At 52.7% G+C, this 69,941-nt stretch overlaps 1 protein-coding gene and 1 long non-coding RNA gene across 3 annotated transcripts; one reads left to right on the top strand and one right to left on the bottom strand.

Annotated features, from left to right (window-relative positions):
- The first annotated feature begins 18,425 nt into the window (after positions 1 to 18,425).
- On the top strand, positions 18,426 to 49,156 carry LOC133341735 (uncharacterized). Its single transcript, XR_009755058.1, has 3 exons — positions 18,426 to 18,532; positions 34,609 to 34,712; positions 48,148 to 49,156. It is a non-coding gene; the product is annotated as an uncharacterized LOC133341735 (long non-coding RNA).
- On the bottom strand, positions 22,747 to 61,127 carry LOC133341732 (glutamate-rich protein 3-like). Of its 2 annotated transcripts, none has more exons than XM_061550388.1 (14): positions 60,898 to 61,127; positions 41,509 to 41,602; positions 40,466 to 40,591; positions 39,128 to 39,244; positions 38,276 to 38,419; positions 36,878 to 36,988; positions 35,636 to 35,908; positions 34,595 to 34,823; positions 33,887 to 34,076; positions 32,651 to 32,922; positions 31,355 to 31,615; positions 30,374 to 30,796; positions 29,533 to 29,697; positions 22,747 to 28,655 (listed from the first exon to the last, which is right to left on the bottom strand). In XM_061550388.1, the coding sequence occupies exons 1-14, from the start codon at positions 60,921 to 60,923 to the stop codon at positions 25,750 to 25,752; spliced, it is 5,337 nt and encodes a 1,778-aa protein (XP_061406372.1). In that variant the 5' UTR covers positions 60,924 to 61,127; the 3' UTR covers positions 22,747 to 25,749. The 2 variants fall into 2 exon arrangements, with proteins under 2 accessions (XP_061406372.1, XP_061406373.1); XM_061550389.1 differs by having other exon boundaries at positions 39,173 to 39,244.
- Positions 61,128 to 69,941: the final 8,814 nt, after the last annotated feature.

The raw sequence follows: 69,941 nt of genomic DNA, 5'->3' as shown, positions 1-69,941 counted from the left end.
TCACCGCAGGCAGTGGTGGTAGCGGCCGTGATGGTGGCCGTTTTGGAGACATCGGTTCGGGCCCTGGTGGCGATGGTGGTGGCCGTGATGGTGGCTGTGTTATTGGTGGTATTGGTCATTGGTGAATTGGGTTAGAATCTCGGTGGTGGTGGTGGTTGTTGTGGTGGTGGAAGTGGCAGCGGTGGTGGTTTGTGAGGACTGGTGTTGATGCTGGTGGTGATGGGTGTTGGCGATGGTATTGGTGCAATGATGGTTGAATTACAATTCCTGGTGATAGAGGTCTGTCTGGTTGTATGTGTTCGTAGAGGTGGTGGTAGTGGTGGTGGTTGTGAAGAGGTGTTTGTATGTAGTGTAGGTAGTAGTAGTGCTGGTACTGGGTGGGTGGTGTATGTACGGTAGTTGAGGTGGTGGCCGCAGCTGTGGTGGTGGTAGTGGTTGTAAGCGATTATATGTATGTCTAAGTAGAAGTGGTGGTGATTGTATGTGGGGATGATGATGATGGTGGTTGTGGTAGTTGTAGTGATGATGATGACGATGGTGGTGGTGGTGATGATGCTGGTGTGCATGATGATGATGACGATGGTGATATCAGTTGTAATAACGATGACGGTGGTGTTAGTGATGCGGCTGCTGTAGCTGAGGCCCGGGTTCATTGTCTTGCCATTTGAAGCTAATGTGCATTTTGACATCCATCACAGAGCGAGACCCAATTCGCAATTTAATCCGGATTTGTGTGATCTCCCAGTATTTAAATTCACAGCTGCTTTAATCCCTTTGTTTGCACGCGCCGGCTTTTAATAACCCGCGCACTTTCAATCATTCTGTGCGACGCATGGACACATCGTGGGAGAAGCCGCACACACACAGACAGGGAGAGGCAGACGTTTCGTTGTGGGGTCGTAGCCCAGACATCACGCCGAGCGACGCGTAACGGAGGTAAGAACAAAAAAAAAGCAAAGATCGGCCGTGCCCAGGTCGGCACATGGAGACACGACGCTCATCTCCATCGGTGACCTTTAGAAACGGTGGTGGAAATTCTATATTCCTATGACGGGGTGCCCGAGTTAGCGGGGGGGGGGGGAGAGGCATGGGAAGTTCTTGCAGATGACGAATCCGCGTCGCTCTGACGAATTTCTCCTCTTGTTTGAATCTGCATCTCGGCCTGCTGGGCAGGAAGCCGAGTGGGTAGGGATTTGCGATCGAGCGACCGTGGTGTAAAAACCCCAATTAACACGCGCGGTACCACGTGGTGCGCGTGCGCGGTGGATGTCGCGGGGGAGCGGTGGCGCAGTGGTTAGCGCACGGCGCTAAGAACACGGCGACCCGAATTCGATTCTCGATCACGACGGCCAATAACACTGGCGAAAATCTGAACCGGTCTTGGGCCTCCCCTAGGTCGACTCGGCCTCAGCTGACTACTGTACCTGGTGCGGTGCATAAACATCAGCACTGGAGAGACAAAGGCGGCCGGGCGTGGTGCTGGCCACGCACCCCCTCGTGTGGCGTGCCGGCCTTCGTAGGTGCTACTCGCTAGCAGGACTTGCCCCAGCATACTTTGAAGGCTACACGGGGGATCTTTGCAGCTATCTTCGTTGGCACTTCAAGGATCGGTCTTCGTCTAGGTCGACTGAGCCCTAAATGAGTGCAGAAAATATTCCGCCTGGGAGCAAACAAGCACGAGGCCACTGCTATTTCCGCTGTCCTTGGCCTTCTCTTCCAATGCCGCCCGATCCTGGTTGGGTGGGGGGAGGCGGTTGACTCAGCCCATCGTCCTTTATGGGGGGGGGGCGATAAAATCCGTACCACTCTGTGGGGAAGTCAACAGGGGCTGCGCTCATGGATGGATGTGGCTCTGCAATTGGAACATGAAATTCCGCCCACTGGCAGGCGCGGGACGACAGTCACGTTCTTACCCGCCCCGACTGGACTTCTGTGAATTAAAAAGAGATGTATAGCCCATCGGATCCCTCCTCCATTACAAATATTCGTCTTCTTCTCCAGTGTGGTAAACGGGCTTCTGTGAGCGCCGCCTCAACGCTGAACCACGTCGGCGTTTTGCGACGAGAGCAAAAGTTGGGGGAAGCCACGCACACACACGCACGCACGTACACACGCACAGACACACACGCACACACACGCACACACACTCACACATACGCGCGCACAGACGCACACACGCACTCACACACATGCACACACAGACACAGATACACGTACACACTCACACACACTCACTCACACACACTCACACACACTCACCCTCACTCACCCACACTCACCCTCACTCACACACACTCACCCACACTCACCCTCACTCACAACAACAACCGCTATTCGCCACTAAGTGGCGGTGACGTCTCCACGACGCTTGTGCCAGGCCATGTGCACCTTGAGGCCACGTGAAGTGTCGAACGCCCACTGGCAGGAGGTCACGGGGCAGGCCCAGGTGCCACGGGTCGACTGACTGAGATGACCGAGATGACTGGCTGATGCAACACCTGTGCCCCCTACTGTGCCAACTTGGTGTGCTTTAGCCACCCGGCGCTCCGCTCGTTGTTCTGAGCGTCGCTCCTCCGCCCTCCGTTGTTGCTGGAGGGCGACTGCCTCCAACTGCCCAGTAGCGTCCTTCACGAGCCTCCTCCACAGAGGCCGATCTTGACACCGATGGTACCAGTCATCGGCAAGTCCACTCAGCTCCACGTCCTCCTGTACCACATCACTCCATATTTTCTCTAGCCCGTGCCGCGCCCGTTTAGCCCCCTCGATCCGGCCGAACAAAAGCTGTTTCGGCATGCGGTGGCTGGGCATGCGGGCTACATGACCCAGCCAACGCAGCCTTGCCTGCCGGAGGAGCTCACCAATAGGACTTTGCCCAGATCTTTCAAGGATTTGTGAGCTCCTCACACAATCCAGCCTGGTTAAACCCAGGATGGATCGTAGGCAGGCCAGCCGAAATGTTTCCAACCGGCGAAGATGGAAACATTTAGGCTGGCCTGCCTACGATGCCACAGACGCACACACACACGCACACACCTCGTGAAGAAGCCGCGTGCAGTGAGGTCAGAGAGCGCATTTGGCTGAACGCGTCCGCTGTTGCGCGACTCTAGGGAACTGACCTCATGCAAAGTGCAATACCTCAGAGCCATGGCCGCGTCATCGGTCAGAATGGGCAGTTCAGGATTCGGCTTTTTGTCCCCCTCCCCTGAGATTCTCTGCGATTCGTGGGGGTGGGGGCAGTGGGGATGTCTTGGCTGTGAGGGGGGGGGGGTTGGGAGGCGGTGGGGGCAGTGAGGGTGTCTTGGCTGTGAGTGGGGGGGGGGGTTGGGAGGGGGTGGGGGCAGAGGGGATGTCTTGGCTGTGAGGGGGGGGGTTGGGAGGGGGTGGGGGCAGTGGGGGTGTCTTGGCTGTGAGGGGGGGGGGTGAGCGCGGGGTTATAGGTCAATCAGCAATGTTGGTCTTGCCAGAGGTTTACGATATCATTGTAAATGGTCACGGAATGTTCAAACGAAAAATGATACGGAATCGAGTATATAAATATGAATGCAATTTCATCGTGGGTGGAAATAAAATAGATTTCGAAAATGCTGAAGATGTGTGTTTTCGTGAAGCAGATAATGGATTACAACTCACTCTGACATTTCTCTCTGCGAGATTATTGACGATGCAAGCGTGGACTTTTTTCCCCAGTGACCGCTACGATATTTCACGCCGCTCATGCCCCATCACACTTTGATCCGCAAATTTTAATCTTTAAAGGGCACTAACGTCCTTCTAACACGAGCAGCACACAGAGATAAACGATTAACGCCTGCAAATTGTTAATTATCAGCGCTGTAATTATCAGTCTAAATTAGTCAGACTCTTCTCCTAAGCCTGCTGAGTCTCACCTGTGTATCGCACATTAGAATGACTATAACCTTTAAATTAAGCGAAACTTCCGAAACTTCCAGAGCTGCGTGAAATGTAACAACTTGTTGCAGAGGTTCACAGCTTTGAGCCCAGGTGCCGCCCTGGTTAATCCTGATCTCTCTTGGCTTCTCACCTGGTTAGGCAAAATAAACTTGAATACAGTACTACGAGTGGATTTAACTTTCAGTCATCATCAATAAATTGAGCAGATGTGGTAAGCCAATAGGCAGCGGTGAGACAAAAAGACCGCTGTAGACTGCCTTCATACTGCTTAGGACTCATCAGTTCGGCATAGTCACCAATGCTCACTGCTGCCACGTCTGCCTGTGGAGCAGTGCGATGCGAATGAGCAGAGCTGGTAGTGTTACGACCTGCAGTGTGGTGAGTGCGAGTGCGGCTGGCTGAGTGAGAGAGTGTACGAGTGAGTGATTGGGTGACTAAGCGAGTGGGTGAGTGGGTGGATAAGTGAGTGTGTAAGTGCGTGAGTGTGTGCGACGTGAAGCATGGTGAGTGAATGAGTCAGTATTTGAATGAGTGGGTGAGTGGGGTATGAGTGGGGTGTGAGTGGGTAAGCCTGCCTTCGATCCATCCCGGATTTAACAAGACTGGATTGTGTGAGGAACTCACAGATGCTTGAAAGATCCAGACACAGTCCGATCAGTGAGCTCCTCCGTTAAGCGAGGCTGTGTTGGCTGGGTCACGTAGCCTGCGTGCCCAACCACCACATGACAAAGCAGCTTCTGTTTGGCTGGATAATCGGACGCGGTACGGGCCAGAGAAGACATGGGCTGATGCAGTTCAGCTCAGCGGTACCAGCGGTGTTAAGATCGGCCTCTGTGGAAGAGGTTCGTGAGGAACGCTGCTGGTCAGTTTGGAGGCAGTCGCCCTCCAGCAACAACGGAGGCGCAGAGGAGCGACGCTCACAGTGAGGAGCACAGTTGGTGCACGTGCCAGTCATCTCAGTCAGTCAACCCATGGCACCTGGGTCTGTTCCGTGACCTCCTGCCACAGGGCCTAGCGTGGCACAAGCGTCGTGGTGACGTTACCGCTTCTGAGTGGTGAACGGGGGTTGTTGTTGTTATTGTTGTTGTTGAGTGAGTGTGGGAGTGTGACCTGCAGTTGGGGTGGTTGAACGCAATGTGGATGAGATGTCAAACAGAGTCCTCAACATGGATGGCGGGGGAGTCAATGAGTGAAGTTCACAGGGAAATGTACAAAGTTAAGGGAAACGGATATCGCGATGATCGTCATATCGTGGAAATTTAATATCGTGTCGTGGAAGATATTATGGAAACCCCAGGAACGTGTTCCACGGTTTTATTTCGATGAACACACATATACCGCACCTACTGGATTATAAGACGCTCCGGAAAGACCCATCCCAAACTTGTGCCCGGTGTGAATAAAGTTACACAAGTATGGTCACATGCACGAATATCCCTGGATTATAAGACGCGCCCTAGAACGTAATACAAATCGGGTGGCGCAAACACACCTACCGGATTAAAAGACACCCACCCCCCTAACTTTCGGTTTTAGAATACAGGGAGAAAAGGTGCGTCTTATATTCCGGTGAATTAATCAGACGCAGACCCATCCGTCCAGGTGGCTGAGCCAGTGGCAGAGCGAGCGGCTCGCAATGAGAAGGTCGCGAGTTTAAATCCATTAAAGAGGGTGATAAAATAAGTACCAGGTTGTGGGGAAGTCAACAGCGGCTGTCCGATGGATGGACTCGCCCCTGCCACAAGAATGGGGAATTTCCACCACTGGCTCATTATTTGTTTCCACTGCTGGCTGTAAACGAGGAATGAGCATCCACCTCATTGCTCAGTCGAAGGAGACGCGACTTCGCAAGACGCGCGCGCTCTCACGCCACGCAGACGCGTGCCCGTCTCCACCCTGGCCTACTTGATCCTCCCGTTGAGACGATCTTCAGAGCTCGCTTCTGACCCCTGCTCGGGCAGAATGAGGCGCAGCTTCTTGCCGCTGCTGCCGCTGGGACCCGGAGATTCGCCAGTTCCCCGATTCCCGCAACGCTCCCGCTTCGCCCGCGCGCGGCGTCGTCCCCGCGTTGTCAGCGGCCGCTGCCCGCGCCAGTGGAGCGCTGCCTCCATCGAATGTCGTCGTCAGATCCTGGGTGGGACTCGGACCCCACCGTTCCAACAACAACGGGCTGCCGTGCGCCCGAGAGCTGGTGTCTAACTCCATCCGGGCCTCCTTGGTGGCCTGTTCCTCCTCCTCCTGCTGCTGCTGCTGATGTCGTGCTGTCCGGCGCGAACGTAATGACTTCTATCGAGCGGGGGCGATGGTGCGGGTGAGGTCCCGCGTGCTTCTGCTCCGTGACCTGCGGCTCCTCCTCGAGGCCGCTGGCGAAGCAGGAGGATGGGCCTTCTGCCGCCATGGAGTACTTCCCTGTGCACTCGTCGCAGCTCGGTCGAGATGGCACCACGGGCGCCGACTCCGCCGAGCCGCCGCTCGCCTCGCCTCCTCGGGCGTCGTCGCGATTGACCCCGACGTCCGTGGCGGACCAGGGCACGACGGGAGCCTCGCCCTCTGTAGGCGGCGAGCCCTGTGAACGCCTCGCTCCCCGAGTGACCGTGCCGCTGAACTCGGCAACCGCTCCACCCGGTGGAGCCTCCCTCGCCACCACCGCCTACCGCCGCTGCACCTCGCCTCATCTCGCCGCGCTGCTGACGGTTCGCCCACTTCGTCGATCATTCTCGAGCGGTCGCTCCCCTCCGTCTCGGGGTCCCCGGGTAGAGGTCGCACGTGGGGTTTGGCCGGCGTCTCGCTGCCTTGCACCGGCCGCGCGATGAACCTCACGACATTCCCCGTCGCGGCGGCGCCGCAGGCCGCCTTGCCGCCCACGCCGCCCTTCCTCGACCCCGCGTCTGGACCCCCGTCCCCGAGCCCCCCGCGAGCCTTCGAGGGCCTGAATGGCGACTGGGCGGGTTGCCGGCCGTTGAGGGGCGGCCCGGTTGGGCTGGTTGAGCCGGTCAGCTGGTTCGCGTCGGACACGAGGAAGGTGATGTGCCGGCTGATGTGGGTGTGGCACAAAAACCCGTCGGTGCGCACGACGGTGGAGCGGTCATCGCTGGACGTGGCGCCGTTCCCCTCGAGCTTCACTGGCGTTAAGCACGGAGGAGGAGGAGGGGGACTGGGAGGAGGAGGCGGACGGTCCCAGCCCGCCCAGGCCCCTCCGCGGCCTCTCCCACGGCGGCGGCGGCGGCAGCAGCAGCGCGCCCCTGGCCACGATTTCGATCTTGTCCGCCGAGAAGGACTCGTTGATCCGTCGGCCACCCCTGGGGCTCAGCTGGGCTGAGAACATGTCCCTAGGGTAGTGTCGAGCCGGGCGGTTTCCGCTCTCGGGAGACACCCGGTTGGTGCGGCCACCGCCCCTCACCGCCCACGGGGGGTAGGAGCCGTGTCCAGCGGAGGTTGGCGAATCTCGCCGATCGGCGTCCCCGGACAAATTCGCGGGACCCATGCCCAGAGCTGCCGCGAAGAGGTTGTTGTTGGGAGCTCGGTAATCGCCCATGCTGAAGTTCGCCTGGGCTGCAAACGGTGAACGAACGTTCGATTAAATACAAAGGTGAAGCGCCAAGCGACAATGTGAACGTGCATCGGCGATGTGGGTCCGCGGCTGTCCGACTCACGTCTGAAAATGAGTCGTCAATGTTGTCGTTATCGCCAAGGGCGTCGTTATAGGGGCTGCGGTGACATCGCTGCCCACGTAGCGTGCAAAGTCCATAATACAGTTTTTTTGGGATCTAACCCCCCCCAAAAAACCTGTATTATGGATGATATTGGTCGCGAAAGCCTACGTGTTAAAAGTGCCAAAGTCGTTCTGCATACATACATACAAGCCCGAGGATTTATCGGTGGGGAAGTAACCTCGATGATCGGGTCAAATGCGTTATCGCGACACTCTAGTGATGTCACTCCCTGAGAGGTTAACGCAATGTCAGTGCGGGTAAAGAATCCTTGCAGAGTTGAAAAGAATAACGGTCCGCAGAAGGAGATATGGCAGAACTGCTTCTGAGGTTTTCTTCGACTGCCCCTTGTCCACACTTGGGAGTGCTGTTGCACTTTGCCATGTGCCCCGCGTTCTAAATGTTCACTCCATGTCTCTATATTAATAGAAACAGAATTAAGTAGGATGGTTAATCGGTGACTGGACTGAGACTCTGAATTCACTCTGCTTCGTGAGAACCCACTTTACTCACGGGCGGACCAAACCCGGATTCGAACTAAGGTCCCCAGAGGTCAGTGGCCTGACACCTCAATTCATGTATGTATGTATGTATTTATGTTTAATCCTTTTTGTTGCATAAGTCAAGGCATGATTTATGTAGTGGCTTGAACATTTAAAACTGTTAATCGCTGTCTGTGTGCACACGTATTAATATTTTGCACGGATTAGAGTGTTTTACGTAAATTAGGTTTTAATTAGATGTTTTATTTGACTGTATATTTAGCATCTAATTTTTCGCCGAAAGATCAACAAACACATTTTCAATGTAATGTGAATTTTATTACGTCGGAGGATTTATAGTTATTTTGTGTGCTTTAGTGCCGCGTCTCTCACTGTTTAGATGTTTGTGCAGATGCAGCTGCCCGCGACCGCTGTTAACTGTGACATGGCGCTCCCTCGCAATGCGTCCGCACGATAGCTCGGTGTTCTCACGACAGTAGCAAAATGTTAACTCCCTCGCCTGGTAGACAGGAGGTCGTGGATTTGATTGCATGTTCTCCCTGTGGTCGCGTGGATTTTTCTCCGGGTCCTCCAGTTTTTTTCCTTCACATTTTAAAGCATGAATATAATTCAATATAGTTTGTGGGCAGGTCGATTCTGAAATAGTTTAAATAGAAATAGTTGTGGTGGAGCTATGACCTTGCCCTAACCTGGCTTATCCTGGCTCAAACACTCAACAAACGAAACGAGTGAGCAGAGTTATTTCCTCAAATCCACGCGTGACCACGTGGATTTTTCTCCGGGTCCCCCGGTGTTTTTCCCTCCAGATTCATAATCAGCATGCGTTTGGAGTATTTGGCTGCTATGAATTCCCGCGTGATGATAAGTCACTTCGTTGGGCTATCGTTTGTGACCAAGTCGCTTGTGAAACAGAGCTATATAGCTCAGTGGGCCTGACCTAGTAAATTAAAATAAAAAAATAGTTTAGTTTAAGGGCCTGGTAACGCACAAAGTGAACGCGTCTACTCCTTTCCAATCAGCGTGGCACACCGCTTGGTTGTCCATTGGTGGCCCCCTAAATTGGCTGTGAAAATTCAACATTGCTACATATGGTGACGCGACTACTTCCGTAGAACAAATACTATCCTCAAGAGGAGCGAACGCGGCCCTCGGTACAATTGGGCTCTTGCAATTGAGACGCTGGAAAACTGACGCCAGCGTGAACAACGGCTGAACGTGATGCGATACTTGAACGACTTGGGTTCCTCTAAACGAAGGTGCGGTCTTGCTGAATTGACCCGTCGCTGGCACGATCGTATTACCCCGTTGTTCACTCTCTACCCACCACTCACTGTCGCTTCTCTCTCATCTCTCGCTGTCTTCTGCGTCTCTTTCAATGCCTGAGATCAAAAACGGCTTCCGCTGGAGCAGGCACTACCTTGTGATGTCATGTATGTACGCATTCACATGCATTGCCGCTCTAGAAATATTGAGATTTGTACCGAATTCGAACAAAAAAAACCTTCATTGTTATTCTAATTGCCGACCCCATTGCTCTCGAGATATCCATTCGTCTCAACGTTTGTTGAAAGCACAAATCGAAAGCGATACAATGGAAGTGGCCGCACGGGTTTAGGAGGAGGGGAGGGCCGCTTTCTACCTTTTGACGAGGCCACTCCCATGCTGTGGCCGTCACGCCAGCGTCCGTTCGCCACCGGGGGCCCGCTCGCGTGGGGCGCCGCTCCTCCCCGCGGCCCGGATGCGGACCCCTTCTCGGGCCTGCTCGCCGTCGAGCCCAGGCTCGCGCAATCGCTCACGTGGATGTCCTCCTCCTCCTGCTGCCGCTGCTCCTTCTCCCCTTTGGACGTCCTGGCGGGCGCACCTCGGTGTTGAGAGGCGGCTGCCGCCGGCGGCTTCGCCTGCGGCTGAAGTTGAGGCCACGGCAGGGGGTGCAGCTTGTGGTGGCAGATGGTGGCGACGATGATGACGACGGCGAAGAGGGCTTCTCGACGGATCGAAGGGTACGGAAGAGAACAAACACGGGGGAACGCGCGGACGTTTCACGCTCATGTGCCGCTGCGATTTGTGCGGCTGACGTCTGCCCCAACGCAAAGGCTCCGCATCGAGATTGAAAACTCATTTCTTCAAGAACTGCGTTTGTGCGTCTAGTTGGCGGTCCTTCCCCCGCCACTCATGATTAGCACGATTGGCTACGTATGGGGCGATAGAGGTTCAACATAAATACATACATACACACGTGTGTTACCTATATTTGAAAAAAATAATCTTACAAAATGATTACCAAAGCCGAACTCCAAACATTAAACGAAAGGGAAGAGATATTATTCTGAAACGCCTTAAGATTATGGTGGTGAATTATTCGCCAGATCTTTGTACGTATGTCAAAGGTCATAATTGTATCATCAATATGATATGTAGCTGCTTTCTTCCCGTCAGAATGAACACAACGATGAGTGAAATTACAACTCCACAATGAGTACTGCGACGGACTCGCACATACACACGCGCATCCCCTTGTAATGTAGCTCAAGATCGAGATGTCATCTCATTGTGACCCAAGCCATTGAAGCGACCCGTTGTGCAAACAGTCGTTTTGAAAGTCGAAGAGACTTCGAATCTCGTTGAAATTGACAAGCGTCAGATCCATCTTCTTGGTTCTTTCGGTAAAGTCACGTAGAAGGGAAGTAAAAAAAAACATAAAAAAACATAATAAAATAAAATAATTCTCACGACGTTTCGGCTACAACGCAAGCAGCCGTCTTCACCTGAAGACGGCTGCTTTTTTTTACTTCCCTTCTACGTGACTTTACCGAAAGAACCAAGAAGATGGATCCCTGCAGTCACGAAAGCTTTAAATCGAAATTTAAGCGTCAGATCATTTGGCAGGGTCAGCCTATGCGATGCACTCTCCTCGTTTGCAATACTTTTTAATAACAACAACAAAACTCATCCCCAAACGTACCTGAAACCACCCCTCCCCCTCCAAGGTATATTTCCACACATCACCCATGTGTGTGTGTGTGCGAGCGCGCGTTGCCGGGTTTCCATCCTCACCCAGAATGCACAGCAGGACGATCAGGAACACGTACTCGCCGCAGAGAGCCATCAACTTGACGGGCGAGCCCGGCCCCAGCGCGACCTCGGTGTCGCAGTTAGCGGCGGTCACGTTCAGGATCGTCCACGAGGTCCTGGACTTGGGTCCGGCGCACCGCAGGCCGCTCGCCTCGCCCGCCACCGTCCCGTTCGGCGGCCACAGAAACGCGCGCAGGAACGCCGACAGCTGCAGCAGGCCGCAGTCGTCGCAGTCCCACGGATTCCTGCCCAGGCGGACGCTCCTGAGCTCGGGAGAGAACGCGAACGCGTTGGGCATGACGCTGAGGCTGTTCCCGTCGAGGTCCACCCACCGCAGCCTCGCCAAGCCCCGGAACGCGTTGCGGTCCACGTGCGCCAGGAGGTTTCCCGTGAGCTTGAGGCCCGTCAGGTTGGAGAGCGCCGACGGCCAGAAGGCGTCGCTCGCGACGGACGCGATGACGTTGCCGCCCAGGTGGAGGTAGTCGAGGGCTGCGAGGTCGCCGAACCACTCGGCGCGCACGGCGCTCAGCGCGTTGCCGTCCAGGCGAAGGTCGCGCAACGAGCGGAGGCCCTCGAAGGTCCGCGCCGTGATGGAGGAGACCGAGAGGGAGTTGCCGTCCAGCAGAAGGCTCCGGAGGTCCGACAGGTTCCGAAAGGCGCCGTCGTCGATGCGCGCCACGGCGTTGCGACTGAAGGCAGCGAGGGTCAGGGAGCTCAGCTCGGAGAAGTCGGAGATGCGCAGCTCGCTGATTGCGCCATCGGTCAGCAGCAGCGTCTTTGTGGCGTGGTTCACAGCTGTGCTCGAGGTTCACGCGTGAAAAAAGTGAAAGAAAATGTTGCGTCGAATATTTATTATTATTTTATTATTTCCCTTCTACGTGACCGCTGTTGATGCGGTGTATTAACAGGAGATGTCCAACGTTTTTTTAAAGTTATTCTGGGCCATTTGGCATGATGTCAGACGTTTCGCTACACATTCTGCGAGCTTCATCAGGAACTTTCCCCGCACTATTGCTGAAGAAGCTGGTAGCATGTGGAATGTAACATCGGAGGAGAGCTGTGCAGCACAGCTGCGAAAAACCAACGCCGTCGAGGAAAAGTGCAGAGTGAACCTCCACCCGCCACCCCCGCGTGTATTCAGTAGAAAATGCAAATTCCTCTGCTTGAATATCTGAAAAGCATCGTCTGGAATGCGCTGGGCCTGGGATCAGAATTGAAACAGCCGTGCGCATACCAGTCACCTCCTCGACTCGCCTCCTCCCCAAGAAGGGTGCTACGCCTCCTGAAGCCGCAGTGGCGAGATGTTAACTACCTCGCCTGGTATACAGGAGGAGGTCGTGGGCTCGATCGTGACCCCGAAGCCTGTAAACTTTGAGTTTGGGTGTTCTCCTCGTGTACGCGTAGATTTTTCTCCGGTTTTCCCTCCACATTTATAATCATTCCTTTTCGAGTATTTGGCTGCTATAATTTGCTACACGATGAGCCACTTCATTGAACTATCATTTTTGGCCAGGTCGATTCTGAAAAAGATCTACATAGGTCAGCGAGCCTTACCTGGTAAAAATAATAATAGTTTAGCTTTAGATTATTTTCTGCACGCAGGGCCTGTTAACTCACAAAGTCAACGCGTCTCCTCTGCTCCAATCAGCGTGGCGCACCGCTTGGTTTTCCATTGGTGGACCCCCTAAATTGGCTGTGAAAATTCCACATTGCTACATATGGTGACGCGACTGCTTGCGTACGACTCATGTAGAACAAACAATATGCTCAAGAGGCGTGAACGCGGCCCTCGGTACAATTGGGCTCTTACAATTTAGACGCTGGAAAACTCACGCCAGCCTGACGCATGGGGAAAGACATATCATGCGACGGCTGTCACCGCCAAGATTATGATAAATCAATTATTATATTGTTGGGTTAGATCATCACGTTGGTGTAATGCCAATGTTTAACTGCCTACCTCCACCAGCCGACAGAGCCAACCAACTCGAGTGGTCAAGTCATGGGCAAGTATGCAAATAGATTTTTGGTTTATCGGGAAAACCGGAGCAGGGGGTGATGTTGAAAAGGCGAAGCCGAAGCGTTTGACCACTTTGCACGACAGCCATTCGCAGGAGATCGCGTCCAGCGCCATCATGCGTGAAGACGAGTCTCCCTCTAGGCTGATGATGTTGGGTGTAATCCACCGCGAAGCAACGTCGCTCGCAATGCGCCGGATCCCGGCAGATCTCGGGAGCTGAGGGTCAGCGGGGGTTGAGCCGGGATGGCGCTGCGGATGTGCGACCACCCCCGGCATGCCAGAGGGGAGCGGTGGCGCAGCGGTTAGCGCGCTCCACTACGAACCAGGCGACCCGAGTTCGTATTCCCACTCACGGCCAACACCAGGGACAATTTTCTGAATCTGGTCTGAGCCTCCCCTAGGTCAACTCAGCCTCAAATAAGTGTGGTACGTAAACATCACCACGAGGCGAGACAAAGGTGGCCGGACGTGGTTCCTAGCTTCCCACCCCCCCCCTCGTGTGCCGTTTCGGCCTTCAGAGGTGAAATGCGCCTTACAAATGTTAATTATTATTAAGTTATAAATCATTTTTATTATTGTTTAGTGACACATCATTATTATTAATTGATAGATCATTAGTTTGATTATTAAGTAGTATATCATTATTAGTAAGTGATACTGTACATTATAGTAAGTGATAGATCAATAGTGTGATTATTAAGTAGTATATCATTATTAGTAAGTGATACTGTACATTATTATTAAGTGATAGATCATTAGTATGATTATTAAGTAGTATGTCATTATTATTAAGTGATACTGTACATTATTATTAAGTGCTAACCTCCGATTAGCACGGTTGGCTCTGTACGGTGCGAAAGACGTTCAAACATACATACATACACACTCGCGAACAGCACTTGCCCCAACACTCTCTTAAAGCTATACGGAGGGTGAGGGATCTTTGTGTTTGGGGGGGGGGGCGAGGGGCTGCACCTATGACCCGGCTGAGTCCGTGGCACACGGTGACGTCCGGGAGGCAGATGGAGCACTGGGGCGAGCAGGTCTGCGCTCCAACGCCGCCGTGCACGACCAGAGCCACGAGGGATAGCAGGGGGGTGAGGAACCCCGCCGTCGACGCTGGTAGTGACAGCAGGCCCAGAGGAGCCACCCACAGAGACAAACCACGATCATCATCGTCGTCGTCGTCGTCAGAGTTGTTCGACACGTAGCGGTAGACATCGATTATTGGTTTGGGGCTCGCTGTGGTGGTCTACCCGGCTCATCCACCACTGGCTGGGTGGGATTGCTGCGTTCACAACGGCCACCTCGTGGCACGCGCGCGCCGTGCGATTCCTTTCCATGCCACTGCGCCACAGGGCCGGTCCCGGGGGGGAGGGGGGGCTGCTGCAAGCTGCAACATCGTCCGTGGCGTTTTGGTTTTTGGTTGTTTGCACTCAAGGCGCGCGGTAACCTTTTCGCCGAGTTGGACAAAACACGGAACGATCGGGTTGTGTGCCGTGCCCGTTAATAATGAAGAGAGCGGCCGGTGAATTAATGATGATCTTGAGAGCCACTGTGTCCTCCATGGTACGCGCGCCGTGAGTTGGGTCCAAGTTGTTTTGGGCAATCCCCTCTGCAAGATTCTCCGGTGAGGTGACGTCGTACCAAATATACAGGGTGCTTCAAAACAATGTTAACACGTCTGAGAATTTGCAACAATTCCGCAAGGAATGCGTCTCCGGGCTCTGGAGACCACCTGGAGAAGATTCCAGGCACGCGTTGACAACGATGGCGAACACGTGGAAACTCTTTAACTTTTTGAAGCTATTAACAGACATTTGTTATGATGTTATAGTGTATTATCCTTTATTTTTCCGTTAAAAACGATAGTTCCATGTAGGTGTTAACATTTTTAGAAGCACCTTTTATTTCCCGGGCTATTATATTTATTTTGACGCATCACGTAGGGTTATTTCATGCATGTTCTGACTACCATTAACGTTAATGCATGCACGCATGAATTGTCTTTTGAAATTAATTGTAAAACTGTTTTATTAAAATGACAGCTACCTTCTTTAGCATACGTAAACAAAACAAAAACGTAATTGATCTCATTCGTCTTGAGTAAAATTTCTTTAAATTTTTAAATGTCATCTGAAAAAGAAATTATGTGGATCGTACATGTGCAAGTGCTTAACAAAACAGTTAATTAAAGTCTGTTCTCTCCTGGGTGGCCCATAAAATCTGTCTGCAACCGGTACACCACATCGAGTGATACTAGTATTTTGACTACAATCATTATTTTACCAGGTACGGCGCACTGAGCTACGTAGCTTATTTTCAGAAGCGACCTGGCCACAAATGATAGCCCAACGAAGTGGTTCATCACGTGGCAAATTATAGCAGCCAAATACTCTAAATACAAGTTCTAAATGTGGAGGGAAAATCCCGGAGAAACTGTAGAAAAATCCACGCGACCACGGGGAGAGAAACACGCAAACTCCACATACACAGCAGGCGTCAGGGTCGGGATCGAGCCCACGACCTCCTGCACACCGGGCGAGGTAGTTAATATCTCGCCACCTCTGGCTATGTCTGCAGCTAAGAGTCATGTGCCTACTTGCTCCACTATACCAGGGACCCGGAACATATTCGGTGCAAATATGTAAAAAACTTGACTTACATGTGTGCCAAATTTCAGCTCATTAGTACATCTAGAACATAATCAGAGCTTCCATCATCGTCACCAATCACCACAATGCTTTTCAAAATAGATACACGTACAATGTTTGAAGTGAGTCTTTAACAGAGCTTACCTGTCATTCTCCTAACGACGTGTTCGTTCGGAAGCAGATACTCCACGTCCCAAATATATTAATATCGCTTACTTTTTCACGCTGGCAAAAAAAAATAACAACCGCAGTAATTATTCACACGGTAATTCTATCCAACCTCCGCAACGCCTATCCCTTGTTTTTGTTCGACTACGGACATCGGGATTTTCGCCAACGTGTAAACCCGAACTAAACTTGGACTCCAAACGCGTCCGGGGACTCTGCACTCTTAGCCGGTGCCCTCCGTGGTGTCAGAGTCGGGCAGAGCGAGATGCAGCCCTCCTTAATTGTCGCGCAAAAAAATATATATATTTTTAACAAACAAATAAAACAAATCGAGTGGCGAGCGATGAGTCTCTCGCGGCCGCCGTGTTTGTGCTCGAGCAACGGAGGCGGTGGCTGCTCCCCTCGTTGTCCCTGCGCGGCGCACAGCATGCCCAGCCGTCACGCCACGGCCATCCCCGCACCGTGAGCGCAGGGGATGATGGGGGTGTCACGTTGCCCACTGCCCGGACCCAGCCTCGTGAGTCGAAACGCGAGCTCCCGTGGCGCGCGCGACACCCATCGGGGATGCCCCCACCTCACCCCCCCCCCCAACCCGTTCCCACTCGAGGAAAGTTGCGTACCGCGGTCTGTGGCCTCTGTCCGGTGGGGAGCGCTGTGGCCGCACTGAGGCCAATCCACGGCGTGGCCAAGTACCGGTCTAATGACCCCCGAACGACAGACCCCCGCGGGCGCGTGGGGGTTACGAATGAGACCGACGTTGCGAGACTCAATTCCCGGTGCGCATCGACGAGGTGTCCATAGCCCCCGGCTCGCCGGATGAACGCGGCACAGCGAAGTGCGGACCGATATCCGCTGTCCCCTGCAGTACGGCATAGAGGGTTGTCCCCTCGCACGCGCGGGTTTTCGCCGGGTGCACCGGTTTGCCTCCCGCGTGTATAATGAACGCTCACTGATTGACTGAAAACATCTTCATATGTAAAGAACTGCAGAAGCAATTATTGGTAGCGTCGGCTCAGGCCTCCAGGCCTGTGCCTGTGGTTCCTCATCAGCGATTCTGAGACGCAAATTGCATGGAATACGCCGCTATTTACAAGTAATCGGGGTTTTGTTTTGTTAGATTAGATGGGAGGGTTTTCATCCAGCGCTGAACTGAAAGAGCCGTTCAAAAAATCGCGCATTGTCCGTGACAAATGCGAGGAGTTGGTTTGATTTGTGATTAAGTTCCATCCGTAGGGTGTCATGTGACAAGACAAACAAAAACTGAAAAAGTGCACAAAGAAGCATGGATTGCTCTCTGCATGCTGGGAATTACATCGAGATAACTAAACAGAAACATGGGGGTTGATGAGCATGCGCTGGCTGAAGACACGATCCCGCGCCGACGGTTAGCGCGGTTGACTACGCACCGTGCGAAAGTTGCGGAAAATTTTGAGTGAAGCTTGGGCAGGACGACGACACATCACGGCTCGAGCCTAGAGGGCCAGGAGGGCACGATGGCCGATGGTTACGAATAACAACCGGAAAATGAGCTCATCCGAGAGCACGTGCACAGCGGAGATGGAGCGATGAAATCAACTGATTTGCGGAGACTTTGATCTAGCAGTGAATTGACCATGGCTGTTGCTGCTCCTGATGATGATGATGATTGGGATGCGGGATGTGAAGTCAGATGTGCCAGAGCGTGACTGATTATATTTGTGTCATTTGTCAGCCTCGAAACCGCGACGGGGGCTCCGGTGTCTGGCTTGCTCATCAGCAGGCCCTCTCGGGTTCACAGGTGGCGTGGAGGCGCTGCGATGTCACGCGAGGAGGTGTCGCGCGCCGTCAGTCAGGGCCACGGGCCGCGTTACTGCCCCCTCGTTCGACCGGGGAGTGGGGGCGGGGTTGGAGATCGGGTGACATAACGCGCTCTGTACACAATGGAGCGGGAGGAAGGGTGGGAGGGGGGGGGATTCAAAAGAAACATTGGGCCAAACATCCAAATGCAGGGCCCTCACATGTGCAGGAGCCTTGGGACTCGGTAAAGCTTTCCTGGACAAGAAATTATCAATATTATTAGTGTATTAAAAAAAAAAACATCTGTGGACATGTGTCGAAATGTGGCTGGGGAGGCACGAACTTTGTTTCATTTCTTTATACGTGCAAATTTAAATTCATTTATTTGACGAAGTAAATGGAATTTGAAACAAAATCATCTGAAGAGCGTTGAGAGAGATTGCACTGCGAGACAAAGAGGAGCACGCTGCCGCCGGTGTTTGTGACGTAACGGCACGGGCTGCAAGTGACGTCACCGCGGGGTCTCTGGGACAGGTAAAGGTGGCACGGTGCGCCGAGTGTGTCACGAGCGGTGGGACACACGAAAGGGAAGTAACGCAGCCCGCGAGGACACGCGCGCCGCGGAGATGGAGCGATGAAATCAACTGGCGTGCGGGAGCTCGAATGTTCGCGGCGACGGCTCGGTGAAGCAAATGAGTGGAGGCTCGGCCGAGGGAGGTAATTGGGATGATGCGTGTTTGTGTTTTGGCTTTGTGAGGCGTTGCTACACTGCCGCCTGGTGGCTTCGTGCAGAAAGTTGTTCTTCTCGCCCAGTCACAACCGAGGGCCTCTGCGATTTCGCTGCGGCTCGAAAGAGGGGGTGGTGCTCATCTGGCGTCTGCAGGCCTGAGCTCGTTGTGGAATTTCCACATTCGTACGGCAGGGCCGAGGCTTTCCATAGGACAATCACACCGGACTTCCACAAAAAGTGGAAATCATTGTATCGACCCCGGAGGGATGATGGGCTGTGTCAACCCCCAAGCAGCATTTGAACAGGTCCCCTCGGAGTCGTGGTAACGTCGTTCATATTTCGACGGAGTGCTTCTAGCCAATAGCGTGTGGCAATCCAACATTTTATTTCACAAAGCTTGGCTCTGCTGATGAGACCCGAAATGTCGAAACCGGTCCAGAGTTTGACTGAGTAAACAAATGCTGCTGGATAAATCGGTCTTGCAGGCCAGAATGCTGATGCTGGAATTAAATACGTTTTTATTTATTTAAACTATAGCAGGCCGCACGTCCGATAGCTGTTGCCGCCCGTCCGTCCTTCCCTCCAGCCGGCCATCCATCCAGCCAGCAAACCTTTTCCTCATCGAGTACGGTGTAGACGTGGAAACACAGATCTGAATTGTGCTCATATATGCTCCCAATATCTTTATTTTGTTTTGATCCAAAATCACATACAGTATACACTTACAACAGAAAATGCATTTTCATACACATTGCTAAATATGTTTCAAATTATTATAATTGTCATCATTATCGTTCTCACAATGAACACACACCGTGTGCATTAATCATCCAAAAATCACGTGGGACAGAATGAGGATGGTAGCAAGCTGATGATGAGTTTGCGTGGAATGTTTAGTTTACGTTAATATAAATGCCCCTGTTAGGGTGGAATGTCATACACACATGGAGGGCCCTTTGAGAAAATCACCGTTGACAGTTGGAGGCCAACAACCTCTTCACAAAGATAAAGAGCCCCCGTATAGCCTTCAACAGACTGTTAGGGCAAGTACTGTTTGCGAGCAAACTATGAAAGTTGGCGCACCGCACACGAACGGAAGGTGCGGCCAACACCCCACGCCCGGCCCCCTTTGTCTCCCCAGTGCTGATGTTTAATGCACACCGCACCACCAGGTGACTCATTTTTTAAGGCTGAGTCGACTTAGGGGTAGGTAGGCCCGGGACCGGTTCAAATATATTCGCAGCCACTGTTGTTGGTTGTGAATGGGAATCAATCGAACTCTGGTGGCCGGGTTCGTAGTGCAGTGTGCTAACACACTGCGCCACCGTTCCCTAAAAATACAAAGATCCCCAATATAGCCTTAACAGACTTTTGGGCCAAGTGCTGTTAGCGAGCACCTATGAAGGCCGACACGGCACAAGAGGGAGTGAGTGACTTGCACAACAACCGGCCGCCTTTGTCTCCCCAGTGCTGATGTTTACTACACATCGCACCAAGTACTCATTGGAGGCTGAGTCGACCTAGCGGAGGCCCAGGACCGGTTCAGATATTCATCACCGATGTTGGGCATGAATGAGAATCGATCAAATTCGGGTCTCCGGGTTAGTAGGGCAATGCGCTAACCACTGCGCCACCGCTCCCCCCATACACACATACACACACAGACACACGCACAGAGCGCCCTGGAGGCCGGCTCTCAAATCACACCAATTATTGCACGGGGATTCATCTCGCATCCCTGTCTGCGCTCTCGCGCCCTGTTCAAGGGGAGCTAGATTGTGTTTCCCTTTGTCCACACACATGTTGACAAGGTCATGGGTCTCTATTGCTGTCGGTGCCGAAACAAAAACACAAACACAGTTGACCTAGATACGATGTCCAATCTAACCCCAGCAACCATCACCATCGTTGTTTCCACCATCGGGGATTGCTACAACGTAGGACCGCGTTAGGCATTAGCGTCGCTACGGGAAGGACTCCATCCAGCAGTGGATAGATCATAGCTGAGGATGATTGCTATTGTAGTCTTTTAATAAGGCGCTCAGATTAACAGTACAAATGTCAGAGCATTGTTGCTGTGTGCTAGGGTATTATCGGTGTTTAAGGGGGAGCGATGGCGCAGTGGTTAGCGCACAGCGCTACGAAACCGGCGACCCGAGTTCAATCTTCGGCCAAGGCGAGTTGATATCTGAACTGGGGGCGGTCGGATCCCCACCCCCGCCTCTCCCCCCTGCCTACATCAACCCGCACTGATCAGCATGGTGAGGTGTTGTCAAACATCCCCCATGCCCGATACGGCGTGGAGGGGGCGTTCATCCAGCAGTAGAGCGACTATGCACTGAAAATCAAGTTCAACTTCATGAGAATATTTTATTGTACAAGCAGCTCCCACGTCCTTTGGACGTGACCTTCCGTCCCGCCCTCCAGCCGGACAGCCAGCCAGCAAAACGGTTTTGTTCCCAACATTGTATGACGTCATATTTTGTTCTTGCAATTATATGTTCATATAGTGTGCTTAATTATATACGTGTAGCTAATAGACTCACTATTAATATGAATCATGAATAATTTGACAGCATCAGTAATTATATTAATCTGCGCAACTGCTAATCACATTCTCATTACAACGGAATTCATCAAACTTCCCAAATGCTGCAGGGAACCCCGTATTTAGACCTTTTCTGGATAAATACATTACCGTATGAGATTAATAACACATCAATAGTAGTAGTAGCAGTAATGATAACAATAATTTAAAATCAAATGCAATATTTCTCCAAGTCAATAACACTGGTCAACACACTTTTTCTGGCATAAGGTATTGAAACGGTTTGAAGGTACTTTTGGGGTGCTGATTCCAAATTTGGCATCAGTTTTTGTCTATCACATCAGGTTTTTGAGATATCAAATATTGCATTTTCATGAAAAACTGTAGAAGAAAAATATTAAATAAATGTGGATATCTACATAAAATATATTATAAACACACTATCCTAAAAATACAGCACCATATTTTAACACTAAAGCAATCACTGACTCGCAACAACTTGCAATCATAAGTAACAGAGTTAATTTCGGGTAAAATCAATCAAAATGGGGTATGCCGATAGCATAACAATGAGATGTGATAGAGCAAATCTGAGATCAGATTCGGAATCAGGACCCTGAAATTAGTCTAAAACAGCTGCAACAGTCCAGGCCAGAAAAAAAATGTTTTTTTGTTGTTGACCAGTGTAATCAATTCCTATTTGGTGCCTCTAGACGGCGGCGTAGCTATGGCGGTGCTCAGGCGGTGCAACTGCACCCTGGGGGCACGGCGCTCCGAGTAGGCCGGGCGGGATTAGGCAGGAAGCGGGGAGTGGGGGCAGCCCCACTCGAATTCCTAGCACCTGCACCCGTGCCCCGCGCCCGCCACGCTACGCCACCGTCTCTGAGGATGTCATGGATGCAGGGCCGTCCATAAGGGGGTAGGGGATAGGGGAGGGGGAGGCAAATGCCACCGTGTGTGGCCCTCCGACGCCTTCAAACTCAACGGGGAGTATCACCTCTCACACCGTGACGTCCAAACGAGGCGACCCCCCCCCCCCCCCAGCTCCAAAGCGCGGGGCCCCGGTGCGGTCGCTCGCCCCGGGGACCCTCGGCACGGCTCTGCAAGCGGTGGTTGCAGAGTCGTGAATACGCACGGACACATTCACACGTTCACGGTACAGTCAAAGCCGTTGAGCAAATACTCCCCGCGCCAAGAGACGCCCGCGACGCGCTCCACAGTGCCACCGTCAACCCCGCGTGGCTCGCGCTGCACACATCACGCCGCTTGTTTCGGGCCCGGGTGGGTGTTTTTGTCCCCCCCCCCCCGACACCCGAGTCATAGCAGCCCACCCACACGGTCCGCTTCTCTGCCGCGTTCGTCGGCATACAAACGAAGACGTGACGCGCCGCGTGCGCCTGATGATTGCTAAACGCGTTCCGCGTGCGCACGCACGCGCGCGCGAGAAATCTCGAGATTCAATTGATTATGGCAATTTTAAAACATTTCGATTTAAAGCTTTCGTGACTGCAGAGATTAATCTTCTTAGTTCTTTCGGTAAAGTCACGTAGAAGGGAAATAATAAAATAATAATTTTTTTAAATAAAATTATAAAACATAATTAAACAATTCTTATGTTTTATGTTTAATTTTTATTATTCTTTATTTCCCTTCTACGTGACTTTACAGAAAGAACCAAGAAGATGAATATAAAACATGGTCATCAGAGAATATATCTTAAAATATCATTCTTATCAGCCCCCCATGGTGTAGATAAGTGCAGTATATCGCGATTATTATCCACTCGTCTCTTTGGGCCTCTCTTTGGGCTTTTCCCGAAACGTCGCTTTTGTCATTTTTTTATTTTAAGGCCACAGTGTTATTGACGATTGTGTTCAGTTTGTTCCAGGTTAATATAAATTGGCGTTCTTTGTGTCACGTGAAACATAACACACACACAAGAAAGTATTTAGCACGTTGGTTTTCGCAGCCAATGTTTCGCAATTAAGTTTTATGTTGGGCCACGGACTCTACCGATTGCTATCCAATTGCTAAAGTTAGCCGTGACAATTGTTTTTGCAACTTGCCGGTGAGCTGACTCAATATTTGGCGCACTGAAACGCTCGTACGCGAGACAATGCGATTTATTTGGCTCTGTTGGGTAGTTGGAGGGCTTTACCACAAGCATTTAGGCCAGAATCAGTAAGTGGCCTAACGAAAACATCAATTGTGACTCGCACGCCACAGTGCTTGCTTCCTGTGGGACGCAGCAAAGCACGCACATTTAGATCCGGCTATTGCAGCGCACAAAGAACGCACCGTTTTAGCAATCATCAGGCTCGAGCAGCGTGTCGTAACTTCATTCGTATCCGCCCGGGAAATTGGCGAGCACGGAAAGGCGAACTTGGCCATTGAGGGCTGGGAGACCCTGGAAACCGCGGACATTCATTGTCGCATACGCAGCAGCAGCAGTCGCAGCAGCAGCAGTAGCAGAGGTAGCAGTTGCAGCAGCAACAGCAGCAGCAGTTGCAACAGCAGCAGCAGTAGCAGTAGCTCGCTTCGCTGTCCAAGTCGCGTCCATTCGGCGCGACTCGCTCACTTCAAGTAGAGTCCACAGTGACAACGATGACGACGACGACGACACAAGCCTGGAAGCAATCAATGTAGTTGCACGTCTGTTTGACTTCTTTCGCACCGCACGTAGCCAACCGTGCTAAGCAATGCAGTTGGTGGGGCTCTGACTCCCGGTTGAGAAGGGAATTTCACTCCACCACCACCTCCTCCTCGCCTTTCATGTCACGCGAGGCGTGCAGGTACAACTAACCGGGGGCGGGGGGGGGGGGCAGGGGGGAGACCCAAAGTGTTCAGCCCGTGTGGTCAGATCGCCCGGAATGTGCCCCATCTCGCCAGACCTCGGAAAGTGATGAGCGGGGTGGAGCCCACATCGTGCTTGCACGGGCGACTGCAGTGCCACACACACAGGTGTTATAGGTTGCGGACAGGGCGACGTTGCCAGCAGAGGGCAGTGCAGCAGCGTACATTGTTGTACTGTACTATTTTCGAGCCTCTATGCTCCCCACCTTCATTAACCGGTGGTGATTAGCGTGATGAAGTTGGGCTAAATAACCCCCGGGTCTCTATGTAAGTCTATGGGTATCTATATGCGTCTACAGGTAATGTCTATATATATGGGTCTTTATGTGGGAAAGCACATAGAAGCCACTGCCAGCATATTGCATTGTCTCAGTGGACCTCAATGTGAATCTATGGGCTTCTCCTGCGAGTCTGTGGGTTTCTCCGTGAGTCTATGGGTCTGTGAGTGAGTATATGGGTCTCTGTGTGAGAGAGTGCTCATGATGAAGCCACTACCAGCATATTAGAGTGGTGACTCGATGAATTCATCTCCACGCTGAGGATAAAAATCTCGAGATGGACTTTGTCGCTTTCTTAATTATTCAGCCACTGGCAGACGATATTTCCCGAGCGTGTCACGGCCTTTAATGCGGGGTGGAACCAGGCAGATAAAACTTGGAAGTTCGAAAGCTGATCTGAGAAACGGCTGTCTCAGCTGTGCTGACAATGGGAAGATGTTGCCCTGGATGCAGAGACATGGATAGATACACCGATAGATAGAGGCATGGAAATAGATGCAGCGATAGACGCGGAGACACAGAGACATAGAAACTCATAAAGAGAGGCAGAGAGACAGAAACAGAGAAGACACACACACAGATGGCGGATACATTCACGCCCAGCAAGAAGGACACATATACACGGAGATATACAGCAATATCGAGAGACAAATACAAAGAGACACAGCAAGACAGACACAAACACAACACAGATACAGGGAGACAGAAAGAGAGACCAGGCTGACGCCATCGACTCACTACACTTGAGTCACAGTCAGCGGAAGCCAAGATTCAAATCCAAGATCTCAGCAGCACCGGCTCAGTGATTTGAACCCTTGAGCCATTCGGCCGCATCTCTTTCTGACCTCTTGATTAACGACTCCTATTGTTACCCCACTCTCTCCGATTGTTTCAAACGCCTGTAACACACACACACACACAATGGGCTCAGTTGATCTCCGTCAACTTTGAGCTGCCGAGGTCAAACGTCCTCCCAAGATTCTAACAACACATTCAGCAGGTTCCCGCACCAGTGATCATTTCTCCGGGGTGGTAACGGGGGTTAGGGGGGAGTCTAGGGGGCCGTGTCCCCCTAAGCAACATCAGTGTCGTCGTCCCCCCAACTCTCATGTACACCCGCTTAGATGCAGCTCCATTCAGTGGCTGTAAAGACCCTCAAGATTAATTGAAGAGATTATGCGGCTGATGCCATCACACCACTTTCTGCCTCCTTCAAGATCGTGCGGCCGTTGAGGAGTTGATGCCTCATGAACTCCAAAGTCTGCTCTTGACGGTCTCATCCCACTCGCGGAGTTTTACATTGAGGCTGTGGGAATGTGCGCCCCTCCACAATATCACGTGCTGCTCAAGACTCTCCGCTGTCCCAGACATCCACACGCACAACAGCGCTCGCGATTCGATCCGCCGCATTAATCGTGACCTTATTGCTGAAAGGTTGTCCGATCTACTCGTCTTTACCAGTCCTGCACGAGCAGATTGTCTCACAGCCGCTAGTACAGCAGGTCAATCCACCCTTCAGCTTTGGCTAAGTTGCTGGATTATCCTCTGACTCTGCCGGTTTATCATCGGACGCCACGAGGTCCAAATTCACGCCATTGCTGTCGCCTCTGCCCTCGCCCGCCTCGCCCGACAAGGTCTCGTCCTCTCCCGTCTCCGTGTCTCCAGTGGGGGCTTTGACGTCCCCAACTCGAGCAGCCTCTTCCCCGGGCCGCTGTTCACGCTCGCGACACGATCCCTGGTGAACCACTGCTTCCTCCGTCGAAGCTCCACACTGGAGCTCTCCGCCACGATTGTCCGCTCCGCCGTGGGTCTCGGCGCCGCCGTGAGGTCCCTCCTCTCTCTTGCCTCCCATTTCTGCCTCCTCCATCGGGGAAGATCCATTCTGCTGCTCCGACCAGCTCAGGACCCGCTTGCTCAGCTGCTTCCAGAGCCGGGGCTTTTTATTCCCGTCGGCTTCACCGTCGCCTTCGCCGTTTCTAGAAGCCGCGTTGCTCTTCTCGGTTCCTCCCTCGTGACCGTCGCCCACCTTGTTGCGAGGATGCCCTTTGCCGTCGAGATCCTCGGCTGTTGACCCGCTGCTGCGCTTCGTGCCTTCCTCTGGGTCCGCGTCGCAATCCTCGCTGTCGCCGGGCCCCGATTGAGACGCGCCGTGTGCGTCCGTGTTCTCGCCCGCTTGCAAAGTGTCACCAGGTTCAACAGCATCCCCCAGATCATTTTTCTGAGCCTCAGCCACTTGCTGCGATGCCTCAGCCTTAACCACGCTTCCATCCGATTCGTCGTCTGCTCTGGCGTGGTCTCCATCGTCCGGACGTGCATCACCAGGCTCGGTGTTCTCTTCAGCTGCCTCGTTCCTGACGATTGCTCTCACAACATCCCTGGATTTGTCCACCGGTGTTTTTTCTTGCGCTGATACGACCTTCTCCACAGCAGCTTCGATTTCCTTCGTGTCGACATCACCCTGGACCTTGGCCTGTTTGACCTTGGCCTGTTTGTCAGGGTCAGGTTTCTGATCTCCTCGTTCATCCATCGCCGCTTCTCCGTCTTGATGCTCGTTAAAACTCAGCACTCGCTGGCTCAACTTTTTCCACAACTTGGGTGGCTTCTTTTCATCTCTCTCCAACTCCTCGCTATTAGGCTTGGTCTCAGGATTCCGATCTTCCCTCTGTTCTTGTTCCGCAGTTCCTTCGTGGTCACCTTGTCCGTTACATGGAGACTCATCATGGGTATCTAGCCCTACCTCTGCTGGAGACTCCTGGACACTATTGAGTCCTTCTTGTTGTTGTTGAGAAAGAGTGTCCGTCGCACCTTCGCCTTTGTTCTCGTCTTCTTGTGCTGCCACCGAATCTTCAGTATGAGCCATGCTGGTCACTCCATTTTCAATATTTGCCACTGCCTCAATCAGATCTTTATCTTGAAACCCATTGTCTGCCTGTGGGGCTTCTTCTCCTGGACACTGAACACCATGAGCTTGATGCTTAACATCACCATCCATTGCTTTGTCTGAAATAGTATTTTCATGTTTCTCTGCTGAAGTTTCATCCTGGGCCTCCACTTCCGCTGATGGAGCTTCACACTGGACTTCTGTTTCCTCTGTTTCAACTCCACTCTGAAACTTTATTTCATCTGGTGGAGCTCCATCCTGGGCCTCTGCTTCTGCTACTGGAGCTCCATCTTGTGCCTCTGCTTCCTCTGATGAAGCTCTGTCCTGGGCCTCTACTTTTTGTGATGAAGCCCCATCCTCGTCCTCTGCTTCCCCTGATGGAGCTCCACTCTGAGCCTCTGCTTCTTCTGTTGGAGCTCCATCCTGGACCTTGAATTTATCAGTTGGAACCCCATCCTTGGCCTCTGCTTCCTCTACTGGTGCTTTGTCATGGGCCTCAGTTTCCTCTGTTAGAGGTCCACCCTGGGCCTCTGATGCCTCAGTTGAAGCTCCATCCTGTGTATCGGTTTCCTCTCCTAGAGCTCCATCCTGTGCTTCAGCTTCTTCTATTGGAGCTCCACCTTGGGCCTCTGCTTCTTCTACTGCAGCTCCATCCTGTGCCTTTGCTTCCTCTGCTTCAGCTCCATCCTGGGCCTTTGCTTCAACTCCATCCTGGACCTCTGCTTCTTTTACTGCAGCTCCATCCTGGGCATCTGCTTCCTCCACTGCAGCTCCATCTTGGGCCTCTGCTTCTTCTACTACAGCTCCATCCTGTGCCTCTGCTTCCTCAACTAGAGCTCCATCTTGGGCCTCTGCTTCTTCTACTACAGCTCCATCCTGTGCCTCTGCTTCTTCTTCTGCAGCTCCATCCTGTGCCTCTGCTTCTTCTACTACAGCTCCATCCTGTGCCTCTGCTTCCTCTTCTGCAGCTCCATCCTGGGCGTCTGCTTCCTCCACTGCAACTCCATCCTGGACCTCTACTTCTTCTACTACAGCTCCATCCTGGGCCTCTGCTACTTCTACTACAGCTCCATCCTGGGCCTCTGCTTCCTCTAATAAATAATTTTCGACCTCTGCTTTTTCCTCTGAACCTACATTTTGAACCTGTGATGGAGCTCTGTCCTCAGCCTCTGCCAGAGCTCCATCCTGGGCCTTAGTATCCTCCTTTAGATCTGCGTCTGTGACTCCCAATCCTCCTGCATCCATGACATCTGATGTCTCCGCTGGAGCTTCAGGCTCATCTCTCGGTGTTCGCTGAGACACTTCACCTTCGTTGGTCACATCGTTAGCACCTTGATTGTCGTCGTTTTTCATTCCTTTGGTCGCTAGCGAGTCGTCTTCAGTGGCAACAGTGGCTACCTCCCGACCGACAGCGGATGTTTCCGCTTCCCATTCAGAGGCAACGTCTTTGGCGTCCAAATCTTTCACTGCCGCTTCGTGGTCCCCGTCCCCACTTTCCTCGGCATTGTCATCGGCTTCAGCGTCGGTCTTGCCGTCTGGTCCAATCGCACCTGCGACAAACAAACAAAAATCAATGCGCACGGTGAAAATGTCCCCAAGCGTGTGGCACAAGGGTTGGGGGGGGGGGGGGGGGGATGCTGCAGCACCAGTCAGAGGGTGAGCATTCATCCGCCAGCAGGAGGCGATGTGGCAGTGCACGGATTTCCCGGTTCAGGAATATGCCAGGGTAAAGTGCGGGGGCTCCCACCTCTTCCAAAATTATCTGATCGAGCGTTGATGAGTAGATAAAACACCGTCTACAGAGGGTCCCTCTAGAGCTCCCTTGAATGGAGTTTCCCTCTGCCCACTAGTGGCATGAGCGAGCAATTGCAGGGCTGCACCTTTACTCTTTATAAACATCTAATCTGGTCAATTTAGACCCCTGTAACTCGGGCACACGATGGCCGGAATTGTTTCCAAACTACGTCGCGGGGTCTTTTAACGTTTGCCACGAAACAGACGGAACACAACATTGCACGATCAATACCTACCGCAGGGTTAAACTCAAATAAAACAAAACTAAACTTTTTTTTTTATTTTACCAGGTAAGGGCCACTGGGCTATAAAGTTTATTTTTCAGAAGTGACCTGGCCACAAATGATAGTCGAACGAAGTGGCTCGCTCATCACGTGGAAATTTATCGCAGCCAAATACTCTAAACGCATGTTGATTCTAAATGTGGAGAGAAAAACCGGAGGAGCACCCGGACACAAACCCACACGACCACGGAGAGAGACACGCAAACTCCAAATATACAGGCGTCATGGTCAGGATCAAACCCACGACCTCCTGTATTCCAGGCGAGGTAGTCAACATCTCGAACTGGGGCGGACGCCACCCACGAACCACGAAGCTCAAACCCCTCCCATCTCACCCCCCAAATGTTACCGTTATCACTGCCACTGCTGTCCTGCACGGCCGCCACCGGCGCCACTGCCGTATCCTCGTCCTCGGAGTTTGACGAGTCGCTGCTCAGCTCCGGCTCGGAGGCGGCCCGCCGCTCCGTGTGGCTCAACGCCGTCGAGATGCGGTGAGCCACACTCGCGGGGCCTCCTGCAGGCCAAGGGGGGGGGGGGTCGTGGAGGTTGCAGGGGTCGGCCGAAGAAGGAGGTTACGCAGAATTACTTCTGAGATCCGTGTGTCTATGTTTGTGTGTGTGTGGGGAGTGGTAGTGCAGCGGTGAGCGCTGCAATGCTCTATGAAACCAGCGATCCGAGTTCGATTCCTGTTCGTGGCCAATAACAGTGGCGAATATTTTAACCAGTCCTGGGCCTCTTCTAGGTCGTCACAGCCTTAAGTGACTTCGTAGTGTGGTGCGTAACCATCACCACTAGGGAGACAAAAGCAGCCGGTTGTTGTGCATGCCACCCATTACCTCTTGTGCCGTGTCAGCCTCCGTAGGTGCTCGCTAACAGCACTTGCTCCAATAGCCTATCAACTTGTCCTGCAAGCCCACCTACGTTGCTTAACATTGAATATGGTGGCTAGGTAAACGTTCAGCCCTGAAACAGCTCACTCACGTCACCGCTGGCTGAAGGTCCTCCACGAGACGAATATGGATTGTTTGACCGTACTTCGCCAGTGTAGGCTGACAAAGGGGGAAACTCAGCAGCTGTTCGGATGTCGCTCGCTAATGCTGATGACCCCTGAAATGGAAGCCGTTTGCCGCTTTCCATCTCGGGGCTCTCTGCTCCCACATTGTTCGCGGAATCCGAATGACGGTACTCACCGCTGCTTGCATCGTCTCCAACCACCATCGCCGCCGCTGCAGGGATGTTCCCATCACCATCGCCCGTCGCTTCATCCCATTCCTCTTCCCCATCCTGTCCTGCCGCTACGTCCACCTCCGTCGCGTCGCTGCCGTGCCCAGATTCTTCGTCGGAAGCGACGGTCCCTCGCCCTTCCCTGCCGGCGTTTTCTTCAGAATGAGTGGAGTGGGAGCTTCCCCCCCGGGTCGTGACGTCACCGTCATCGTCGCGGTCCTCCTCTTCCATGTAACTGCGCAGCGGTGATGGTGTCTCTCTGTCCCAGTCGTCGTCTGGTATCTCTCCTTGCGTCTCCTCCTCCTCATTGTTCCTCTTCTCATCTGCTTCCTCCTCATCCTCTCCGACATCTTCACTGCTGTGCGCCGGAGAGCTCCTCACGTTCGTCTCTGCGGTACAACAGCAGACAGCAGTGATGTAACTGAATTGAGCCCGAGCGGTGGTGACTATGCACGTAGCCTGTGATCTAGCACTTTAGAGGTGAGGCCTGGTGGGTGGGTGGCACGGGTGGGTGGGTAGATGGCTTGGTGGGTGGGTTGATATCTGGCTTGGTGGGTGGGTGGCACGGGTGGGTGGGTGGCACGGGTGGGTGGGTTGGTGGGTGGGTTGATGTCTTGGTGGATGGATGGTTTGGTGGGTCGGTGGCTTGTTGGATGGGTGGGTGGGTGGCTTTGTGGATAGCTAGGACTGCAATTCACCAACACTCAGACAAGGCAAGTGAACGGCTGAACGGAATGTCCTACAGTTGCTCCACGTGAGCCGAACGAGAGTAGAGGGAAGCCTCCGAGAAGCGGCCGAGACCCGGTGCACGTTACTGGGCCATCGGTCCGCAGGCCCACAGGGGCCCGACCTGCCCACACACGACCGCCCACGCACGATCGTTGGGCCCCTTGGCCCATCCGCTAGCGCCATCCCTGACCCCGTGCCATCATTGCCGAGCCGCTCACCGCGATTGGCACTGCCCACAGTCGCGGAGCCCCCCTCCACGACGGAGCCGCCGTCGGATTCATCGGTAACGTCTCCGGCACCATCGTCGAAACCTCGCGGCTCGTCGTGCGTCTCGACAACGCCGCCGCCGCCGGAGCCGGGGCATTTCTCCACCACCTCGCCCGTGTCCTCCTCCTTCACCTTCTGCTGCTGCTCCTCCATCTCCTCTTCGAGCTCCTCCTCCTCCTCCTCTTCAAAATCCTCCATGTATTCATTCGGTGCTGATCGGAAGAAAGGATTTGAGGTCGGGACAAAACACTGAATAAGATGGGCAGATAACAGGGCTCAGTTTCGCTGGTGTATATGTCAGGTGACTCGTGGCCCCGGCCCCCTAGCGTGCGGTATACTGAATGTGGTGTGCCGGAACAAAAATAATATTCCAGGTCGCCAACCTGGTTGTGATCAAGCTCGGGGTAGTGAGGTAGTCGGTATGTATTCAAAACAAAGATTCATCAACAAGTAACTGTGATCGCGATCAAAATACACCTTTGTCATCATGAGCCATGATCGTATCCACTGCTGGATGAAGGCCTCCCATCTCCAATGCCATCATCCCTCGCGGTTTTGCGGTGTTTGGGCTGATGGGTGTAAATAGTTTTCATTTCAATAACAATGGCGAGGATGGTAGCCCGGGACACTTAGCTCGGTTGGTATCGGATATTTGCAATCGAAATTGTGTTTAATTTTCATCTTCTTGGTTCTTTCACGTGACTTTACCGAAAGAACCAAGAAGATGAATCCCAGCAGTCACGAAAGCTTTAACTCGAAATTTAACCACCACTACGGGGTGGGATTCCACAAAACTTTACGTGACTTTACCGAAAGAACCAAGAAGATGAATCCCAGCAGTCACGAAAGCTTTATATCGAAATTGTGTTTGATTGTTGGGTTGAATCATAGCAGCATGGTGAGTGTGACGGCTTGGAAAGAGGCCTTCATCCAGCAGTGGATACATCATAGCTGATGATGATGATGAGAATGCGTGTCAACAATCACAGATGAATGTGGATCGGCCCAGAGTCGACTTTACCCCAACAGTGGACAGATCACGGCTAACGACGAAGACGGCGAGTGGCTACGATGTCACGATAACGAGTGTGACGGCTTAGGGGCGGGGGGGGGGGGCGTCATCCAATCCAGCAGCGGAGTTAGATCGTAGCTGCTGACGGTGACGGTGACGTTTACGATGAACGTGACGACATGGGGAGGCCTTCATCCAGCAGTGGGTGGATGGTCGCGATGGGCAGCAGAGGCACCTGTTTTTCCACTGCTTGCCGCGGCTTCATCTCTGTCACCGTCACCGTCATCATCGTCGTCATCGTCGACGTCAACGTCCTCCTCCTCGTCGTCGCTCTCTCCACTGTCGCTCTCCTCTGTCGACGAGTGCTGCTCCCGCTGCTGCTGCTGTAGCGGCTGCTCGACGCTCTCCGTCCGCGGGGGCTCCGTGTGCGCCGCTCGCTCGCGATCGCCCCCCTTGCGCTTGGCCGGCGGGAAGGGCTGGATGTCCAGCCCCTGGGCGATGATGCACCTGGCCACGAGGTGGCATCACAGGGACATTTTAGGCATTTAATACATTTATGGGGTCACCGCTTTTACGACGTCGTGAATCGAGATCCTATTTTCGTCATAGACAACGGTAGAAACGTCACTTGCAGGTGTTTTTTTCTTCCTTTTATCGGCGCTATTTGTCGGGATTGAATGGGTTCATAAAATCTACAGAAAACAATCGAGAATAACAAAACCTCCACGCCGAGTCACATCGGAAACCGGACCGGAGTCGTGTCGGAAGATACGTCGCAAATCGAGTATCTGCGTCTTAAATCGATCCGTGGTGGCATTATATAACTGTCGTAAATTTGGACCGTCGTAGAGCCGAGCCTGCTCATGTTTCGAAAGAGGTTTTGTACAAGAGAGACACCCGTCACAGATCAATTTACGCTGAAACCATCTTAAAATTTTACGTTAAAAAAAACAAACTCAGTGCAAGAGCCTCCTCAAAACGGGTCTTACGGCTGAGTGTCACTCTCCTTGTTAAATAAGTAGGAGTGGTGGAACTACATGGGATAGGTGTGCGCAGAGACGGACGGAGTTCGCACTCCGAGAGGTAGCTGAGACTCGCTCGCCCGGGAGAGCCAGACAGACGGAGCCGCCGCCAGGGGCACACGCAGGTGGAGGTTGCTGTCGATATCCTGGCTGTTGGCTCGGGCCAATACTTTGGTGCCGGCCTTCACCACGTGACTACGGTCAGGGTTACCGATACAGCCACCATATTGCTGGCAGGGTTAAAGCTGGCAACCCCTCCCTCCCTGCTACAGGCCCCGCCCACGTTCACATAGCCACACCCACTCGACCACTAGCCCGTCCAGGCAGTGAAAGTGGTGGCCTCGCTGCTCTCTCTCCTGGGTTAACCCCACGGCGCCCGACAACCACAGTTGGCGGCCGCTCCCTGTCACCCCCCCCCCGTGCGATCTCCCCGCCCCCCAGGCAATCACCGGTAGCAGGGTGCGGCGCCCTGCACGCCCGTGAGGCTGAAGTGCGACAGGCGCCCCCCGCTGAGTCGGCCGCCTTGCCGGTGGCGGAACTCGCAGCACCAGCTGAGCCGGCCGATCAGCAGGCCGTCGACGTAGAGCGACAGGCTGAAGGGGAACCCGCCGAGCCGACGCGACCGGAACCGAAACGCCTCTGTGGGGGAGGGGGGGGGAGGTGGGCGGAAGGGGGACAGGAGACAATTGGCATTAAGCAGGGTGGTGGCAAAGGTGGGCTCTGAGGTGTTATAGGCCGCGGTGCCGAGATGTTAACTCTCTCGCCTGGAATGCAAGGAGGTCGTCAGTTCGATCCCGACCCTGGCGCTTGCTGTATATTTGGAGCGTGCATATCTCTCCCCGTGGTCACGTGGATTTTTGTGCGGGACCGCCAGGTTTCCCCCCCCCCCCCCCCCACATTTAGAATCAACATCACGCGTTTGTCTGCAATACATTTCCACGCTACGATAAGCCCCTTTCGTTGAGCTGTCTTTTGTGGCCATGTTCGCTTCTAAAAAAAGAAGAGCTAGATAGCCTCACCTGGTAATCTAAAATTGTATTACATTTTCTTAAAAAATATATCTATGTATCTTCTTGGTTCTTTCGGTAAAGTCACGTAGAAGGGAAGTAATAAAATAATAAAAATAAAACAAAACAAATTAATTCTCACGCCGTTACCTCCTCTTTTCAAGCGACCGTGGAACACGCAGAGGCTCTCCCCGCCGCAGTGCTGCTGCATCACGCGCACCTCGTCGCCCAGCACCTGCTCTCGCGACGGGCGCCCGCGCTTGCCCAGGTACACCATGGAGACCTCCACAGTGGCGGTGGCGGTGGCCGCGCCGCCGCCGCGGGGCTGGGGCGGGCGAGGGACCAGCGTCCGCAACCGCGGCTGGGAGCCGGAGCCAACCTACGGGGGAGGGGGGACGTGGGGAAGGGGTTTTGTGTGAGTGTCTATGTTGAACTTCTTTCGCACCGTACGTAGACGACCGTGCTCATCGGACGGTGCGGAGGGGGGGATAACAAGCTAATCACAAAAATCAGTTTGACAGAAATTTGTTTTCAATCGACTAAAGCAATTGAGTTTCCATTCCGAGGGGGCCGTCGCTGTGAGATGAGAACAAGAACCAGGGCTGGATGGCTGCAATGGCGAGAGATGACTGGTGTGGTGTGCGATAAGAGGGTCCCAGTTTGGTTGGAGGGAAAAGTGGGCAAAACGGTGGTGAGGCCGGTGCTGTTGTACACCTTTGTCATCTTGAGCCGTGATCTTATCCACTGCTGGATGAAGGCCTCCCATCTCCAATGCCATCATCCCTCACGGTTTTGCGGTGTTTGGGCTGATGGTCTAAATAGTTTTCATTTCAATAACCCCTCCATCACCCGACACAGCCAGTAAGGTTTGTCACGTAACCAACGAGCCAATTAGTTACTACTTCAGCCCACAGGTGTGTTGAAGAGTAAATCCCCGACATTCACAATTTGAGTAGTACGACGTTTCGCTGCTAATTACATCCAGCATTATCGGGCGATTTGCCAGAATAATGAAGCCATCCACCTGCGTCTTAAACAGAGCAGCAGAACGACATCATCACTGCCCCCATCAGATGGGTCTCTGTCTGTGCTGGGCCGTACTGCGTTCAGTTGGGCGGGCCAGGGTATGGGCATCTCCCCTCCCCCCTAATGCCCACGCTCGATCAGCAGAAGCGACCCATCGGCCGTTACCTTGCCGTCGCCCTCCGCCGGGGGGCTCGCGTGGCCCTGGGAGGCCGAAATCCGGAGCACCCTGCCGCGTCTCGTGCCGAGGGGTTGCGCGGACGTTCGACTCCTGAGCGCCTCGTTGCTCCGGGAGTTGAGCTGCTGCTGGTGGTGGTGGTTGGAGCCGGTGCTGGCGACGCGGTTGCAGATGAGTGGAAGGACGTAGGGCGACGGTGGCGGGTGAGGCTCCACCAGAAAGGTGGTCCGGCCTGTGAGCTTCTGCAGCATCTCTCGTTCTAGCTGGATCGTCGTCACACAACATCGCCACGACATCGTCGACAACTTCAGTTGTTGTCCATTGTCTTGGTCGCCTCCGCATCGCTGCTCCATTGCGACTACCGTGGTTACTGTTCCCGTGAACTTGGCTCAGTAACTCCACCACACTGGCTGTTCAGTCTCATCTAACTACTCACTCACTAAACCCTTCACTCACCTACCCACTCACTCACCTAACCACTCACTCAACGCTTCATTCACCGACTCACTCACTCAACCCTTCACTCACCTACCCACTCACTCATCTAACCACTCACTCAACTACCCACTCACTCAACCCTTCACTCACCTACCCACTCACTCACTCATCTACCCAATCACTCATTTACCCACTCACTCATCTACCCACTCACTCACCCCTTCGCTCTCTCATTCCACGGGTCTCTAGCTATGCCCATTGCTCTCGATGTAACGCTTCTTTTCCACGAAGCCGCCGGAACCCGCGTGTCGCCTCCCCTGGGCACCGTGCTGACTGAAAATTAGCGGCCGATTAATCTTTCTCAATTTTATCAACTTTGCACAACTCGGCCACGAGGACCAAGGCGTTGTTTTAAACTATTAAACTATTTATTTATTTTACCAGGTAAGGACCATTGAGCTATATAGCTCTTTTTCAGAAGCGACATTGCCACAAATGATAGTCAGGGGCTTATCATGTGGAAATGTATTGCAACCAAATACTCTAAGGGTATCTTGGTTCTAAATGTGGAAGGAAAAACCGGAGGACATGGAGCAAAATCCACACGACCACGGGGAGAGAGAGAGAGACACGCAAACTCCAAATATACAGCAGGCAGTCAGGGTCGGGATCGAACCCACGACCTCCTGCGTACCAGGCGAGGGAGTTAACATCTCCAAGCCACCGTGGCGCCCCCTTTAACACCTGGACGATGATCGATGGGCATAGTTTGGCCATCGCTCGGGCCGGCTCACCTGGTTGAGTCGCGTGGGGCAGGGCAGGCTGACCGCGGTGCGAAGCGGCTGCAGTCGCTGGGGCCGCGAGCTCTGTTCGGGCGCCGTCAGAGGACGGCTCGACTCCTCGGCCTGGCACCGCAACCGGTTGTGGTCAGTTGCATGCAACCGGTTGCGCACAGTGGCGCATCTCGTCGCCGGGTGACAACATTTTTCCAACACTGATTGGCCAATTCCATTCTATTCGAGCCCCTATTTACAACCTTCCATCGACTACCGGTGTTGTTGTTGTTGTCCTGGCTTTGACCGCACGCTCGCGCGGGCCCCTGTCGAGAATGCCCTGAAGCTTGGACCTCGCTCAAGAGGCCCTCGCTCAAGAGGCCCTCGCTCAAGAGGCCCTCGCTGGACCAAGTGGACCTCGCTGGCCGCTCCCACAATTCACGAGCGACTCTCGTTTCATCTCGCCTCTCATGCCGCCCCCCTCCACCCCCCATTATGACAAAGCAAACCTTTAGATTGCCGCATCATGGTATGCTGAATTCATGGCATTCTGTCCCCGGGCCTTCAGTAACTTGTGGGCGGCCCTGACGGCGAGTGGACTCTTAAGCCCCCCTCCTTCTGCCTTCGCCTCGTAAGTGCGGTAATTGGCGTGAGCCGGTGGAGGAGTGGGGGTAGGGGTGGGGCGAGGTTATCGGGCTTTTTAACAATCATGTTGACCTCTCTCCGACCCCATAGAGGTCACGGCTCAATGCGACACTCGTACAAAATAACAGCCACTGAAGTGGAATTTTGCCCTCCAACGCCCTACTCGTCGCTGGCACTTGAAGCGAACCTGAAATGTGAACCTGTGGGTAATATTTTATTTAGTTATTTTTTTTATCTTGTGCCATTGAAGCCGGCCAGATATAAAACCGCGCTGTCAAACTGCACAGTCCGTTGTTCATCCACTGCTGGATGAAAGCCCCTTCCCCATGCCGCGTCCATCCGCACAGTTGGTGGCAGCGCTCTCCCAACCGCGGCGCCACGGAGAGTGGCGTTCGCTGTCGCATGGCAAGTCACCACCAGCGCCTTTAACTTCATCCAGTTTTAGTGCAGAACCAAATTTAACGTCACGGGGTTTGTGCGTGTGTGTATGCAGTAATTGTGACCGTGTAGAGAGGCACGTCAACTCACTACGCCTGAGAACCCAACGTAATCATCACCCACAGGTCTGGTGCGCGTCTATGTGTCCCTGCTCCAGTCCGTGGCTTTCTCACAGACGGCTGAAACTGAAACCCGAATCATTCCAAACCCGGGTTCCCAGCGGTGCCAGCTTACCCGCCCTGCCACGCTAAGCCACCTGGCTACCCACATGGGGGTGGCGCAGTGCAATGCGTGGGGGGAGAGGGGGTGGGGGGGGTGGGGGGGGTGGAGGGGCACCTCTGCGGAGCTGGTTGCCGTTGGCGACTCTGGGGAAGCGCCGTCGCTCGTCCCTCCGCTCCGAGGCCCCGTCCTGCGCTCAGGCGGAGGGTGCGGCTGAAGGATTCGCAGCGCGTCTCTCTCCGCCTGCTGCCCGCGAGCCGTCTGCATCGCACGCGCGCACCCGCAGAGGCCGGCGGCCAGGGCTCCCGTTTGGCACCGCGAGGGTGGTTCGCGCGAGAACCAGGTGCACACCTTTGCGCATCGGTTGCGCAACTTGGTTGAATGCAAGGTAGTCAGTTGTCTTATTGTGTTGGCCATGCACACGGGGTAACATACAAGTATCGTTATCATTCGTAGAACGTCGAAATGTCAACGCATCTCGATATGCCGTTCGTCCGTGTCTCGCTTTGCATTGCAGTCATGTTGCGGCAGAGCGAGCGGCTCGCATTCACAGATAGTCACGAGTCTAAATGATGATTGGGGGGAGGGTTTTGACTCGGCACATCATCTTCTCCCTCCAGCGGTCGATACAAATGAGCACCACACAACAGGCGGCTGTCGTATGGAATGTGCCCACAATTGTCCCAGGGCTGTGAACGGGCGGTGAGCTCCACCTCGGCGCTCAGGAAATCGCGATGGCTTTTGTCGAGATCGGCTCATCACTGCCCGATATGCCAAAGGGGGATCACAAACGCGAGCAATGGCGGGGGAAATGGGCAACAACAACAACAACAACAAAACACAAATTTGAGAAGCGCGCAATGAGGTGTGGATATGTGCACGTTTGGGACGTGCAAGATATTTTGAAACCATCTCTGATTGTTGGTGTTGGTGTTGTTATGTGGTGCGTTTGTTTAATCGCAGACGCACCCACGACGGAGGCACGGCCCCGCGGCTGTACTCGACACACCCCACCTGTATCCTCCGAATCCTCTTCAGCTTGGATATCTCCTCCAGCTTTCGTCGGATGGCCGCCTGCCTGTAATGCTGTATGGCCGGGGGTGGGGGGGGCGAACAAATACAAACGGGATGGTTGAAACGAGACTCAAATTTTTTTTTTCTGAAATCAAATCGTTAAATTTCGTGGATCGTGATAACTGTTTTTTTACCCTTTTATCTGGCAACAAAACTGACACCTTTTTTTACAAGGCGTCATCTGGTCCCTCTCTGTCCAATGCGTTGGCGTGTGCAGCAGTTTGTCGCTTGCGCACAATCGCTTCCACGCCGTCGCCCACCCTTTTGGCCCAGCCCCCCCCTCCCTACCGATACGTTCCATTCATTGGCTACCACATTCTGATGAGCTCCCCCCCCTCTCCTCCCCCCTCAACTCGCTTTTAAGGGATTACATCTTGAATCATGGCCTCACTTGATGCAGCTAATCTGGCTGTGACGGTCCCACCTGATGACGGAGACTTGTGTTGCCTCCGAAACGTCGTGATCTTTATTTTATTTTATTTTTATTAATTTTGATGTTTTACCTACGTGACTTTACCGAAAAAACCTAAGAATACAAACATGACTCCTTGTAAAAAAGGTGTCAGTTTTGTTGCCAGATTAAAGCGTAAAAACAATTATCATATTTTGCTACTGGCAAAGGAGGTTCCAATGGTGTTCGTGGATCGTGTTATAGAAGGGTCCGAGGAAGTAGATCACACACAACTACTTGGGAGATGCGCGTGTCTATGTCTGTGCGTGGTGGGGGCGGTTAAAGCGCAGCTAGTTGGCACAGTGGGTGAGCACCGGTGGTGCATCTGCCAGTCTTCTCAGTCAACCCGTGGCACCTGCGTCTCTCCCGTGCCCCCCCCCCGCCCCTCCAGCGAGACTTCGACACTTTCACGTTGCTTCGACGTGTACCTAGCCTGGCACAAGCACCGTAGTCACGTCATCGCCACCTCGTGGCGAACGGCGGTGTAGCGATGAGCGCAAGGGCGCTACGAACCCGACCACCCGAGTTCGATTCACGCTCACCGCCAACACCAGTGATGATTATTTGAATCAGTCACGGGCCTCCCCTAGGTCGACTCGGCCTAAACATCGCCACTTGGGAGACAAAACCGCCCAGGCGTGGTGCTGACCACCCACCCCTTCGTGCCGCTGTGCCGGCCTCCGTGGGTGCTACTCGCTAACAGCGCTTTTCCCCAAACACTCCGTGACTGCTATACGGGGTGGGGGGGGGGGAGAGGGGTCTTTGCACGCGTCGAGTCCGACCTCCATGTGCAGGGCCTTGTCCAGGATGGCCTGAGCCAGCACCTCCCTCACGCGCTCCTGGTGCTCCTTGCGCGCCACCTGCAGCTTGTAGGCCCTCTCCGACACCAGCTCCCCGCTGCGCTTGATCTGCCGCACGCCACGCCGCGCATCGCACGCCACACAATCGATGTGACAATTACAATTGACCTCTCTGTCTACCTGTCTAGGAGGGTCACGCGCAGAGAGTCGTAGGAGTGTTTTTCAGGAGGGCCCTGCTGCTGCGTTGCGTTTTGTATGTTCACAGCCACTCAATGACGCGTTGTGTGTTGTTGTTATTGTTTTTCTTCACGTACGAGGAAGACATCGAAGCACCCCCGTAGAAAACCCCACGCCTTGCGCGAGGGGGCAACGCTCTATATCCCCGTACAGATAGAAACAGATGGCAGTTTAACACTCATTCGGCTTTCGCGACCAATATCCATAATAGAGTGTTTTGGGTTAGATCGCGTAAATATATAAATGTGTCGTTAAAACCCACCACCACCCGACACAGACAACTAGTAATGTTTGTCACGTAAACAGAGCATATTCTGGCTGTCGCCTGATGAAGCTAGTTGTAATTATTGGCGAAACGTCGTACTCAGATTGTAAATATTGTGGCTTGGCTCTCCAACACACCGGTTAGTGCTGTACTAATGAAACAGATGTCAATGAATCCACTTGCTGTACCGCCTCCTACCTGGCGAACCAGGGCCACCGACACCTCATCGACGGCCCAAACGGGAAGGACATTTCACAACATCTGTGTGCGCGGTGACCCACCAACCCCCGCTGCCGCCTCCACAGTTGCTGGGGGTTACAGGCAGCCACGTGCGGCACCATCGCCACCATAACCACCATCACCACCATCACCACGGCGACGGTTCACTCACACGGGGAATTCGCCGCCCCTTGCTGACTGCCGTAGCGGGCAGCAGTGGGGAAGTCACGTGATTCGCGCGGATTCTCATCCCCTGGCCTCGCTGCCTTTTCTCTCTCTCTGTGTCTGCCGCTCGTCAACTCACCAGTCCAACCCTGCGCAGGTGCCGTCTCATGCGGGCGCTGCTGAAGTAGGCGGCCAGGTGTTTGTCCTCGAGGCTGTTGTACGCGGCCAGGGGCCTTGAGGGTGGTGAATGGAGGGACGATGGGTCAGAGGATTAGGGAGCAGTCGTGTAATTTTCATGGGTTTAGATACGAAAAGTTAAAAAAAATCGTTTTGTGTACCCAAAAATCAGTTTGACTGAAATGTGATCAACATTGCTCTGGAGTCGTGCGGTTGGGAACGTTTAGTGTGGATAGGACGGAAACAAACTCACGGGTGGTTATGTACGGTGCGAAAGAAGTTCAACATACATACATAGCACGTCAATAACATTGTGACCACTATGGGGACCTCATTTGCCAGTAAAAATAGGATAATTGGTTCTTTACCCTTCTATCTGGCAACAAAACTGACACCTTTTTGCAAGGAGTCATGTTTGCATAGACCGCAATACCTGCAGTCATAATACAAACAAAAGAACAGCTGTCTCGGGTGTGGACCAATCAACTTCAAGGACAGTGCACATTATCAGAGTTATGCTCTTTTGTTTGTATTATGACTACAGGTATTGCGGTCTATGCAAACATGACTCCTTGCAAAAAGGTGTCAGTTTTGTTGCCAGATAGAAGGGTAAAGAACCAATTATCAACATTGTGACCTTAATTATTTATTCACGTTCCATATTGTTTCCTTCATTGTTGTCGTGAATAAACTAGCAGCGTGTGACCGTCCCTCGCTCTCTCCCTCCCGCCAGTCAGCAAACAACATTATTTCTAACGTAGTATAATTTCAATTGTACAAATTGTGTAAAGCCCCGTCACTCACCAACCGTTTCATATTGCTTCACGGAACACCAATTAGGCCAAATGCTTCCACGTCGTTTCACTGCCATCCATTACCTCTGGTGTTGAATATGCCATGACAGACTCTATTGTAGCCCATTACTCGATTGTGTATCTAATTACGACGCCTGTCAAGTGCCTTCGTCCCCCATTGTGTACGTCATGTTTTCTATTGTGTACCTAATTACGTAGGCTATTGTGCGTGTAATGATGCCCCCCTTATTGCGTATCTAAATGAGATATTTCAGGGGCAATGTTGGGCTGGGAGCATGAGTTCACCCTTGAGAAAGAGGCTGCAAGTCTTGGTGGGTTCTCACCCCGTAGGGTAAACCTCGCAAATGCAATATTACATCCCTTATAACCAGGTGGAGCTGTGGCGCAGTTGTTAGCGCACTGGGCTGTGGGAGTGACGAGTGGCATTCCTGGCCCTGTTTCATATCTGAAGCGGTGCGGTGCCCTTACTCCACTTCACCGACCAGCGTGGTGAAGTATGGTCAAACAGCCCACCCCCTCCCCCCACCATGACCGACAGTGTGCGGAGGCCTTGATCCAGCAGTGGGATTGATAGAGGGCTCTACGTTATAGTACATCGGAGTCAATGATAATTTATCATATAACAATATTACTGTTAGTTATATCAACCAGGTGAAAAGCCATTGAGATTTAAATTATAATTTTAAAAGGCAGATTTTGTTCAAAACGAGAACAGACAATGTTTCAGTGCGAAGTTGCTGCAAGTGCTAATATTCGTAAACAATTTTCGTAAACAAAAACACGCACGAGATCTTAGACGTCAGAGACACAGCAACTAAAGGTGAACTCGAAAGTAAATATTACCGGTTCCACAAGCGGTGTATCGAATAAGAGTTCAGCAAAAAAAAGGTTAACGTGCATGAAAAAAAAAACCTCAATGAATATCGCACACGGTTACAACTCGTTAGATAGCAAGCTCATTTAAGTGACCTTAGCAGGCCTGGGAGGCTTGATCTTCACGCGTGACCTTATCTGCGTTTCGAGTACTCGACCCCAGGTAATCAAAGCTTCACCATCTCAGCATCAAGGGTTTGGTGGCGGCCTCGGCAGCAGACGGCCGCCCTCTAAGTCCTCTTCTCGCAGGGGCCCTGGGCTCAGATCCACTCGCAGCTGAGCGCTCACGACGGGACAGCGCGGCAGTGTGGGCCACACAGCCATTAGCGCGCTGACCTTTTGCGCGTTGCGATCAATTTGTATCTTTGACCTCTGTTGATTGCGTCGAGCTGCGTCCAATTATTTTTGTCTTTGTTTGCTTGCGTTTTTTTTTATTTTAAATAATACTGGCCGTTCTGTTTCCTGAACATTGGATATATTTTCAAGGGCACCAGATGTTAACTAGCTCGACTGGTATACAGGAGGTCGTGGGTTCGATTCTGACATCTGTGTATTTAGAGTTTGCGTGTCTCTCCCCGTGGTCGCGTGGATTTTTCTCCGGTTCCTCGGGTTATTCACTCCACATTTAAAATCAACATCACGCGTTCAGAGTATTCGGCAGCTGTATATTTCCACAAGATAAGCCAATTCGTTGGGCTATCTTTTGTGGCATCCACGACGCTTCTGAAAAAGAGCTACGTAGCTCAGTGGGCCTTGCCTGGTAAAATAAAATAAACATTGTTTATTTTATATTCTTGGTTCTTTCGGTAAAGTCACGTTAAAGGGAAATAATACAATAATATTTATATAAAAAATGCAAATTCTCACGACGTTTCGACTGCAACACAAGCAATCATCATCAGGTGTGAAATCCACAGAAAGACATTTTCTTTCCGTGGACATTTTCTTTCTGTGGATTTCTTTCTGTGGATTTCACACCTGATGATGATTGCTTGTGTGGCAGTCGAAACGTCGTGAAAATTTGTATTTTTTATATAAATATTATTTCATTATTTCCCTTCTACGTGACTTTACTAAAAGAACCAAGAATATGAATCCCTGCAGTCACGAAAGCTTTAAATCAAAATTGTTTATTTTAGTTTAGATTTTCGTGACGCATCTTTTCCATGTGTGTGTTTTAGGACACGTTATGTCAACGGTGCATTACTTACCTTTGTGTTTTACAACAGCATTGGTAACTGAATACCATTCTCAACAGAGGTTGGTACATCTATATAACACGTAGGCTTCCGCGACCAAAACTATGATTCATAACATGGGGGGGGGGGGGTTATGACAGACAAGTGACTGACACGATCTGACCTAAAAAGCAATTATTAATCGCCATTCTCAACAGTTCTGCCTGCGTGTGCAAGATATCAGCAGGGCCTGAGTGTGGGAGATATTTACCAGGCCCTGTGTGCAGAAAATAAACTAAAGCTAAACTATGTTTTTTAATGCACCAGGTAATGCCCACTGAGCTATACAGCTCTTTTTCAGAAGCGACCTGGCTGCCACAAATGATAGCCCAACGAAATGGCTTATCACGTCGATAATGTATAGCAGCTGAATACTCCAAACGTACGTTTATTCTAAATGTGGAAGGAAAAACCGGAGGACCCGGAGAAAAATCCACGCGACCACAGGAAGAACATGCAAACGAAAAATATACAGCAGCAGGCGTCAGGGTCAGGATCGAACCCACGACATCCTTTATACCAGGCGAGGTAGTTAATATCTCACCTCCGCGGATATTGACGTGTCTATGTCGCGATGCTCGTTTATTCGCTTGAGCTGAGTGGGGGTTTCTTCACGATGTGCGGGTGAGGCTTGTGTGTCAACAGCATCGCACTCGCGATCGTCATCGTCGTCGTCGCAATTACCGCGAATTGCCAATTAGCGTGCGCGTGGTCCGCTCACCTCGTGAATGCGATAATTAAGCGACTGTAGATTTCCTCCCAGGGACATGCATCCTGCGGTACGGAGCAACCAATGCTGTAGCTAGGAAAGTGTGCGTTTGGCAATTAAAAAATGCCTTACATCTCATCTCAACCATTCCTATTCTCATTCTGTCGTCGAGCCAAGGGGACCTTCCTGGTGGCAGCTGCGCCTGTGCGGCACGGGGCTAACACGGCACGGGTTGAACACGGCACGGGTTGAACACGGCACGGGGTCAACACGGCACGGGTTGAACACGGCACGGGTTGAACACGGCACGGGGTTAACATGGCACGGGGTCAACACGGCACGGGTTGAACACGGCACGGGTTGAACACGGCACGGGGTCAACACGGCACGGGTTGAACACGGCACGGGTTGAACATGGCACGAGGCGACGCGGCACGGGTTGAACACGGCACGGGTTGAACACGGCACGGGGTCAACATGGCAAGGGGCGAACACGGCACGGGGCGAACACGGCACGGGTCCAACACGGCACGGGTCCAACACGGCACGGGTTGAACACGGCACGGGTTGAACACGGCACGAGGCGAACACTGCACCGGGCGAACACGGCACGGATCCAACACGGCACGGATCCAACACGGCACGGATCCAACACGGCACGGATCCAACACGGCACGGATCCAACACGGCACGGATCCAACACGGCACGGATCCAACACGGCACGGATCCAACACGGCACGGATCCAACACGGCACGGGTCCAACACGGCACGGATCCAACACGGCACGGGTCCAACACGGCACGGGCGGGCCTGTACATGTGCCGGTGCTTGCTGCCGAAGCGGTAAAATATGGGCACCTTTTTTTCCTCACGTGACACCTTTATTAATTGGCTGTGCCGGGTGGAGGAGGGGTTTGCAACACATGTTGTACTAACGCAGCGACCTGACCCAAAACAGAATGAATAACGAATCACAGCAATTATCATTATAATGGTCACAGCGGTCCCCTCGACCCCGCCAGCGTGCGCGTCCTGCAGCGGCACACAGCGCTGTGTTAGGCGCATCGTATTTTTATGTTCTTTTAATTTCTAAATTAGCGCGTTCGTGTTCTTAGGCGAGCGCGACCTTTCCGTGGAGCGCGCGGCTCCGCTGTTGCTACGGCTCTGAACGTCTAAACACAAACACGAAGAGGAGGCAGCGAACGGCTCTTTCGTTAGCGCTCCGCGTCGAACCTCAATCGCCGCTAACGTCCTCCAACTACAACCCCACACCGACCGGCGGCCGCCCGGAGGAGCTAGGCCGTGTTCCACATTCCATGCTCGCTTCTTTGTTTTATTTTTACCAGGCAATGCCCCCCCCCCGCTCTTTTTCAGAAGCGACCTGGCCACAAATGATAGCTCAACGAAGTGGCTTGTCGCGTGGAAATCTATAGCAGTTGCCAATTAATCTCAACGCACGTTTCTAAACGTGGAGGGGAAAAAACAACGGAGGACCTGGAGAAAAATCCACGCGACCACGGGGAGAGAGAGACGCGCAAACTCCAAATATACAGCAGCAGGCGTCGGGGTCGGGATAGAACCCACGACCTCCTGCACACCAGGCGAGGGAGTTAACATCTCCTAGCCACCGCGCCTGCGAAGTCCCTCTACCGTGCGGCAGCAGCGGAGTTTGCGTCGGCAACGTTCAGGAGCTCACGCCTGAGGTTGCCGAGCGAGCGACTTGGTGACGGATGGCCTCGAGGGTCAGCCTCGTGGCGAGCGGCAGAACCGCTGCTGGCGAACTATCAAAGAGAGCAGTGGCGTTACTCGGTTGTCCCTGGTCAGAGACAAGAGACTCACGCGGAGATCCATAGAATCCCCACAGACTCGTGTAGCGATATCCACGGAGAGGCAGGCACAGGTGGATCAAAGTGATGAGCTACAATGTGAAGGACTGCAGAGAGGATGTGTAGACGGTGGTCTGGGACAGCGGGGGGGGGGGGGCACACCCCACATATCAGTGGGGAATGATGCCAAGAGGGAGAAGTGAATTGCGTGGCAAATGGAATTTAACGTGATGTTTTGTTTGTGTAGTCACTGGTGACCTGGCCGAGGCCACCGACTCACGACGCTTGAGAACGCTGACTAATTGTGAGCAAACGAACCCCGTGTTTGAATCCAACATCTCGAGCGTGCTGGCTAAGTGATGTGGCCTCTGAGCCACGCAGTCAGCCCCCTGTTGCATTTTCAGTTCTACGCGACCCTTTTTGCCGGGCGCAAAACGATGAAAAATGAATCCGCTTAAGACATCACGGCAAAGACTACAAGAGGTGTTAAGGAAGGTCAAACACCAAATAAATAACACCTATCCCAGGGCATCATCAAGTTTGGATTAACCACACATCATGCTTGTGGTAGACACGCAAACAAACACGCGTTGATAATAATGTCATCTTTGAGACTGATTGGCCTACACCAGAGCTACAGCCTCCTTCATAGCTGTGCCTCTGCACCACCGGTGTAAGACCAGAGAGCACCGCCAAAACATCACAAGAACAATGCAAATATCAAAGCGGTGATAGCAGTTACGGGACCTCATTATTGATACCGTCAAACTGAATACGTCTAAGTACAGCCCCGTGTCTATCCACTGCTGGATGAGGGCCTCTGCGTATCACGTGCCGGTCGTGGGGGGTCCATCGCGTCACCACGCTGCTCAGTGCGGGTTGGCGAAGGCGGAGAGCGGAGCGCGTGGGAGCATATATATGTACGGTACAACAACGGACCTTGCTGTGCTTGCCATCTGATCTCCGTCACACCGAGATCTCCAGCAAACACGAACCTACCTGTACGGAAAGTGTTTCGCGGGGGATGCTGTCGAATGGTTTGTTAGCACACTGGGGGCTGGCAACGCAGAGGTTGCCGATGTGGGAGCACAGAATACAGTACAACAATTGATGTGGCTGTACTTGTCGCCCCGCAACAGGCGATGGCACCGCTCGTCAGAGCGTGCTTGCAGGCTCGGCGCTGCTTCGCTGGACGTGTTCGCTGGCAGCAACGAACAGAGCGAGCGAGCTGTCACCACCGTGCGATGCTGGGCGTGGATGATGGAGACGGCTGTGCGCCAGACTCCTGCCGTTATTTGGAATGATCATCGTGATGATGGTGATGATGATGATGATCTTGTACCCGGAACCCCAATGTACGAGCGATTGTAGGAGATTTATTTGTAAGCGATGTCGCCATTCAAATGCGGTGTCTGAGAGTTGGTGAATTGCAGTTACACCCAAAGACGAAGATCCCCCGTATAGCCTCAACATACTGTTGGGGCAAGTGCTGAAGGCCGGCAAGGCACACGATGGGGTGGTTGGCCAACACCACGTCCGGTTGGCTTTGTCTCCCCAGTGACGATGTTTACACACAGCACCAGATGATCATTTGAGGCTGAGTCTACCTAAGGGAGGCCCAGGACCGGTTCAGATAATCGTCACTGGTGTTGGCCGTGAGCCGGAATCGAACGCGGGTCGCCAGGTTCGTAGCGCAGCGCGCTAACCGCTACACTACCGCACCCACCCACTTGCTCACCCACTCACTCAATCAAACCACCCGCCGACTCACTCACCTATTCACTCGCTCACCCACCCACTCAAACGCTCACTCGCCCACCAACCTACTCGCCTTCACATTTATATCTGGGGCAATGCGACGTGCCACATTCCATGTCTCGGTGTTCGTACGCCACAGTCGCACACAGGAGCAAGAGAGACAGAGAGAGACACACACACACAGCCAGACAGCGAGAGAGTTTCTCATCCCCGACTCGCGCGTTCGGCATCCACCGCGATCCTCCGCAGGCAGCAGCAGCGGCAGTAGCAGCGGCAGCGGCGCGTGATTTCGAAACGGAAAAACGTGAAATTAAAACACGGAGCGTGAAGCCGTCGCGGTCAGGGCGTCGACCCTGCCGCGTGCGCCCGCGCGGTTGCGACGGCGGTGGCTTCGCCCCCCCACCCCGCCCCCCACGACTCCCCCACCCCACGACCCCCTAACCCCGCCAGCCCCCACCCCGCCCACTCCACGACGCACGCGGCCCCCCAGGCGGCTCGGCGGCTCCAACGCGCGGCTCGCGCTGCACCCCGCGGGGACGGGGAGGGCCCGAAGCGCGTGGGTGGCGCAGCCCCGCAGGTGCGCGCTCGCTCACGCCACCGCAGGGCAGAGGGAGCCTCCGCGAGTGGCAGCTCGAGCGAGCACCCCCCTCACCCCCACCCCCCACTAAAGGGTATTCAACCTCCTCTTCGACGCTAGCCGGACACCTTTTCAGAGGTGGAAATGCCCACACATCACCCCGCCACGCGCGCGAACTGTCAATCAGCGTCTAAACACCGTCTGTACGTCATAGCAAGTACACGTGCATACTGTTGTGGGGGGAGGGGGGGAGTGCAGGAGGAGGCCCTCATCCAGCAGTGGATAGACCGTGGCTAATCCTGACTGTGAATGCAAATCCGCCGCGCTAATTCCCGCGCTGGGGGCCTCCCAGCTTCTGCGCCCGTCGCCTCTGGACGTCGCGACGTCACGCGCCACCGCCGGCGCTGAGAAAACAAAACAGAAACACCGCGACGCCGCCGGGCGCCATCACCGCCATCCAACTCGGCGGTGGAGAGCGAGCGGGCGGGCGGGCGGCCGTCACGCCGAGCGGCGCTGCAGGGGCTCTTGTAGCCACTGCTGACAAAACACTCAAGCGCTGAGCCCCCCCCCCCTCCCTCCTGCTCCACCGCCCACTTCCCTCTCTCGCCAGCGCCTGAGCAAACATCATCCCGGGGGGGGGTGGGAGGCACGCGCAGAGGTCTCAGCTTTCGTGCTCAAGCCCCTTTGTCGACGGTGGACGCGGCCCACTTACCAATTATCGCTGTCGGGCTGCGGCACGAGCGCTCTCGTTAAGGACGACAGGGCGGCAGCCCCTGCAATTTCCCGCTCACTCGCCCGCTGGTGGAAGGGCCTCCCACCAGAGGGAGCTGTAGAAACCACCTCTCTCTGTCTCTCTCTCTCGTAGGTGTTTTTGGCCTTCTCTTCCACGCCGGATCCCAGACGTCTTGGAAGAGGTGGCAGTAACCACACTTTACCCCACCACCATCACACGCCTGACTGCGGTCGTGAACCCCTTTACACCGCTTGCACCAATTGTCTCACATGCCGCACCGGGAGATTGAATCAAACCGCCCACCGGCTGGACTGCAAGACCGGTGCGCTTCTCACCAATACGCACAAGAGCGACTCTGCGTCGTGCACTTTAGACGAACTAACAAGATTAAATCGTGGGAGTTTTATTGTTTTACATTTGAGTTCACTGCCGACCTTGGGCACCGTCCCCGCCGTCAATCCGTCAGGCGAGCGGCGGGGAGAGTTGCTTCAACAAGTGGCTGGAAATGTATTGCATAACAATAAAGACGCGGCCGTTCTCTCGTTTGTTTAATCTGTCCGCGCTATGGCAACTCGCCCCCTCCCCCCGCCCCGGTAGACATCGTTAGTGGCGGTGCCTCCAGACGCCTCCGCCGAGAGAGACGAGGGCCAGGTCCCCCTTGATCGGCGGTGCCAGCAGCGACACGCGCGCTCCACGCCCTCGATTCCCCTCCACGTGCCCGTCGCGAGTCATCGCCGCGGCAGATGTAATAGGAGGTGGCGAAAAGCGCAGCCCTGCAATGTTTGAAAAAAAAAACTTTTTTTTTTACCAGGTAAGACCCACTGAGTTATGTGGCTCTTTTTTAGAAGCGATCTGGATGTCACAAATTATAGCTTAACGAAGTGGCTTGTCACGTGGAAATGTATGGCAACAGGACGGCTGCTTACGTTGTGGCCGAAACGTCGTGAGAATGTTATCTTATTATGTTTTATCTTTAATATTTAATATTTCCCTTCTATGTGACTTTACCGAAAGAACCAAGAATATGAATCCATGCAGTCACGAAAGCTTTAAATCGAAATTTAACAGCCAAATACTCTAATATGCCTTGCTCATGCCATTGCAAAATCTGTGAGAGCCCCTCTGGATGGTATTTTTTCTTGCAGGGGGTGGGGGCGGTGGTTACTCTTATTGCACGATTGGCCCGGACCATTTTGGAACAAGTGGAAAGGGAGCAGTGTTCGTTTTGTGTCATGGAATCAGTGGCGAAAATAGTTGCCGTGAAGTTTGTTTTACTTTGATCAGCGGTGGCGATGAGTGGGTGAAGAATCAGAGAGCGTGCCGATGACTATGACGGGGCCACTGCCCCCCGACAAAGGTCGAAAGTGCGACCGACCGTGACGAGACGCCACGAGCGAGTCCGAATGACGACGCGTGCGGATGAGAGGCGATGCAGTGGCGTTACGAGCGGTCACGGTGGCGCCGATGAAGACCGAAACTCTGCCGGAAATTGGTTACATTTGGCACGCAAACTGATTGGCCCGAGTTCGCCGATTGGTTGATCTGGCATCCTTGAGAGAGGTGGAGAGGGAATTCCACAGACCTCACACCAACATTGACTAAGAAAGGAAGTTCAATATACAAACATACAATAAATAAATGTTTGAGTCGACCAGACTACGAGAACAACTTAAACGAAATCCACGGACTAGGACTGAATTATAATTCCACGGGTGTAATCGATTGATGTGTAAATTTCAGATTACCGGTACAGTAAACCTGGGTGAAAGTGCTCGCGTGGCCTGTTGAAATTGTTTAGCCGGGGGAGAAGCCAAAGAGAGCAGGATTCGAGTGTCATTTGACCGAGTGTTCTGGCGTCACCAAAATAACAAACGCAAAACAAATAAAGTTAATGTACCCACCAATGCAGCGAAAAACAACTGCGTCATCGCATGAGAAATACCAAATTATTGCAACTAACGTAAATCGATGTTAAGTAATGCATTCCTCGTAGCGTAATTCTGATCCAGAAGAGATTGTTTTTATACCGATCGTAGTACAAATACAAAAATAGCTTACAGAAACGTAAGCAGCTGAAGGGTGACATTGTACCAATGTAGCGACCTGCGCCGATCGACTAATTGGGATTCCGTGGTGGCGAGCAAATGCTGTCTCCCTCGCCTGGCACGCAGGAGTCGTGGGTTCGCACCCGGACCCTGACGATGCTGTTGTTTATTTGCAGTCTGCGTGCTCTCTCTCTCTCTCTCCCCGTGGTTGTCGCAGCGTGGATTATTCTGCGGGTTCCTCCGGTTTTGCCCTCATCCTCCTCCTCCACATTCAGAAACAACATGCGCTTAAACGATTTGGCTGCTTCTATAAACTCCCGCGTGTGGTGATGATTATGATATCAGACGCTGCGACGATGACCTATCATCACGTGTGGTCAGGTCACCTTTGAAAAGGAGCCAATGGCTGAGAGGGCTTCACTCGGTAAATTAAAGAGACGCACACAACTGTGGCGAGACCGTTTACCCCACCGTGGTCAAGATATGTGTCGACTGCCGCTCCGGGCGATGGAATCAAGCCGGCCACCTCTGATATTACACCTGCAGTGTGCTGCTTGGTAACCATCACTCCAGAGGTGCGTGGCTTCCCCAACCAATATAACACAATTACAAATCATTATTTTATTTTTATCCCAGCTGTCCTAAGCAAGGACGAATTATGTAATCGCGCGGTTAAATGTTCTCCCCCTTGTCTCTTTCTCTCTCCGGGCTGCCTCCACAGATGTTGTTTTCCATCGAAGGAGCCGCCAACATCGACAGGCGATCAGCACTGCCCCTCCCGTAACCTTCGTGCCAGGACAGAGGCACAGCGCCATGCCTTCTAGGTACCGCCACACGTCGCTTTTTCAGGCCATTTCCTACGCTGTTTAAAGTTTTGGATGTTTTTGTTATATATATATGGTGAGTTCTCGCTTAACGCGTGGTGTTCACACTGTAACGCGTTTTCTCCATAACGCTGTTCTACCATGAGGGAACACTTTCCGCACAACACGAATACGCCCCGTTATAACGCAGAACGCACGCCGTTATAACGCGGAACGCTCCCCGTTATAACGCGGGTTCTGAGCGGTCGACCACGAACTACTTTCTTGAGCTGTGCGCCTGAGCGGTGCAGTGATACTGTACGCAGAGTGATACAGAAACGCGGTGGTGTACCCTGAAGTAATTAGTCCCGCCATCTCATTGCATGTTCGTACATCGTCAGACTTTATCGTTACATTATTTCTGGGGAAGTGGTTTTAGCGAACGCATCGACTGCGTTAAATGAGGACTTACATGTGTCACCCACAGTCGTCATAATTGCGTGTCAATTGACAATTTTCCGAGTCGTTGATGTGGCGTGACAACATGTTTCAGCGTCGCCGACCCGCGGACAGATCCCGGCTGCAATGAGTCTCTGGATGTGACCGTGCCACTGTCAGAGAGAGCCGAGGAAATCGGGACTGTTGGAAAGGTTCTGAAGATTGGGGGTGGGGGTCAAAATATCTAAGTGGGTCCCAAGAAGAACATTAAATTGAGCGGCCAAAATGTAGCTCCGTTCTTACCTTAGGCGAACATCAGTGGCGAGTGATATCCGAACTGGTCCTAGGCCTCCCTCTAGTGTGGTCAAACAGCTCCCATGACCGACATGAATTGGAAAGGCTCTCATCCAGCAGTGGATTGACAAACGGCTGTAACTAATGACGTGAATGAAAGATTGGATGTATTGATGAATTTACATCGCGTGATTTTCATTTGGTCACCCTGGTGGTTTGAATGGGAGCTTAAAGAGAAAAAACGCTGGTTGCTGGAGCAGAGAGCGTGTGAAGAGGAGCAGAGTGAGATGAGAGGGGAGAAGTAGGAGAGTGCATGGAGGGGAGTAGAGTGAGATGATAGGGGCGAGGTAGGAGAGTGCGTGGAGGGGAGTAGAGTGAGATGAGAGGGGAGAGGTAGGAGAGTGCGTGGAGGGGAGTAGAGTGAGATGATAGGGGCGAGGTAGGAGAGTGTGTGGAGGGGAGTAGAGTGAGATGAGAGGGGAGAGGCAGGAGAGATCATGGAGGGGAGTAGAGTGAGATGAGAGGGGAGAGGCAGGAGAGTGCGTGGAGGGGAGTAGAGTGAGATGAGAGGGGAGAGGTAGGAGAGTGCGTAGAGGGGAGTGGAGTGAGATGAGAGGGGAGAGGTAGGAGAGTGCGAGGAGGGGAGTAGAGTAAGATGAGAGGGGAGAGGCAGGAGAGTGTGTGGAGGAGAGTAGAGTGAGATGAGAGGGGTGAGGCAGGAGAGTGCGTTGTAGGGAGTAGAGGGGTGAGTTAGGCAGTGACAAAGTCTATTACATAAGCTGTCCATTATAGCTGCCTTATATTCCAGCTGCTTGTAATTAGAGCTGTCCTTGCTCAACCCGCGTCTATAAAATTCAAATGTTGAGGCCAACTCCCCTTCATGCAGGTTGTTTATACGTCCGCCTTGCTGTAATTCCACCCGCTGTTATTTTACCTGCGTGCCTTGGCCGCCTGTAATTAAAGCCGCCACTTCCAGCTGTTTCAAGCAGCGGGCCCAGCAGCATTTCCTATTGCGGGAGGGTGGGGGTGGCACGTTCAGGAACGGCGGCTTTCAGGCATCGCGGACCCTGCAGGAGGTCTGTGTTTCCGCCTGGCTCCGCGATGGGGGGAGCATTGCCGGACAGGTACCGGGCACACGGGGAGGTCTGTGACCTCCGCCGTTGCGGTGTTCGTGGACAACTCCGAAACACCGCAGCTGGGCCTCTGTGTAAGCGGTTGGCCATCAAGAGGACAAGAAGATATGGTTTGGCGGGGGGGGGGGGGATTCGTTTATATATATAAATGTCTCAATATTTCAAATACCGCGGTGCTCCGTGTGGTGAATACGAGACGGTGGTGGGTCCTTAACAGGTCACGTCGCGAAGCAGCAAGGTGCTTGAAGAGCCGCGGGTTTGCCGACCCCTTCCTCGTGCTGACAACAACACGTGCCGCATCGTCCGGTGACTCTCCACCGACCGAGATTCTGCGGAGGCCTTCGCGAGGACCGCACGCGGCGGCTCGGAACATCGCGCTGAACGGCGCCGACGAAAGCATTCGGGCGATCGGCCCAAGCTGCCAACGTCGTAGCCCCCACCCCCTCGTCCCCCCTTTTGTCGGCGACCTGAAACCGAGGACACGGGCTGATTTCTCGATGTCAGCCGGGGCCATCAATCCGTCACGCGACTGCCACCGCCGCCGCAACCCAAACTCGGCCCAGTACCCCCCCCACCCACCCCCGGCGCACGCTAGCGGCCCACGTGGCCCACCCCAGACTCGCTCATCATTCTATTTTGTATAACTCGATATGTTGTGTGTATATATTGTATAGAGTAATACCCCAGATTCACGTCTTCCCCCCCCCCCCGTTTAACGTCGTTTCGCACGTGCTCACGTCGCCGACACCATCGTCGTCATCCCTCCTCTCTCGTTATCCATCGCCTCTCAGCCTTCGCTCTATGACCCTGCTGCACGAACCACTTTGCGTTGCGAATAAATCAATGGACTGTAGCCTACAATATATGATTCACGTGCAGTATTTTGGTGACTTGGAGGGAAAAAAATGATTTGATTTACGTCACTTAGATGTTCGTGACACCTTTCAGGAACACATCCTGGACGTGAACCGGGGTATTGTACACATCTATATATAAATATTTACACGCGCCGTTCGTTGGTAGTTTTGCGGGTCGCATGTTGTTCGGCGTGTGATGTCCGACGTTTCGCCGTCTCACGTGCCGGAAGATTTTTCAGCTTCTTCAGGAAGCAGCGCCTCCTTCTTCTTTCAGTCGTATGGGTATTTTGACCATACTTCACCACGCCGGTCAGTGCGGATTGCTGAAGGGTGATGGGTGGTCAAGGCCGGTTAAGATATCGTTATCAGTAGCCAGGAATCAATTCTCAGGTAGCCCGCCAGGTCTGCGTCTAAATTAACCGGGCGGTGATGGATATTCACGTAACCTGCAGTGTGGAGACAGCGAGGGTTGGTGGATCACACAGAGATGGGTTCTGAAACTTGATTCACGTGGTTGTCGATGAGGAGCCGTACCGCGGCTCGCCAGGAAGAAGGCGGTGAAGCACAATGTGGACTCCACCTGTTCCATCTGCACGGGGGATGCAGTGTTGCCCCCTCACACGCCTGGGTTTCCCCCATGTGCTCCGGTTTCCTCCCACACGTAAAGGCGCATTAATTGGGCCGGTAACGCCTTGATGTATAGAGGACCACAGAGCTTGGGAAATTGTGAGCAGCGCCGACTCGCCACCTGGCCGGCTGACCTCACCGCTCGTCTGTGGTTCCTCCTCCCGGCGTCTCTGGGTCGTCCTCTGTCTTCGAGAACGAGGAGCGAATACTGTCGGGTGACATCTCGCCACGGTGGCGAGATGTTAACTACCTCGCCTGGTATACAGGAGGTCGTCGGTTGGAGCCCGACCCTGACGCCTGCTGTCTCTCCTCCCAGTGGCCGCGTGAGATTTTCTTCCGGGTCTTCCGGTTTTCCCATCCAGATTGAGAATCAACATCACGCGTTTAGAGTATTTCGCTGCTGTACATTTCCACGTGATGAGCCCCTTCATTGAGCTATCATTTGCGGCCAGATCGCTTGGCCAAACGAGCTATGTAGCTCAGTGGGCCTTACTTGGTAAAGTAAAATAGTTTAGATTCAAAAAAATAATTTTTTGTTAGTGATTTCCCATAAATTTTGACTCCTATTGTGTTTTTGTATTGTTTGTTGTTGTAACTTCCCGAACCCGTGTCCCGACTTGATATCTGTAAATAAAAATAGCTTAAAATAGTAATTATTAAATGCATGTGCCGCTGCCCAAAATTTACTGCGCTGTTAGAGAAATAAAAATGGTCAAAGTTGGAATGGAGCCGCCTTTCACTCCCTGCACCAGGTCCCACTCCATCCGCGTCACTAATTGTCGATCTCTCATCCAAGCCCGAGACGATACTGGGGCAGTGGGCGGGTCGGTGGGTTGCTGGGCGGAGATGAACGGATGGGGGAGCGTCGGAGGACATTGGCATCATCATCATCACCACCTCCATCATCGGGAGCATCTTCATCATTGGTTGCCGTGCCAACGTGGAGCAGCATAGCCATCAAATATTCATGCACGCCCAAGTGGCATTGGCAAAGGCAGAGCGTGACCCAAAGGCATCTTTAATTCATTGCGGCTGTCTCTGCCACCCGTTCCTCACCGCGTGTGGTTCTCTAGGGTTTGTCTCTGACAATGTATGCAAGCAGCAGCAGGTGATGTAACGTATATGTGTGACAATGTGCGAGTGGCCTCAAAGGGCACCTAGCCTGGCACAAGCGCTGTGATGACGTGAACGGCGGCTGTTGCTGGTGTGTGTGCGCCTGTGTACCTGTGTGGCAGTGTAGAGGTTAGTTCGCTGCGCTGCTAACCCGGCGACACGAGTTCGATTCCCGCTCACGGCCAACACCAGTGATGATTACCTGAATCGGTCCTGGGACTCCCCTAGGTTAAGTCAGCCTTAATTGAGTACCGAGTGCGGTATGTAAAAACATCGCCACTGGGGAGACAAAGGCGGCCGGGCGTGGTGCTGGTCACTCAGCCCCTCGTGTGCCGTGCCGGCATTCATAGGTGCTCGCTTAAAGCACTTTCCCCAACAGTCTGTTCAGGCTATACGGGGGATCTTTGTATTTTATCTGTGTTTGCAGTAAAGTGGTTAATTCGCTGTGCAACGATTTCGATTCCCGCTCACTGCTACAAACACGGGTGACGATTATCTGAACCGTTCCTGGCCTCTCTCAAGGTCGACTCAGCCTCAAATGAGTACCTGGTGCGATGTGTAACATCGCCACGAGAGAGACAAAGGCGCGCCTCTCTTGCGCGGGGCTGTCGTCATCCAGGCTCGATGTCCACTTCGCTTTCGACGTCTGACCGGACCGAGGGGGCAGTGCCGGATTATCGTAGTAGCAAGAGTAGCTGCTACATATGTAGTAGCTACATAGGTAGTAGCTACCAAAGTAGTGGCTACATATGCAGTAGCTACGGGCCCCGCACTTTCAAGGGCCCCGCGCTAAACGCTTTCAAGCTATCAATTCCGGCTCAGTGATTCTGCACTTGCTCTATTACAATAGTACAATACCGCCTTCAACTTTTATGAACGACTGGGTGTTTAAGGTTAGTGATTTGTCGTATTATCTGGCTGTATAGCGAATGAAACAATTACAATTACTTTACTTTGCAACTAAAAAACGCGTGTTTTAATATTTACGTGTATTTTTAGGGCCCCTTTATAACATATGCTAGAGGCCCGCACGAGCTGAATCCCGCACTGCGAGGGGGGCATTGCTGGCGATTCGGTCACAGGCAACCAACCTGTCAGTAACACAATACGCTCGGTAACCATGGCAGCTCCGTGTTCAACTTTGTGCCTCTCGTAACTGCTGCTCTGCATCCTGTAACGCTACGCCGTCCGCTTGCGTGAACTCATGGCCGGTGTTAAAATTAATAGGTCCTGCCTTGCGGCGGAGGTTTATCGAGGCAATGGGCCCTACAAGAAACATGTATGTTGAACTTCTTTCACACAGTACGTAGCCAACCGTGCTGATCGAAGGTGTGGTTGACATGCTGCCGGAGGAGGCTTCCGTGTAGGGCAGTCGTTGTTAGCGAGCGCCTATTAGCGCTGGTTCGGCACAAAGAGGGGAACGCTGTTGACAGAAACGCAGCGGGTGATGCGTTGAGGCTCAGTCAACCTGGAGGAGTGCCACAATTCGGCATTTCGCTCGGGGCACGCGTACCACGAGTACCAGAGCGTACTTTGTTTTGTTTTCTACGATGTGCGTGATATATCTCTTCGGGTTCAATTTGCACTCTTAACACCATCCACTCCCGCCGCATTTATACATGGGGAAAAATGTGTACGAATACGAAAACAAAGGTTGCAGCTTTAATAACGTGAGAAAATTGAGTTGTCGAACGCGGAGTGTGTCCGCTTACGGAACTAACCCAGAGCATCCCAGATGCATCTGTCACCCCTCTAGTCACCCCCCGAGTCACCCCCCGAGTCACCCTTTCCACCACCCCACTTGGACGTCGAAGGTAAAGGCGCGGTCCTGCAATTGCCAGCTCGCACCACTGTTCGCGCGAAAGGAGCCTTCGCTGGATGGGATGTTGGCCTACTATTTCACGCCGGACAAATCTCTCTAAAGAGATATGAGTGCCCAGGACCAATGAAGGCCGACACGGCGTACGAAGTGGTCGGGGTGGTCAACACCACGCCCGAGCCGCCTTTGTCTCCCCAGTGCTGATGTTTTACACTACGCACCAACGTATGCATTCAAGGTTGAGTCGACCTAGGGGAGGCCCAAAATCAGTTCAAATATTCGCCGCTGATATTGGTCGCTAGCGAGAATTAAACTGGGATTTATTGCCGGGTTCGTAGCACAAAGTGCGCTAACCACTGCACCACTGCTCTCCATCCATATAGCAAGTACACACACATCATAATCATCCTCATCATGACCAAACACAGTCCTTAAGAGAGAGACGCGTGAGTGACCTCCGGTCTACAACAATACGCACGACGCTCGCTGAATCGAACTCAGGTCGCCGGGTTCGTAGCGCAGTGCGCTAACCACTGCGCCACCACTCCTCATCCATTAAGCAAATACAAAGATCCCCCATATGACCTTAACAGACCGTTGGGGCAAGTGCTGTTAGCGAGCACCTATGAAGGCCGCCACGGCACACGACGGGTTGGGTGGCCAACACCAATCCCGGCCGCCTTTGTCTCCCCAGTGGCGATGTTTACACACCGCACCCAGGCACTCATTTGAGTTGACCTAGGGGAGGCCCAGGACCGGTACAGATAATCATCACTGGTGTTGGCCGTGAGCGGGAATCGAACTCGGGTTCGGGCATTCGTAGCACAGCACGCGAACCGCTGCCCCACTGCTAAATCAAAATATAAAGACAAAGATTCCCCATGTAGCCTTAACATACTATAGGGGCAAGTGCTGTTAGCGAGAAGCACCTATGAAGACCGGAACGGTACACGAGGGGGTGGGTGACCAGCACCACGCTCGGCCCCCTTTGTCTCCCCAGCGGCGATATTTACACACCGCACCAGGTACTCATTTGAGGCTGAGTCGACCTAGGGGAGGTCCATAACCGGTTCAGATAATCGTCACTGGTGTGGGCAGTGAGCGGGAATCGAACCCGTGTCGCCGGGTTCGTATCGCAGCGTAGCGCAAACCGCTACACGACCGCTCCCCACAAGATATCAACATATAACACACACACACACAAACACCACACATCATACTCATCCTCCATCATGAGCACAGTCCTTAACGTGAGAGACGCGTTAGCGAGCCGCTGCCTGTAACATTACGCACGACGCTCGCTGGATGAAGAATTCCTCCGGGATCGCGCGTCGATCGGCCGTTCGCGCCGGACTCCCCCGCCACTCCGCACTCCTCTCGTGCGGTTCTGATCCTCGATCCTTGACTGGCAACCGCGTTAAACGACGGACGAAGGATGAATGAGATGCTACTCGAGGTGGAGGAGGAGAGGGGGGAGGGCGAGCCGGTGGTTTAGTTTCATTCCTCCGGCTGAGTTTTGCGTAAAACACGCCGGCGATGAAATCCAAGCCGCGACGCGATCATCACTCGCTCGCACGTCTCTCTCTCTCTCGCTCTCTCTCTCCCACTCCTGTCAACAGATCGTTTGACATGCCAGTCACTCACCCCCCCACCCCACCGCAGGTAGCAAATCTTAGTGAACGTATCACGTACCCGGGAGGGAGCACTTCTTTGCTCATGGCGAGATATGTCTCTTTGCTCTCTGTCTCTCTCGCTCTCTCGGCGTCGCCGTCTCTCCGTCTCTCCGTCGCGCCGGGAGACCGCAGAGAGGACCCTGGCGGGCGGAGGAACTCGCGAGAGACGAACTCGGAGAGACGGAGACGGAGCTCGCGGCACCGGCGCGCGTGTGAGTGTGGCGCGTGTGAGTGTGGCGCGTGTCAGTGCGCGTGGTGAGTGTGGCGCGTGTGGATGAATACGCAGGGCGGCTCATATCCAGGGAGGGCTTCCCACGGCCAGTGCTGTTTCCGTGGCAACGGCGCGGCGTTGCTAGGAGCCGAGGATGTGTGGGCGGTGCCGCTCTCGCTCGTGGGGGGGGGGGGGGTGGTGTAACAGGGGGGGGTGTAACAGGGGGGGGGTGGTGTAACAGGGGGGTGGTGTAACAGGGGGGGGGTGGTGTAACAGGGGGGGGTGGTGTAACGGGGGGGGGTGGTGTAACAGGGGGGGGGGGTGTAACAGGGGGGGGGTGGTGTAACAGGGGGGGGGTGGTGTAACAGGGGGGGGTGGTGTAACAGGGGGGGGGGGGGTGGTGTAACAGGGGGGGTGGTGTAACAGGGGGGGGTGGTGTAACGGGGGGGTGGTGTAACAGGGGGGGGGGGTGGTGTAACAGGGGGGTGGTGTAACGGGGGGGGGGGTGTAACGGGGGGAGGGCTACGGAATGGGGGGTGCGGAGGGGAGTGGTGACGTAGCGGCGAGGAACGGGAGAGAGACGAGGGTGGTGGTGGTGGTGCCACCCGCTGCTTCCACCCCTGCTGCTGCTGCCACCTCCTGCTGCTGCTGGGCAGCACCAGCAGCAGCAGCAGAGGGCAGCAGCAGCAGCAGTAGGGGAGAAGAACAAGAGGGGGAGGAAGAGGAGGCGCGGGGTGCGGTTGGCGGTGTGTACGGCTTCGTGTTGACATGGCAACACGTAGCAGGCTTTCGCGAGCAATATTATTCACGATGAATGTTTTTTTGGGTTGGATCGCGAGAGTATGAATACGTCGGAAGCATCCACCACCCGACACGGCCGGTGAGGTTTGTCACGTGAACTACGCGCCAATTAGTTTGCTACTTCAGCCCACCGGTGTGTTGGAGAGTAAATCCACGACATTTACAATTTTGAGTAGTACGACGTTTCGCTGGTAATTATATCCAGCGTCACCGGGCGATTTGTCAGAATAGTGAAGCAATCCCCCTGCTTCCAACAGCATGGTTGTCAACCCAGACGTTTACCCCGTATTCTTGTACCGGGAAAGTTGAGTTTTTAGGTCCTTACGGTGTACAGCCGTTTCAATATGGGCAACACTAATCTACGTGAGTTTGTGCATCCGCATATCAAGAAAGCAGCAGCATCAGCATGCAAGATCACAGACAGTAAGCATGATAAGTAGCATCATTGACACCAATTATCAAAATTAGTCCGTAAATGTGTTTTTGTTTAGTAAAATAACGTGTGTCTTCTTCTTGGTTCTTTCGGTAAAGTCACGTAGAAGGAAAGTAATAAAATAATAAAAATAAAACATAATAAAATACAATTCTTACGACGTTTCGGCCACAACGCAAGCAGCCGTGAAGACGCTGTCTCCCCGACAGACCTGGTCTTCACCTGAGGACGGCTGCTTGCGTTGTGGCCGAAACGTCGTGAGAATTATTTTATTATGTTTTATTTTTATTATTTTATTACTTCCCTTCTACGTGACTTTACCGAAGGAACCAAGAAGATGAATCCCTGCAGTCACGAAAGCTTTAAATCGAAATTTAACGTGTGTCTGTTTGTGTTTCCCCCTCGTTATGGGACGTTGTAGGACGATCGTTGAGATTTATAAGGGTACGGGGTGACCAATAAGGTGTGAATTGGTCTGTAATAAGGTAGGGCACTGATAAGGAGTTGCCAGGTATGCAACAGCAGTGCATGGCGCAGAGTAAAGCAAAACGTGAAAGGCAAAGGGGCAGCCCCTGAGACTGCTGGCTTCGTGGCACTGCTGCTGGTGGAACTGGTGGTGGTGCTGGTGGTGGTGGTGGTGCTGCTGGTGGTGCTGGTGGTGGTGGTGGTGGTGCTGGTGGTGGTGCTGCTGGTGGTGGTGGTGGTGCTGGTGGTAGTGGTGGTGGTGCTGGTGGTAGTGGTGGTGGTGGTGGTGCTGGTGGTGGTGGTGGTGCTGGTGGTAGTGGTGGTGGTGCTGTGGTAGTGGTGGTGGTGGTGGTGCTGGTGGTAGTGGTGGTGGTGGTAGTGGTGGTGGTGCTGGTGGTGGTGGTGCTGGTGGTGGTGCTTCAAGCGATTACACTCGTGGGAGCTCGAGAGATCCCCTCTCGTGGGGGCATTCCTTGCGGCTAGTTTGGTTGATATTGATTCTTTAAGCGCGTGGCACATTCTGGCTATGTTCGGGACCAAGGTAGGTAGCAAGGCAGGGGCCAGTTTGCTCCAAGCGCATTCCAACGTCGTGCCAACGTTGCAGTGTCCTGGTCGGGGACGTGTGAAGTGAGAGGGGGGACACGGAGAGACCCGTTTCATCAAGCCCAGTGGATTCTTAGTCCCGTGAAGAGTCAAAGTGACATATTCTTAGTTTTTTTGGTAAAGTCAGGTAGGTAAAACATTCAAATTAATGAAATAAAAATCTAATAAAAATCACGACGTTTCGGAGGCAACACAAGCCTCCATTTTCAGGTGGAACCGTGTATCAAGTACTTGATACAGCTATCGTGCTGTGACGGTTCCACCTGAAGACGGAGGCTTGTGTTGCCTCCGAAACGTCGTGATTTTTTTATTAATTCAATTTTTTTACCTACGTGACTTTACCGAAAAAACTAAGAATATAAATCCTTGCAGTCACGAAAGCTTCAAATCTAGAATTAGTCAAAGTGACCTTCTGCTCACACGAGCAATGAAGCGTTGCTCATCTCCTGTTTGCCGCCCTGAGTTACTCGTGACAATTCCACATTATTAGGACCGGGGACGAGTCTGTCCACGGGGCAAGCGCCGTCAACTTCCCCGCAAAGTGGTCCGCGTTTTATCGACCCCGGGGGGATTGCGAGCCGCTCGCTCGACCGCACACTATTTGGTTTATGTGTTTTGAAGAAGGGCCGTTGCCCGAAACGTCGCCTATTATACATGTTACCTTTGAAAGGGCAGCGTGACGTGTTCAGCTGTTGGTCTAGGGTTTGAAGTTCTTGTGAGAGCTGTGATCAGATGGAAACATGCGTTGAGATTATTTCGATTATTTGGCTGCCATACATTTCCACGTGATAAAACAATTCATTGAGCTATCATTTGTGGCCAATCAGTTTAAAAGACAATGCATATGTTATTATCAGAGCATGTTTATGTTTGTTTGTTGCATGTTCACCACAAGTACTGTGTGTGGTTAATGCAATGATACGATTCCTTGAAAATGGATTCTGTTTGGTGTTTTAACATCTAAACACAGCTGTTTTATTGCCAGAAAGGGTAAAACCTATTCTTATATTTTGAGACTGGCAAGGAAGGTCACCATATTAGAAGCTAATAGCTCAGTGGGCCTTACCTGGTAAAGTAAAATAGTTTAGTTTAAAAAAATTATTACCTATACTTTGCCCTCCGATTGTGTTGTTGTATTGTTTGCTGTTGTAACTTCCCGATCCCGTGCTCCGACTGAACATCTATTAAAAAAGAGCTTTATAGCTCATCGGATTCCTCCTGCAGTAAAAATAAAGATTCTGATTCAGCTTGACTTCGGGTCAAGTTTTAGGCTCAGAGTTTAAGCTTCGAGCAGCGGTAGCGCAGAGGCGCTCGTTAGGACCCGACATTCGCATTATACACGTATAGGAAAAACATACTATATTTATAATTCAATGGAAATCGTGTTATTATTAGCTTTTAATTTCCTGCATTGGCATAATCCTCGGCACACCATGTGCACATCAGGGGATGGATTGTAATTTGCGAGCTGTGTTTTTTTTAAATCTTCTACTCGACACTTTCAAGACCGGATTATGATGCTGCCACTGTGGCCCAATGGTCAGCGCACTGGACTTGAGGTGAGTTCAGAGGTCGCCGGTTCAACTTGATGTCCCGGCGTGGCAGATGAAAACAATGGGATCGAGTGTTTGCCCCTCGCGCGCGTGCGGATTTTCCCTTGTTACTGCGGCTTCCTCCCAAATGTAAGCGTGCATTTGTCGGCTGAAAACCACTTCACATGTAAGGGACCGCAGAGCTCGGGAAATTGTTGGTGCTTGATCACCACCTGGCTGCTGCTGCTGCCGCCTTCCCGCTCAGCTGTGGTTCCTCCTCGCAAAGAATGTGCGGGGCATTACACATTTTAATTAGTGTTACATTATATAATAGCGCAAATGCCTTAAATACCCTTGTCGCCTCTGTCGTTTATAAATGGGTACACCATGGGCGGTAGTTGATCGGCAGGTGGGTCGCATGCGGCAGGGTAAAGTGTGGGTACCCACAGCCTTTCCAAGACGTCTGGCCACTGTGGACGAGTAGGCAAACATCTAAGTCTAGAGTTGCTCTCCAGAGTTGCCTCGAAGTAGAGGCCTCTTCCGCCAGCAGTGGCGAGAGTGAGGAATTGCAGGGCTGAGCTTTAACCCTTCAAGGCAACCCTAATTGGCACAGCTATACATACGCGGGAGGCAGAAATGGGGTATTCTACACACAGGAAGAGACGCGTGTGCGTATATGTAGGTATTTTGAACTTCTTTCGCACCATACATCTCTAACCGTGCTAATCGGAGGTCCTGGGAAGGACAACAAACTAAACACAAAACGCAGTTCTAAACAAATTAATTTGGCGCGCTTCTGTGCGAACCTTCCCGCTCACAGCACAACATCGGTGCGTAATATCTCAACTGGTCCTGGGCCTCCCCTAGTTCGACTCAGCCTCAAATGAGTATCTGATGCGATGTGTGAACATCACACCTGGGGAGACAAAGGCGGCCTGGTGCGCTGTGTCGGCCTTCATCGGTGCTACTCGCCAACAGCGCTTGTTAAAGGCTGTCCGGCTATCATCTTCTGTCTTCCGTGTACGTGTCCGTGCTGCAGCGTTGAACGGCCGCTGTTCACGGTCGTGCTTTGTTGAATACAATCACAACATGGGCTGTCCTCGAATGGCCACCGCACGCCACGGCCCCTCGATGCGAAACGCGAGACGTGCGGCACCTGCCTGCCAAAAAAAAGCCCATCGCGGGCAGTGCCAATAATATAACGGGGCTCTAAATAAAAAAAGTAAATATTTAAAAACTATTTTTTTTACTTGCATTGTAAAGTAATTGTATTTTTTCACTTGCTATACAGCCACATAATACGACAAATCGCTATCTTTAAACACCCAGTCGTTCGTAAAAGTTGAAGGCAGTATAGTACTATAGCAATAGAGCAAGTGCAGAATCGATAGCTTGAAGGCATTTAGCGCGGGGCCCTTGAAAGTGCGGGGCCCGTAACATATGTAGCTACTTTGGTTCTCGGATAATCAGGCACTGATCACAGCCGTGGTCTGCTTTTTAGAGACGCGATGGGACGATTCGATCCGTTGCACTGATGATGCCGTTCAGCCACTTGATCGGGGCTATTCTGCGCGGGACATCCGCGATTGCTGCACGAGGCATCAGCAGCAATGCAAACGCAACACGCGAGTGAAGATTGCCGAGAACCGCAACAGCAAGGATCCTGTTGCAGGAATATTGCACAACTCACAGGCGTGTGTGCCAGCCAACGGGACACAATCCCTCAACCGGTCATCTATATATAACAAAAATATTAATTTTAACTGGTGAAGCCACTCAATTATGCAGCTCGTTTTCAGAAGCGACCTGGCTATCACAAAGGGCAGCTCAACGAAGTGGCTTATCATGTGGACATCTATAGCAGCCAACTACTCTAAATGCGTGTTGATTTTAAATGTGGACGGAAAAACCGGAGGACCCGGAGAAAAATCCAAACGACCACGGGGCAGAGAGACATGCAGACTCCAAATATACAGCAGCAGGCGTCAGGGTCGGGATCGAACCCGCGACCTCCTGTACACCAGGCGAGGTAGTTAACATCTCCTAGCCACCGTGTCCGGCATATATGCCTGATGGTTGGAACCCCACACACTGATTGAAAACTGTTTTTGGTTAGGGACAGTGCTTTGCACTTTCCATTATTAATTTCAGCTTTGGAAGAAAAAAACGCTCCAGGCGCTTATTGGGTTTATTTACAGCGCATCTTTCACACGTATAAAAACACCTTCACACTTTGAAAATAACATTTACATTCATACAATTATGCGAGTACACACCGCGGGTTGCAAGTCCGCCCATGGCTCCACACCATGCCCAGTGGATTGGCAGGGTCGAGTGTGGCGATGGGGTAAAGTGTGGGTACTCCCAGCTCTCCCAACCCCACGTGGCCAGCGTGTTAAGATTCGGCCCTTCCGCCAGCAGTGGCGTGAGCGAGCACTTGCAGGGACTGTGCCTTCACCCTGTGTAGGCGTGCCTGGCCGGCAGGTAGGCTCAAGGGGCGGCTGGGCTTGTCGATGTTGTGTGTACGGAACAGCGGTTACTGTTGGTGTATTTATATATTCATGTAGAGACATTTCCTGTCGCAAAATCTCTTAGAGGCTTTTCAAGCTGAATGTCATCTCAGAGAAATGCCTCCTCTTCCACAGCGCCGCACCTTTTTGTGCCAATAAAAGGCCCATAACAATTTTCGCAAGACCACCTTATTATGGTCGCCCTTTGTACGGAACAAACCGGTTTGTATATATACGGGGGCAGCTCTTTGCGAATCCGCTACTGCATGAAGGTCTCCCAGAGCCGTCGGATTGGGTTTTTGTTTTTGTTTCACCATTTCTTCACCACACTGGTCAGTGCAGGTTAGTGAAGACGAGGAAGCACAATTTTGGGAGCATAGAAGTAGCGCACAGAAAAACAATGGATTGTTCTGCAGTGCCCGCTAATGCCCACAGCACGGCACGGTGGTTACCCACCCAAGCACTGCGCAGGATCAACCCAGCTTAGCTGCTGGCATCTGATAGCGATTGGTTGCATTCTGGTTGATGAGACCACCGGTGTAAACCGGTTTAAGTGTCAACAGTTTTGACCAATTTAACACGCAGGCTTTCGCGGCCAATGTCATTCATAATAAAGGTTGTTTTTTAAGGGTAGATCGCAGTAAATATAAATGTGTCGTTAAACCCACCACCACCCGACACGGGCAATTAGTAAAGTTTGTCAATTAGTGACTACTTCAGCAACACGGTATACTCAAATCGTTAACGTTGTGGGTTTACTCTCCAACATATCCGTGTGCTGAAGCAGTAATGAATTGGCACGTTCTGTTTGCGTGACAAACCTTACTCGTTGGCTGTGTCGGGTGGTGGTGGTGGTGGGTTAACGATACATCGATATCTACGTGATCTAATCCAAAACAAAGCTTTTATTACCCAATAATAATAATAATTTACAGCTGCTATGCGATAAATGCCTCCACAAAAGTGTGCCGATCATGGGCTTTGTTTTAACCATACATTCACTTCAACCAAAGAGGCCGTCCATAAATGACGTCACGCACCTGGGGAGGGGGGGGCGGTCAGACATTTGTGACGATGTGTGACGAGGGGGGGGGGGTTGAGAAATGTGACGTCACATCAAAATGCACAACTTTTAATAAATATAGACAACACGTTCTACTTAATTAAATATACTTTTTAATAAATGTTTTCTCCTACAACATCACAGTGCAGCGCCACATTAAATACGCACTACAATGACAATAGTTTAAAGCGATTTGAAGCATGTTTTATTTTTGGGGGGAAGAGGCAGGGCTTTGTGACGTCATATTTGAGGAGGGGTCTGGCTTTTTGTGGCGCCGTGTGACGAGGGGGGGGGGGGGGGGTTAAAAATCGTCGAAAATCGCGTGACGTCATTTATGGACGGTCCCAAAACTCAAAGTGAACCTAGCCTGGCGCAAGCGCCGTGGTGACGTTCGCGCCACTTAGTGACGAGCGCCGCTTGTTTTCTGAGCTTCGTACCTTAACCACCGCACCACCGCTCATCTCCGAAAAGCTTAAATTATTTACTTCCCAAAATCTCGGAACTTAGAACCCGTAAAAAAAAGATTAATATTAATTCGGTCACAAACGATAGTGTTGAAGTAGATCTCGCGTATCCCATGTAAAAGCGCTTCTCATCGCTTGTGGGAATGCCTAACCCCACCTGCATAAGTGGACTGTTCCTATCCGTACCCCCATTGGAGAGAGTCATAATCGTCGAGTCCAACTCGGCAGTTTACCCAACACAGCACACGCACACACGGAGAAAGACACACACACAAACTCTCTATCTCTCTAACCCACACACACACAAACTCTCTCTCTCTCTAACACACACACACACACAAACTGTCTCGACCCCCCACACACACACATCTCTCTCACCCTCCACACACAAACTATCTCTCTCTCTAACCCACACACACACACTCTCGCTAACCCACACACACACACAAACTCTCTCTCTCTAACACACACACACAAACTGTCTCGACCCCCCCCCCCACACACACACATCTCTCTCACCTTCCACACACAAACTCTCTATCTCTCTAACCCACACACACACACACACTCTCTCTAACCCACACACACACACAAACTCTCTCTCTCTAACCCACACACATCTCTCTCACTCCCCACACAAACTCTCTCTCTCTAACCCACACACACAAACTCTCTCTCTAACCCCTTCACACACACATCTCTCTCTGTCGTAGATTGTTTGATTCCCCGCTGTGTTCAACACACGCACGCACGCGTTGCAGGCAAGGGTCATCCCTGAGTGTGTCCAGCCGCTGCTTCCTCCTCCACCTGGTTGACCATCGGCTTGACAGAGGGTGTCCACCACCTGCCCGCTCACAGGTGTGCATCGGTGACTCGGCCCTCGGCGCTCAGGTGAGAAGAGGTCGTGATTGTGGCTGGCGTGACACATCCGACGATCCGGGACTTGCATGTGGCTGTACACGTTGTGTGGCACACGCTGTT

Source organism: Lethenteron reissneri, chromosome 12 (assembly GCF_015708825.2).
Source record: "Lethenteron reissneri isolate LAM-NWPU_2019-01 chromosome 12, ASM1570882v1, whole genome shotgun sequence".
NCBI lineage: Eukaryota > Metazoa > Chordata > Hyperoartia > Petromyzontiformes > Petromyzontidae > Lethenteron > Lethenteron reissneri.
The sequence above is the reverse complement of the archived record's forward strand: the minus strand, read 5'-3'. Positions and strand labels throughout refer to the sequence as shown.

What these genes read in the sequence shown, in the direction of transcription:
- LOC133341732 (XM_061550388.1), bottom strand. Translation starts at nt 60,923, where the DNA reads ATGAGCAAAGAAGTGCTCCCTCCCGG. An exon ending in CGGCAACCAGCTCCGCAGAG is followed by an intron (nt 36,989 to 38,275) that starts GTGCCCCTCCAC and finishes TTGCGGTGCCAG; the next exon opens with GCCGAGGAGTCGAGCCGTCC. An exon ending in CAGCAGTGGCAGTGATAACG is followed by an intron (nt 28,656 to 29,532) that starts GTAACATTTGGG and finishes TGTTTGTCGCAG; the next exon opens with GTGCGATTGGACCAGACGGC.